This window comes from Rutidosis leptorrhynchoides, chromosome 8 (assembly GCF_046630445.1).
Source record: "Rutidosis leptorrhynchoides isolate AG116_Rl617_1_P2 chromosome 8, CSIRO_AGI_Rlap_v1, whole genome shotgun sequence".
Taxonomy (NCBI): Eukaryota; Viridiplantae; Streptophyta; class Magnoliopsida; order Asterales; family Asteraceae; genus Rutidosis; species Rutidosis leptorrhynchoides.
Window position 1 is genome coordinate 102,029,366 of NC_092340.1, and position 72,089 is coordinate 102,101,454.

The window sequence follows — 72,089 nt, forward strand, 5'->3', positions numbered from 1 at the left end:
CTATGTATTACTCGGAGCTCTGCTCTATTATTATCTAAGTAGGAGTGTCTTCCACCCCGCGTAAACTCCCTAAAATGTGACATACGCCTCCATATGGCGTTAGCGTAAAAATTCCTATCTACTCTTTCACCTTCAGTAATTAAACTATTACAATCAGGTGTAATAATCTCAGCGGGGGTGTAGATCAGTAAAGCTCTAGCCATGTCCAACATGGACATTCTGTACATTGTACCTCCTAAAAGAAATCTAATAAAACTTTTATCTCCTAACATAGTAACCTGATTATTTAACTCTATAGTGCTAAGCAATTCCACACACCATTCTCTATATATAATTCTATGTGTAGTAAATAAACGGATCCAATCGTTAAATGTAGAGTTACCATACCTCTGAACTAGTAAATCCCTAACCGGTTCGGATAAGTTAACCGCTTACAAAGGCTCTCAATCGATTACCCGAGGCATTTCAATATTTTTGTGGTAAAGAATGTGCATGTTCTTTTGAAATTTTGGGTATTCTGTCCAACAAAGATCGAATCTTAGGTTGGGATGTAACTGTTGGTCATCGATAAGTGGGTGCATAATCCTCGGGTGAGGCTGAAATCGACGATAATGAGTGTAAAACAGTGGTTCCGGCTCATGATATAGCATATGTTGATCATAATGTTGTTGTTGTTCAGGTTGTGGTTCCGGTTGTGGTTCTTGATCAGGTTCTTGTTCAGGTTATCTAGACGATGATGCACCGTCCGCATCTGTATTTCTATGCAAAACACATTAAACACAAAATTTGTGCATCCAAATATGCATTAGTGTTAGCAAAATAACAAATTAAAATAATTACAATAACATGTTTAATCCATATTAAACTTATACTCATTTTCATATTTTCTACAATTTTTCAAATAAGCATATATGAAAAGGTATACAAAGTTCATAAGCATTCAACTCAAATAACATGTTAAAATAACCATTACTAGCAATTAAATAAATTTCAAATGACATTTATATCAAAATAATCAAGTTCATGAATTTTAGACTTAAAAAGTCCACTTTGATGCTAAAAAATCATGTTTAGGATCAAAGTTTAGATCATTTAGCTTCCTAAACATGTTACACTACTTAATTTAGCAATAATTCATAACAAAAATCGGCCATAACCTGTTTATATCAAAAACCCCAAATTGCTCAAGAACACAAACCCTAGATTTCTAAAAATTTTAAAGTTTAAGGCTTCAAATCATGTTAAATAGCATCAATCTAGGTTATACAAGCATAATATACTAACAATTTTACTCTAATTAAGCTAGAAATTATCAAAATCAAATTAGGACAATTAATTATAATAATCACAAAAAATAGAAAATTTATGAGTTTAGGGGTGAAATTTTTACCTTTTTTGCTTTCCCATCTGAAAAAAGGCATGCTTATAGCAGATTGTAGCACGAAATTTGATTGATTTTGATGAAAAATTAGTGAATTTTTGAGAGTTTGTGTGTGTTTATTCGTGGATGTGTGTGTATGTAAGTGTGAGACAGAGAACCAGCTCGACTGCTTTTTGATCCTCTCCAGTTTCTGGCCACCATGCGATTGCATGGTTTACAAGGCCTAACCCCATGCGATCGCATGGGGTGTTTTTTTTTATAAAACCTTTAACTTATAAAATAATTAATTAATTAGTGTTAAAATTTTGTGTTCCTTGATATTTAGAATGAGGTCGTTTCGGTACGTTCACCTAGTTCGCCCCTCGCCAAAATTTTAAAATTTTCCATTTTAAAGCGTTGTTTTAAAAGCAAAGATTTTTGAGTTTTTAAATGTTTTTGGCATACTTTAAATCAATAAGATTAAAATAATGATAACAAAATTTGTCGTCCCGCTCTTGGGTAAAGCAATTTCGGTTCAACGACCTAGTTTTCAACTCACGATGAATTTTAGATATCAAATTTTTAACTTAATGAAATAAAGTAAATTTTTGTTTTTAAATTCACACCAAACTTAAATTTTAAAATGCATATTAATAAAATTTCATATAAATATTAATAATATTTATATACATTAGTTTACAAACTTACATTTGAAAATAATATAGTTATTAATTTAGAAAACAAGGTAAAAATAAAAATCTTTTTGGTCTTTTATCCCACTTTAATCAATCAAATATTAACAAAAATATACGTCCCTCTTTTGGGTAAAGTAATTTCGGCTATATTACCTAATTTTACTCATGACGAATTTTTGAAATATTTTGAATTGATCGATCAAAGATATTTATACCTTATGAATACATGGTAAATTTCGCAGTGATGAATTAAATTTTTGTATGATATCAATAATTTTGGTTTATTATACCTAATTTTATTGAATATTAATTTAATACTTTATAGCGAACGATTCAGCGTTTATTATCAAAAGGTTAAAAGCAATAAATAAAATAAAAATAAAAACTGTACATACTTACCTGTGAGATAGAATTCTCAGAGACCTGCTTTAGTCGACTCATAGGAGAGTCGTTCGATTTGGTTTTCCATTGCTACATAAGCGTAACCTCGATTTTTCAATAACTTTTCTTCTAAACATATGAATGGTCCTTCTCTGCATAGAGTAACGAACTCAGAATTGGAATGTGTTTAATTGTTCGAACATTTCCCTTCGTGTGACCATTTTACGCATTTATGACATCTTTCAAGCTGTCGTGCTCTTCTTTTTGCTGCAGATTTTGATTTTCCTTTACCAAAATGTATCTTATTATGATCTTTCCTGAGTTCTTTCCTTACTTCGTCCATTTTGCCTCTTATGAATGATACCAGTTCACTCGGGAAAATGTTATTATTACGTTTAGTAATCATAGCGTGTAGTAGTAGACCATGGTTCAGATCAAAGGAATTCTTCATCTCGTAAAACCTAAAAACACAAAAATTCAGAATGGGGGGGAGAAGACTAGTTCTTTAGGGTCTGCTAGGGAAAGACCATTCGGATTCCATTTTCGAGAACTACACGAAAATAGAAAATCTAACTCTAGACAGCATTATATTATCCTTTAAAACATTTGAATCTCCCCACACTTAGTTAGCTGTGGTATCGAAATTGTGATTAACTTCATTTTCAACTTCCATCGGACTATCTATGTAATGTTTAACTCTGTGACCATTAACTTTAAATTCAATCCCATTTGAATTTATCAACTCTATTGTTCCATATGGGAAAACTCTTTTGAATATGAATGGTCCAGACCATCTTGATTTCAATTTTTCAGGAAATAGCTTGAATCGTGAATTGAAAAGAAGAACTCGGTCTCCTTCCTTGAATTCTTTTGAACTTCTGATTCTTTTATCATGCCATTTCTCTATTCTTTCCTTATAGATTAACGAATTTTCATATGCATCATGTCTTAATTCTTCTAATTTGTTTAGTTGACTTAACCGTAGACGTTCGGCTTCATGTAAATCAAGATTACACGTCTTCAAAGCCCACAATGCTTTGTGCTCAATTTTTACTGGAAGATGACATGCTTTTTCGTAAACGAGTTTAAAAGGTGTGGTGCCAATTGGAGTTTGTAGACTGTTCTAAAAGCCCATAGTGCATCCTCTAATTTCATGGACCATTCCTTCGGATTTGACGCTACAGTTTTTTTCTAGAATACGTTTTAAAGCTCGGTTGGTATTTTCAGCTTGTCCACTTGTTTATGGATGATAAGAAGTGGAGATTTTATGAGTTACTCCATATCTTTTGAGAACTTTCTCAAGTTGATTATTACAGAAATGAGTATCCCGATCACTTATTAAAGCTTTCGGTGTTCTGAACCTTGCAAAAAGACATTTTAAGAAGTTGACTACAACTCGTGCATCGTTAGTTGGGAGAGCTTTTGCTTCCGCCCATTTAGATACATAATCAATGGCAACGAGAATGTAGAGATTATTATGAGATTTTGGAAATGGACCCATAAAGTCAATACCCCAAACGTCAAATACTTCACATACTTGAATGACATTTTGTGGCATTTTATCACGTTGACTTATTTTTCCGACCCTTTGACATGCATCACAGGATTTACAAAGAAGGTGTGCGTCTTTGAAAATTGTAGGCCAATAGAATCCAGCGTCATAAACTTTTCTTGCTGTGAGTTAAGGCCCATAATGCCCTCCTGTTGGTCCTGTGTGACAATGGTGTAAGATTTGACTAGCTTCATCCCCGAATACACATCGGCGTATTATTCCATAGGGACAACTTTTGAATAAATGTGGATCTTCACAAAAATAGTGTTTTATATCACTAAAGAATTTCTTTCGTTTTTGGTACGACAACCCTTTTTCAAGGAATCCACATACTAAGTAGTATGCATAGTCTGCAAACCATGGAATTTCATTATAATCGATTTTCAATAGATATTCATCAGGAAAGTTATCTTGTATGGCCGATTCATTTAGAACTTCTAATTCAGGATTTTCAAGACGAAAAAGATGATCAGCTGCGAGATTTTCTGCTCCCTTTTTGTCTCGGATTTCAATATCGAACTCTTGTAAGAGTAAGATCCAACGGATTAATCTTGGTTTGGCATCTTGTTTTGAAAATAGTTATCTAAGAGCAGAATGGTCAGTATAGACCACCGTTTTAGCTAGAACGAGATATGAACGAAATTTGTCAAAAGCAAAGACAATAGCAAGGAGTTCTTTTTCAGTAGTTGTGTAATTCGTTTGTGCTCCTTGTAATGTCTTACTAGCATAATAAATAGGTTGAAATCGTTTTTCAATCCTTTGTCCTAAAACGGCTCCCATTGCAAAATCACTTGCATCGTACATGAGTTCAAATGGTAGATTCCAATTTGAAGTTATCATGATCGGCGCATTAGTGAATTTTTCTTTAAGAATATTAAAAGATTTGATGCATTCATCCCATTCATCCATTGGATTATCTATGTAATGTTTAATTCTGTGACCATTAACCTTAAATTCAATCCCATTTGAATTTATTAACTCTATTGTTCCGTACGGGAAAACTCTTTTGACTATGAATGGTCCAGACCATCTTGATTTCAATTTTCCAGGAAATAGCTTGAATCGTGAATTGAAAAGAAGAACTCTGTCTCCTTCTTTAAATTCTTTTGAACTTCTGATTCTTTTATCATGCCATTTCTTCGTTCTTTCCTTATAGATTAACGAATTTTCATATGCTTAATGTCTTAACTCTTCTAATTCGTTTAATTGACTTAATCGTAGACGCCCAGCTTCATGTAAATCAAGATTACATGTCTTCAAAGCCCAAAATGCTTTGTGCTCAATTTCTACTGGAAGGTGACATGCTTTTCTGTAAACGAGTTTAAAAGGTGTGGTTCCAATTGGAGTTTTGTAGGCTGTTCGAAAAGCCTAGAGTGCATTCTCCAATTTCATGGATCATTCATTTGGATTTGATCCTACGGTTTTCTCTAGAATACGTTTTAAAGCTCGGTTGGTATTTTCAACTTGTCCACTTGTTTGTGAATGATAAGCGGTTGAGATTTTATGAGTTACTCCATATCTTTTGAGAACTTTCTCTAGTTGATTATTACAAAAATGAGTACCCCGATCACTTATTAAAGCTTTTGGTGTTCCAAACCTAGCAAAAAGACGTTTTAAGAAGTTGACTACAACTCGTGCATCGTTAGTCGGGAGAGCTTGTGCTTCCGCCCATTTAGATACATAATCAATAGCAAAGAGAATGTAGAGATTATTATGAGATTTTGGAAATGGACCCATAAAGTCAATACCTCAAACGTCAAATACTTCACATACTTGAATGACATTTTGTGGCATTTCATCACGTTGACTTATTTTTCTGGCCCTTTGACATGCATCACAGGATTTACAAAGAAGGTGTGCGTCTTTGAAAATTGTAGGCCAATAGAATCCAGCGTCGTAGACTTTTCTTGCTGTGAGTTGAGGCCCATAATGCCCTCCTGTTGGTCCTATGTTACAGTGGTTTAAGATTTGACTAGCTTCATCCCTGAATATACATCGGCGGATTATTCCATCGGGACAACTTTTAAATAAATATGGATCTTCCCAAAAATAGTGTTTTATATCACTAAAGAATTTCTTTCGTTTTTGGTACGACAACCCTTTTTCAAGGAATCCACATACTAAGTAGTTTGCATAGTATGCAAACTATGGAATTTCATTATAATCGATCTTCAAAAGATATTCATCAGTAAAGTTATCTTGTATGGCCGATTCATTTAGAACTTCTAATTCGGGATTTTCAAGATGAGAAAGATGATCAGCTGCGAGGTTTTCTGCTCCCTTTTTGTCTCGGATTTCAATATCGAACTCTTGTAAGAGTAAGATCCAACGGATTAATCGTGGTCTGGCATCTTGTTTCGAAAATAGGTATCTAAGAGCAGAATGGTCGGTATAGACCACCGTTTTAGCTAAAACGAGATATGAACGAAATTTGTCAAAAGCAAAGACAATAGCAAGGAGTTCTTTTTCAGTAGTTGTGTAATTTGTTTGTACTCCTTGTAATGTCTTACTAGCATAATAAATAGGTTGAAATCGTTTTTCAATCTTTTGTCCTAAAACGGCTCCCATTGCAAAATCACTTGCATCGCACATAAGTTCAAATGGTAGATTCCAATTTGGAGTTATCATGATCGGCGCATTAGTGAGTTTTTCTTTAAGAATATTAAAAGATTTGATGCATTCATCCGAAAAGATGAATGGAGCATCCTTTTCTAGGAGTTTATTCATAGGAGTGGCAATTTTAGAAAAATCTTTTATGAAACGTCGGTAAAAACCGGCATGCCCTAGAAAACTCCTAACTCCTCTAACATTGGTGGGATGTGAAAGTTTAGCAATTACATCTACTTTAGCTCTATCCACTTCAATTCCTTCCTTTGAAATTTTATAACCAAGAACGATGACTTCTCTAACCATGAAATGGCATTCCTCCCAATTAAGAACTAGATTTGATTGTTCGCATCTAATAAGCATTCGTTCAAGATTAACTAGACATGATTCAAATGTATCACCGAAGACTGAAAAGTCATCCATGAAAACTTCCATGCATTTCTTCTATCATGTCATGAAAATTCGCCATCATGCACCTTTGAAAGGTTGCAGGGGCGTTGCAAAGTCCAAATGGCATGCGTTTGTAAGCAAAAGTACTATAAGGGCACGTGAATGTGGTTTTCTCTTGGTCCTCGGGTGCGATTGGAATTTGAAAGTATCCGGAGAAACTGTCAAGAAAACAATAGTAACTATTTCCAGCTAACCTTTCCAACATTTGATCAATGAAAGGTAAGGGAAAGTGATCTTTTCTAGTGGCGTCATTTAATTTTCTATAATCAATACAGACACGCCATCCTGTTACAGTCCTAGTAGGAATAAGCTCATCTTTTTCATTTGTGATGACAGTGATGCCACCCTTCTTAGGTACGCATTGATCTGGGCTTACCCATGGACTATCAGAGATTGGATAAATTAAACCTGCATCTAGCAGTTTAATAATTTCTTTCTTAACAACATCTTGCATATTAGGATTTAGTCTTCATTGGCGTTGCACATATGTTTTATAACCTTCTTCCATAAGGATTTTATGTGTGCAATACGAAGGACTTATGCCTTTAATGTTATGAATCTTCCATGCAATAGATGGTTTATGAGCTTTTAGCACAGAAATGAGTCGAGATTTTTCATTTTCCGTAAGAGAAGACGATATTATTACAGGTAATTCAGATTCACCATGTAAATAAGCGTATTCTACATGGTTTGGAAGTATCTTTAACTCTAATATCGGTGGTTCTTCTATCGATGATTTGTATCGATATCTGTCTTCCTCTTTTAGCATTTGAAGTTCTTCTGTTTTTGATTCGTATTCATTAGCCATAAGTGTAGCTAACATTTCAGGTTCATCAATTGGTTCAGTTCCTTCTCCTAAAGAATATTCTCCTATTCCTTGTATTTCTGGAAATTCTTGTAACAATTCTTCTTGTGAATATATGGTTTGAACATAATAACATGTATCATCTGCAGATTGCGGTTGTTGCATGGCTCTATCAACAGAAAAAGTAACACTCTCGTTCTCTATACTTAGGGTCAGTTTCTTACCGAACACGTCTATTATTGCTTTAGCCATGTTTAAGAATGGTCTTCCTAATATGAGAGGAACTCGAGAATCTTCTTCCATGTCCAGAATAACAAAGTCTATTGGAAATACTAAAGTACCAACTTTAACTAGCATGTTCTCCATTATCCCTCTAGGATATTTTACTGATCGATCGGCTAGTTGCATGCTTATTCGTGTTGTTTTCAATTCTCTGAGGTCTAGTTTAGCGTATAGTGAATACGGCATTAAATTTATACTAGCACCTATGTCTGTCAATGCTTCTATTGAACTAAGATTACCCAGAAAACATGGAATTGTGAAACTTCCTGGATCTGATAATTTTTCTGGAAGCTTATTCAACAGCACTGTAGAACAATTAGCATTCATAGTAACAGCCGAGAGTTCTTCTATTTTCTTTCTATTTGTAATTAGATCTTTCAGGAATTTAGTATATTTTGGCATTCCTGAAATCACCTCAATGAAAGGAAGATTTACATTTATTTGTTTAAACATATTCAAGAATTCGGATTGCTCGGCTTCAAGTCTTTCTTTTCTCATTTTACCCGGGTAAGGAAGCGGTGGTTGGTATGGTTTAACATAAGGTTTAGCCTTAACTGTATTATCTTCATTAACCTTTTCAACTACCAGTTCTGTTTCCTTCTCTTGCTCAGGCTGTGGTGCCTGTGTAGTGGGAATAGAGTCATCAGAAATTACAGGTATTTCAGGTGGTTTGAGTGTAATACCACTTCTTGTGGTAATGGCTTTAGCTGTTTCATTTCGGGGGTTAGCATTTGTATCGCTAGGTAGACTCCTCGGTTTTCTTTCACCTATTAACCTTGCTAGGTTACTCACTTCTTGTTCCATATTTTGGATAGAAGCTTGTTGATTTCTAAATGCTTGAGCATTTTGTTCATTAGTTTGTTTCTGAGATGTGAAAAATTGTGTTTGATATTCAACTAGCTTCGACATCATATCTTCTAAATTTGGCTTTTTATCATCGGTTTGTGGTGGTTTATTTGGAAAAATAGGTCTTTGCTGGTTGTAAGTATTGTTAGATACTTGTTGATTGCTAGGACCTTGTTGGTTGTTGTATGGAACATTTCGGTTATAATTCTAATTTAGATTGTAGTTTAGTCTTGGTGGTTGATAATTATTCTGATAATTATTTCCAGACCTTTGGTTCATGTATGAAACATTCTCTTTGTTCCATTGTTTGTTCAATACTGAGACAATCTTTTGTCAAATGTGGTCCTCCACATTGCTCATAACTAATTCGTATTGCGTGAATATCCTTAGTCATCTTTTCCATTCGTCTTTCGAAAGCATGTAACTTTGCGGAAATGGAATCAAAGTCATGGCTAGAATCGGCTCTAGCCGCTTTAGATGAACGAAGAATATCTTTTTCCTGGTGCCACTCATGTGAGTGGGATGCTGTGTTATCAATAATTTTGTGAGCTTCAGTTGCGGTTTTCTTCATAATGGAACCACCAGCTGCTGTGTCGATGTCTTTTCGTGTAGCAACATCGCATCCTTGGTAGAATATTTGTACTATTTGATAAGTGTCTAAACCATGTTGAGGACATCCTCTCAACAACTTTTCGAATCTTGTTCACGCCTCATATAAAGTTTCATTTGGCTTCTGCGTGAACGTAACAATTTCTCCTTGAAGTCTCACGGCTTTGGATGCCGGAAAGAATCTTTTAAGAAATTTCTCAACTAAAACATCTCATGTGTCAATCGCTCCTTCAGGTAACGATTCTAACCAATCTTTGGCTTCTTCCTTTAAAGTCCAGGGAAATAATATGAGATAGATCTGTTCATCCTCAACTTCTCTGATTTTGAATAGAGTACAGATCCTATTAAAAGTTCGAAGATGTTCGTTTGGATCTTCTTTTGGCGTACCACTATATTGGCATTGATTAGTTACCATGTGTAGGATTTGTCCCTTGATTTCATAATTTGATGCATTAATGTCTGGTTGAGTAATGGCATGACCTTTGCCAGTGCGTGTAGCTCTCATTCGATCTTCCATACTTAGAGGTTCCTGATTTTCCATGATTGAAATTGTTGAATCTGAATCACTAGAGGATTCTAATTTAATGGTTTCTTCCTCGACAATCTCTGGATGAATAATTTGTGGTTTAGGAGGAATAATTAGTGGTTCAGGATCTCTGAATTGTCCTTGAATATCCTCCGGGTTCTCAATTGTGAGGTCGGGTTCAAAAAATGGATTATCAGAAATTTGAATTGGAGTACTTGATTGATTAGATGATGATGATTCTAAAGAAAAATCAACGGCGACAATATTGGCTAGATGTCTTGATCGAGTTACAGGTGGTGAACGTATGAAAGGTGGTGAACGTTTTGCTCGGTGCATTCACTGAATATTCTATTAGTTATAAAGATAAAAAATTATATAAGTTATCAAATTAATAGACTTTTCTTATTTTACGCACATTTTGAATAGCCAATAGATGCAGCAGGTAGCCAGGACCCTTTAAATCGGAAGCCCACAACTCGCCACTAACAAATCCAACTATTACTACGAACCAGAAAATTTGGATGTCTATCAATTTAACCGCTTAAAATAATTTTTTCGCCGAAATTTAAAGAAAATAAAGAAAATTCTATGTTCTAAAAACTAGAGCGTAGAAATGAGAAAGAAAAAGCACGTTGAAAAATAAGAGGTCGAAAAACAAACGTCGAAAAATAAAAAGTAAAAAACAAACAATAAGAAAGTAGAGCGTCGAAACTTAATAGTCTAAAAACTTAAGAATAAAAAGTTGCGGCTAAAGGTATTAAAGCTTAAAGGAATTCTATATCCAAAATGGCAATAACTTAAAAAGCACTAAAATTTATTTAAAACTAAAGCGATAAGTGACGTCGCAAAATTATAAAGCGTCTAAATCTTAATCTAAAGAAAAAGCACTTAAGTGATTTTACGGCAAAGTCTAAAAATCTAGGAATATAAAATACTACGGCAAAAACTAAGTTTAAAACTAATTACGAACGATAAATATAAACTACGTACTAAATAATAAAAAGATACTAAAATGATAAAATTACTTATTTTTATAAAAATATTATTTTTATATTATTATTTTATAAAAGTATTAATTTATATATTAATAAAACTAATTAAAACTTAAAATACAAAGTTAAATAAAACTAAAACTAATTATTATTTAACTAAAACCCTAAATCTAATTAATTAATAATAATTATAAATTAATCGTAACCCTAATACTGTCGGCAGAGGATTCAGAGCTGTCCCATCAGCTCATGCGATCGCATGAGTTGGAGGCTATAGAACCATGCGGTCGCATGGACTGCAAATCCAGAAATGGTTTTGGGCTGCTACAGTGTTCAAGTCCGATTACTTTTATATTTTTTTTCTGATTTTAATTTATATAAAATATAAAATAAACTTATTAGTTTTAAAAAAAATTACTTATTCGTTTTATAACTCTTAAAATATAAACTTTTTTTTGACACTTAAAAAGATATATATATTTTTATGTTTTTATATTTTTGAACTTATATATATATATTTATATATATATATATATATATATATATATATATATATATATATATATATATATATATATATATATATATATATATATATATATATATATATTTTACAAAAATAGATTAAAAACTAATATTTTTTTATAGCGTTTCGCTTTCGTCCCCGGCAGGGCGCCAAAAATACTTGATGTGTGCGAGGTGTAGTACGAAATAGATTATATTTTACTACGAAATACTATTAAATACGCTACAATTTTACACAAGTTATTTTTTTTTTATTGAATGGATATACCTAAACCTTGCTACAAAACTTATAGGCAGTGTACCTAATCGTAGAGTAGTGTAGTTTTTAGTAAGTCCGATTCGTTCCACAGGGAGTCAGCTAAGTTTAACGCATATATACTTATATATATATATATATATATATATATATATATATATATATATATATATATATATATATATATATATATATATATATATATATATATATATATATATATATATATATATATATATAAAAGTATTATTATTATTATTATAAAGGGGGTTTTTTACCGTTTAGTGACGGGTTTGTCGATTTTATGTCTTAAGTCACAATTAAAACCTAATGTAAAATATTAAATATAAATATAACTTAATTTAAAGCGTAAAGTAAATGACGATAAATAAAAGTGCGATAAATAAAATTGCAGTAATTTAAAGTACGATAAATAAAATGACGATAAATCAAATGACGATAAATCAAATGACGGTAAATAAAAGTGCGATGAGATATAAAATAAAGGAATTATGCTTATTTAAACTTCCGTAATCATGATGTTTGACGTGTTGATTTTAATTTATTACCATGGGTTAATTGTCCTTTGTCCTGGATTATTCGATACGTCCATCTGGTTTTTGTCCATAATAGTCTATCGGTCATAAATATAAAGTGCGAGCGCCCTCGTCAAATTACCCTTATACCCGAAGTCAAATATTCCAACTAATTGGGGACTTAAACTGTAATAAGGTTTTAATACTTTGTTAATGATTACACCAGGTTATCGACTGCGTGTAATCTAAGGTTTTAATACTTTATTAACAATTACACCAATTTTCCTTGTATGTAATTCACCCCTGTTTTAATGAGTCCATTGACTATTAATCCATTCCCGTGTCCGGTTAAATGAACGATTATTAGTATTTATAAATATCCCGCCCATCGTATCCGATCGAATGTATGTGGTTATTTATAATTACCTCAAATTGTAAATCTCTATATTAAATTAACGAACTATTATTCAGTTAAACAAATATAAAGCCCATTAATAGCCCATAGTCCAATTTCACAAGTGTCGGTCTTTTGTTCAAACCACAATTATGGTCCAAAGCCCAATAACCCAGTCTTAATATTTAGTCCAACATCACGATTACTTCGGCTTAAATAAGCATAATAATAACTTAGCTACGAGACATTAATTTAAAAAGGTTGAACATAACTTACAATGAGTATTAATCGCGTAGTGTTACACGGACAGAGTTTCGACTTACAAACTTAAAATATTCGCTACTATAACCTTATTATTATTAACTTAATATTAAAATTATAATTATAAAATAAATATAAATATAATTGAGAGAGTGATCAGAGAGATGTATGATGAAGGTGTACACAATTCGTCTGAAAATTGCTGAATTTATAGATGTGGTAAGGTACTTCACTCCATGCTATCACATGGGAATAAGGCCTCCAGGCCATGCGATCGCATGGCCTACTTTTCCAGCATCAAATGCTTCCAAAACGTGGCCGGCTCTTGATTTATTTATTATATAATATAATATATATAATTTTATATATATTATATTCTTGTGCATCGTTGACTTGTAATTTTAGGCCTGTTGCGTCGCGCGTTGATACTCGGCTTATGTCCCGGTTCCGGATTTTCGAACGTCCTTTCGTACGATTTAATATCGTGTACTTTGCGTTTTGTGGCTTGTACTCTTGTAATTTTTAGACGTTTCTCAGCAATAATTTGAACCACTTGGATTGTACTTTGTACTTTTTAGCATTTTGGTCGTTTGCGTCTTCAAATCGTCGAATCTGTCTTTTTTCTTCACCTTTTATTATTTAAACAAATATCACTTGGAAATAGAACAATTGCAATTAAAAGCTTGTCTTTCTTGAAGGATAATGCTATGAAATATGTGTTCATTTTTAGTATTATCACCATAAAAAGTGAGTAAGAAGCCAAATGCTCGGTATGGTAGTAAGCCAGTCAAGGGCCCAAAACCTGAGTGTTATAATTGTGGGAAGGTAGGACAATTTGCAGCTGAGTGCATGTCCAGAAAACCTTCCTCACATGCTAAAACATTTTCAAAAGCTGAAAAGTACAAGAACAAGTACAAGGCAATGAAGGCCCAAATGAAGGAAAGTTCAAAGGCTGATAAGAAAGAGAAGAAACCAGAAAAGGTGTTATTTGCTGAACATCCTGATTGGGATGAAATCAGGTCATCTTCATCTTCTGATAATGAAACTGATGAAGATTGTGCTGGTTATGCTTCTGGTAAAAAGTTGTGTTTAATGGCCATAGAAGTAGACGAGTTGGTAGAGGAAGAAAGTGGTAGTACATTTTTAGCTGATATGAGGGAAGCTGATCAGAAAAGAGATTCACCTCAATGGAAATCTGAAATGCTGTATAAGGTTGATAATTTTTGAACTTATACTGATGATGAAAAAGTTGAAATGTTTGACTACCTGAGAATTGACTTAAGCAGAGGCAGCAAACGTGAAGAAGTTTTCAAAACTGAAATTAAATCTTTAAGTGGAAAACTTAAATATAAATCTGATGAAATTAAGATTTTGAAAGATGAAATTTCTAAACTTGAAAAACAGAACTATGCTTTAAAATCTCTTCAATCAGACGCAGCAGTAGTCCAAAACCAGCTTACTGACCTTAAAAAGGTGGTAGCCTCTTGGTGTTTATCTGCTCAATGCACAACTAAGTGCATTAATGAGGAGATACCTGCCCAGGTTAAGGCATTCTTTGCTGATGACTATGCTGCTGCTGTTGCTCATGCTGAAGTTACTTTTTTGGACCCTGTGCTTGAAACTGGTCCTGATGCTGTCTTGTCAAGTACTTTTGCTAAGATAGTTAATGGTAACAAGGTCTTCACAAATAAATTTGTAAGACCTACTGCTAACCCACCACCTGCCATGAAAGAGATAATGAAAGATGAAGAAAGAGCAAGAGAAGCTAGTACCTCAAATGATGAGACTACTGACCCCTCTAGCATCTACTACATGACTCCAAAAGAAAGACACATAAAAAGGGAAATCACTGAAAACAATCAAAGATAGTTAAAATCAATTGATTCCCCTTCTTGTTCGAGTTCCACCAATGCTGAGCCAGCTAATGAAAATTGTACTGGTCAATCAGTAGCTGCAGACAAGCCAGCAAAATGTAATACTGGCAAGTCCAAGGTAGCAATCAAAATTCATACCGGTCAACCAGTATCAGTAGACAAGCCAGTAACTTCCCACACTGGCTTGTCAAATGAAAAAGGCAAAACAGTATACCATGATTTTGGTACTGGTTCCAAGAAGAAAGATGCCCTTAAGGAAAAAGCTAAAGTGAACCAAATCGTGGAATCAAGTGCTGGGTCATCTATCACTGAGATAATGACTGTTAAGCTTGACTGTCTCATAGCAGCTATAGCCAAAAGCAGACCTGATCTTACTGACCTTATTAAGTCATAACAGCTATAGTCGAAAGCAGATCTGATCTTACTGCCCCTATTAAGTCTGTGTATGACCAGTCACCAAGACCAAAAGTAAGAAAATGCTACAAATGTGGCAGCAAGTTTCACTTGGCCAATCAGTGTACTCTAACCCAACCCCCATCTGCTACTGCCTCTTCAAGAAGACCAGCAGAAAGGAAGAGATTATCAAAAATGACCCTTCCAGAACCCATCCTCAGATGGGTTCGCAAAAAGAACTAATCTCTTAGCTACTGTGCAGGGCATTCGAAACAAGTAAATCTAGTATCTCAACAGTGGATGTTCGAGACATATGACCGGATGTAAGTCCCTGCTGATGTTCGAGACAAAGATGGTCCAGTTGTTTCATATGAAGATAATTCGTTGGGTTATACAAAGGGTTTTGGTACTTTAACAAATAGGAATGTTACATTTTCAAATGTGGCATATGTCGTTGGGCTTAAACACAATTTACTCAGCATAAGCCAACTGACAAGCAAAAGTAAGATAGTCCAATTCAGAAAGAAAATTGGCACTATTTTTGATAAGACAGGGAAGCCACTGCTGACAGTAAAAAGACATGAGAACATATATCAAATTGACATGAACACATCAGTCACAACAACTGATACTTGTTTTTATTCAAAGGCAGCAGACAACCTCAAGTGGTTATGGCACAAGAGACTCTCACATCTCAATTTCAAAGATATTCACAAATTGTCAAGTAAAAGTTTGGTGTCTGGGCTGCCCACAATGTCTTATGTGAAGGACATATTGTGTCCTGTTTGTGAAAAATGGAAGCATCATCATGCATCATTCAAGTCAAAGCAGATTTCATCTGTTGAGAAACCATTTCGCTTACTTCGTATGGATCGTTTTGGTCCTGTTAATGTGGCCAGCTGTAGTGGGAAGAAATATACACTGGTTATTGTTGATGAATATTTCAGATACACTTAGGTATTCTTTTTGAAGCAAAAGAGTGAAGCTGCTGATGAAATTATCAATTTTATAAAAATAATGGAATTATTGAATGGGCAATTGGTAAAGCAGCTAAGAAGTGATAATTGTCTGAAAAAATTATTATCTTTTGTTATTTGGCTTGTATGCTTGGACTTGGTTGCCCTTTCTGAACAATGGTTATGTATGCTTTGGATATGACATTTATAACACTAGTTCTTTTAAGTTTAGCATGCTTTTTTGTGTAAATTTTACCATGGATTTCATCCTGTTGAGGTGGGTAATAAACTTTCTCCCTGCAGGATTTGTCAGACAGTGATCACTTTTAAGGAAACTTTATTTCCTTACTTCGAGCATTACGAAGGAAATTTTGCTTCATTGCTCGGTATTATGTGGGTTTTGACAGGGATACTTATACCTTTAAGGTATATTCCAGCTGCCATATCCTCATGTGATTCCTTATTTGTGATGGAATTTGATTTTGTTAAGACATTGTTATATTAAAAGGGTTGTAGGAAGTTCAGTAGGTTTTTTGTAGGAAGTTTGTAGACTTCAACTACCAATACAATAACTTTCAACTAAATACTAAAAAGAAAAGATACAAAGCTTCTAATGGTAGAACTTTCAGAGGTTTTCTCTGTTCCATGCTCTTGGTATGGGCTTCCCAACAGTTGTCTCTAGCTTGTAGGAACCTTTGCCTAGCACTTGTGAAATTATGTAAGGACCTTCTCAATTAGGCCCTAGTTTTCCTTCGTATTCCACCTTGCTTGTGATGTTGAGCCTTAGGACATAGTCTCCTACCCTGAAAGTCGTGGGCTTCACTCATTTGTTGTAATAGCCTTCGATCGTTCGCTTGTATGAAGCTTCGCGGACCAAGACTGCCTCTCTCCTTTCTTCGAGTAGATCTAAGTTGATTCGGATATTTTCTTCGTTATTTTCATGGTTTGCCGTCCTGTCTGTTAAGACTTATATTTTAGCTGGAAGAACAGCCTTTGTTTCATATGTGAGGCTATAAGGTGTCTCTCCATTGCTTCGCTTCGGGGTCGTCCTGTGAGCCCATAATACGAGGGGGAGTTCATCAATCCATCCATTTCTGCACTTACCTAGGCGCTTCTCGATTCCCTTGACTATATCTCGGTTAGTTACTTCTACCTGACCATTGCCCTGAGGATGATATACCGAAGTGAAGTTTTGTTGGATTTTCAATCTGATGTGTTAAAACGTAACCTTTAAAATGTAGACAATATGCTTAATAATTAACACATAATACAGGCAACTAAAACCCGATCATGTAGTAACTAGCAAGTAAATTGACCAGTTCGATCCACAGGGAGAAGTTTGTTTAAATGATTTTACCACGATTAATTATTCTAAAAAGGGGGTTTATATTTGAAGTTGTGTTTTTGTTTAACGAAACAGTAAATAAATATAATGAATGACAATAATGAGAATGCGGTGTTTACTTCTATGCTTGATAGATGACAGGGATTGTTCTTTTATAATTAAAACCGTTATGCGATAGTTACAAAAGAGTAGTTTATATCAATTTCACAATATCTATAAACTTAAGAACTATGTTTAATCAACAGGATTCTTTCTTGGTTAAATTCACATAAAACCTAGTTTACTAAGATCACTCTAAGTAAACTACATGATTGTAAAACCTAAATATCATCCAATTACCATCCTATATTCACATATAGGTGTCTAGATCACTAGGTGTTGAAGTACAAATTATAGCCTTTGATAAATTCACATAAATCAAGTCATAACTCGTATAATTGAACTACAATATAAAGATAGTTACAACAATGGATCTCTTGAAAGAACATGGTGATTTAGATTGATTAACTAACTAGATTCAACCCGGTTAAACTCACGTGAAACCTTAATTACAACAATCACTTGAGGTAATTTCATAACTATGTTGCTTTGGAACTTATTCAATTACCGAATTAAACACATAACAAAATCACTTAAGTGTATGTATCTAATCGTCTAGATTACTAGATGTATTGAAGTATAGATTGTTTTCCTAGTTAACTCACATTAATAGGTTGCAATCTATATAATTGAAGTAATGATCTAAACATGCATAACAATGGTTCTTACGGTTGAACTAGATAATTAAATCAATCAAACATATGTATAACTAGCATAACATCAAAGTATAGAACAATCCCAAGCCATAAATCTTACATTGAAGCAAACACACAAGGCTTTTAGCCTAACATAATCATAGTAGAACTAATGAAACAGTAAATACAAGTTGAATTCATGTTAAAAAGATATAGAACAATAGTACCAATTGCGATAAACGATCCTAGCTTAATATTGATGTTGAAAGAGTGGAGATTAACTTGCAGCCTTCCTTGGACCTTGAAAATCGTCTTAAAACTGGGGGAGAACGTAGTAGTGAAGAGTCCTTAAGTAAGTAACCATTTGCTTCATTAAATAGCCTCAAAAGTTAGGTATTTTGGCCAGAAAGTGACCAGATGCGCCGCATCTCTTTGGGATGCACCGCATCTCTTTACGTTTAGTAGATTCCAGCTCGATTCTACACTCAGGACTGTCGGCAGGGGGTCAGATGCGCCGCATCTGGGATAGATGCGCCGCATCTGGGACAGATGCGCCGCATCCATCTCAGATGCGCCGCATCTGTTGCTATTTTGGCCCAGAAGTCTTCATGCTCCGCATCTGAAACTGTTGGGAGTTATTTGGTGTAAAGATGCGCCGCATCTAAGAGAGATGCGCCGCATTTGGACCTGTTTCAGTGGTTTCGGGCTGTTTTACGCATTCGATCTTCGTTTTAACTCTGTTTTCGCTGTTGGTCTTCATTTATTCATTCACAATGGACTTTTTACAAATGTACATGAATTACAATACATACGTATAACAATTACATACAAATGGAACAACAATGGATCGAAATAACGACAATAAACATGTATAATTTTGGCGTTATCACAATCATTCGCAGAAATTTGGGAATTGCCCTTCTACAAACTGTTTCCCATAATCAGAGATTATCTCTTAGGAAACTCCGAACGTCATACAATATGTTCCTAAACGAATTTTTCCACTTGTTTGCCTGTGATTGCTTTCAAGGGCTTTGCTTCGACTCACTTGGCATAGTCGATTGCCACTATTAGGAACCTTGGGCTACCAGGGAGTCGTTAATGGGTCCTACTATGTCTATCCCTCACTTTATGAACGGCCAGGCTGAGGTTACTGAGACTAATTGTTGCTTCGGTAGCCTGGGACATTCGAGTGGATATGGCAGGATTCACATGTTTGCAGTATCATTGCTGCGTCGTGGTACATCGTAGTCCAGTAGTATCCAAGCCTCATGTTCTTCGCGACTACCGTCCTGGGTCCTGCGTGGAGGCCACATATGCCTTCATACATTTCTTAAATTATCACAGTTGCTTGCTTCGGTCCCACACATCGAAGCCATGGGGTTAGGAAGGATCTTTGTTACAGGGCCCCATTCATCATTTTGTAAGAAGGTGATTTTATTCTTATCTTCCTGGCTTCATTTTTGTCCTCTGGTAATATTCCTGCTTCGAGATACACTTGCAGTGTAGTCATCCAAGTTACTTCATCTTCTTGTATAAGGTCATTGATTTCCTCTTCAAGGATTGATTTCTTTTCTAGCACCTCCACCAAGACCCTTTTTACAAGATGCTCAAATGTTAATGAAGCGAGTTAGCTTAGTGCATCTGACATCTTGTTTTGGCTTAGTCAGACATGATCATTGTTGAATCTTTTGTAACTTTCAATTAGTTCCTTCGCTTTTGTGAGGTAGAGTTAGATGGTGGGTTGCCGAGCTTCAAAAGTGCCCATGATTTGGTTAGCCACCAACTAGGAGTCAACAAAAGCACGAGGGTGAAGAATCTTTAGTTCCTTCGCCATTCTAAGCCCCGCAAGTAGTGATACGCATTCAGCTTCGTTATTGGTTGTTACGAACTCGAAACGAAGTGCATAAGTAAATTCTTTTCCTTCGGGATTTATCAACATTAGACCGGCACCTGATCCATCGGAGCTTGACGCACCATCAGTATACAACTTCCATTCTTCATTTTCAACTTTCGGAGTGATAGTTTGAGTGGAGCCTTTTGCATCTTCTTCGTCGATGAAATCTGCCAAGACTTGCCCTTTGATCGTGTGTCTTACCCTGAATTCAATATCATGTTCACCTAGATCGATGGCCCACTTGTCCATTCTTCCTGACTTTCCAGGCTTCGAAAGTACTTGTCTAATGGGTTTGTTGGTGAGTACCACTATTTGGTGTACTTGGAAGTATCTCCAAAGTTTCCTAGCTGTGTGGATAAGTGCTAAGGTGAGCTTCTCGAGCTCAGGATAATTCATATCTGCTCCTTGAAGTACTCGACTAATGAAGTATATCGATACTTGTGCTTTTTCTCGTTCTGAGACTAAGACTGCGCTGATACACTCTTTCGAGGCGGCCATGTATATGAAGAGTGTTTCTCCCTGCATGGGTGAAGTTAAGCTTGGGAGATTGGCTATATATTCCTTCATTTCAACAAATGCCTTTTCCGCTTCCTCACTCCAGACTATTTTCTTTTTTTCCAAGCATCCTTTCAAGACTTTGAAGAAGGGTAGTTTTTTTTATGCTCCTTGTGATACAAACCTTCTAAGCGATGCTAGCTTTCTCGTTAAACTCTGCATGTCTTTTATGGTTACTGGAGTTTGGAGTTGCTTGAGCTTGTTAATTTTTTTCAGGATTCGCTTGAATTCCCATCTTGGTGATTTTTCTCTTCGCCTATTTGCTGGGGCATCATCATGAACGAAGGTACCTGCTGTTTCCTTTTCCTCTAACCAGATATATGCTTTATCTAGTAAATCTTCATAAGTATTTGGTAGGTCTCTGCTAAGATGCTCGATGAGTGGTCTGACCCTGGATCCGTACAGTAATCCGGATATTCTTTGGGATTCTGGTAGGTTGGGGATTTGCTGGGTTTCGTTGTTATACCTATTAAGGAAAGCACTAGAGCTTTCGTTATCCTTTTGTTTTATTCCATGTGCTGCTACATGATTCTTTTTGTGTCATTTCCGTTGGCTAAACTTAGATCTAAATTGGTGTTTCCGGTCATCGAACCTAACCACCGAGTCTTTTGGTAGGGAGTCAAACCAAACTCCTGCGTCTACTTTTAACATGTAAGAGAACGTGTGGCACGCTACGGGTATGTCCCATTTGGCCATTCGCACCGCACCTTCGAATATATTAAAGAAATCATTTGGGTCGTCCTTTCCTTCGTAATATACTAAGTGCGCAGGTATTTTCATTCCATCCGGGAATGAGCAAAGTTGGATATATGGTACAAAGGGGGTTTTCTGGTTCACCCAAAAGTTACCGTTAATCGTGTTTGGAGGAATTCCCTAGTTACCTTGGGAATAACACATTCCTCCCTCGTTAAGAGGGTACACCCAAGTGGTTGACATTTGTTGCGGTGGCAGGTCCCAATTTTGGAAGTAAGCGTGGTTGGTCCCTTGTTGCAATGGGACATTTGGTAAGCTACCTACAGGGACTGTTTCTACATAATGGCATGTTGGGAGCGACATAAGGATTTCCTTGGGTCCATATATATTGGTTTGGCTGTATGGCACCACCCCAACTTGGGTGAGGTGGCGGTATGTGACTATTTGGTACTTGGGGTGTTACGGACACAATTGGGGCTGACATATTTCAAGTATAGAGAGGCGCTGTGGGTATAGTTAATTAGGGTTACCTAAGGCACACTTGCAGTTTCTCTCGTCTGGGTTGTAGCTTGTGTTGATGAGTTCGCTGGTAAGCTCTTAGGCGGGAGGCTTTAGCTTGGTGGTTCCATTTCCAGCTCTTCGTCATATTCTTCTCTTTCATATATCAGCACCCGTCTACTTTGCAAGATACCCGTATCTCTTAGGTACCTTATCACTGACCGGATGTGATCGTAGTTTTTTAGCACGAAGGTTTTGTCTATTAACGGAGGTGGCTCCACGAAATGCGAGCCATGGCAGTTTGTTGAGACAAATTCTGTGGGAGTGATGGGCGACCTAGTGAGGCACTACTAGAAAAGTATAAATTGGGGACGGCCTTTTTCGGGACGACATAATGTCGTCCCCAAAAATAAGGAAAACGACAAAAAATGGGCCAGCTTTTTCTGAGACGTTTGACCAGTTTTTTGGGGACGACATTTAGGGACGACATGTCGTCCCCAAAGAAATTACCATTTTTCATTTATTTTTTTGGTAAAAAACTGGCTCCAAAAAGCAAAAAAAATCCCGCCAAACTTTTGGGGACGACATGTCGTCCCTAAATGTCGTCCCCAAAAAAAGAATTATATTTAATTGTTTTTTTGGCGCAGAAATATTTGGCTCCAAAGGTGGGAAAATTTCGTGCTATTTTTTGGGGACGACACGTCGTCTCTAAAAACTTTTGGGGATGACATTTGTGGCGCCTTTTGTGGCGCACCAGCGCCACTAAAGGTACAAACGAAAAAAGGTTGAATTCAACTAGTAATATTATTTTCTAGTATAAGTATTGCGTCACACACTATCATACTATATGGTTGTCCATTTTTATTTATTTTTTTATTAACGATCCGTCAAAAATTATTATTATTAATATTACTAGTTGTTTTTTTACTTTAATTTTTTATTTACTATATATTCAATTTCAATTGTGGATTTATCATTTCTCATATGATGGTTATTTGTTAGGAAGTGGTACAAGTGATAGTTACTTGTAGATTGTAGACAAATACGAAAATCTGAAAGACAGAAATTGTGTATGTTGGCACTTCATCACGAATGTTCATTCATACATGCATGAATTATGAATAACATAACGTTTACAATAAAACTTACACGTTGGTATCTTATTAAGAAAATTGGACAAAACTTTGTCCCACATTAAACCAACTTGCACTACAGTAGTACTAATATATTACAACAATTAGAGTTTTAATAATAATAATAATAATAATAATAATAATTAGTTCCACCAATTTATCTCGTGATGGCCTCACTACATAATAATTAGTTCCACCAAGTCAAGAGCATATATTACTATATCTCTACCCCACTACATCACTTCCACCAATTTATCTCTATTAATTTCTCCGTAATTAGTTCTTATATTGCAATCAGTCACTTTTAATATATTATTTGGACATTGCCACTTCTTTACCAATAAAAAATAACACTGCCACTTAATAATTTTCACGAAAAATTAAATTTCCCTCCACCAAATTTATGACTCCCCCCAAGTCTAAGAGAGTTAGAAAAAGGTAAAAGGAGTTTTTCATGGTTCCAGTTGTCCAAAAGTTAGAAAATAGAAAACCATAACTTTTTTCATCTTCATTTCCATCTCTGATTTCTCTGCTTCTGGCGTTACACTACTGTATCAAGGTAACTCACATCTCAGTATCTCACTTCTTTCTCTAAATCTAAATGTAAATCTCTAGTAATTTTTTGTTTATTTTTTCACAATAAATAGAGTTAACGATATGAAATTGATTTTTTTTTGAACAGAACGATATGAAATTGATTATTAATGTTAAATTACAAAGTTTTAGAGATACATCAGTTTTGGTCCAAATTCTTTTAACTGTGATATGTGAAGTATTTTTGATTTTGATGTATTATAATCATGTAAAGTAGCAAACTGATTTGGAGTCAGGGGCGGAGTTAGTAGGGTGGCAGAGGGGTGCTTTGCCACCCCCAACTGAGGTAGTATATATGTATATGAATTGTGTTTTAATGGCTATATAATTGAGTTTAGAGTGACAATTTTGAAGTTGTAAAGTGAGGACAGAAAGAGTTGCAGGTAGAGTTTAGAATCTGGTAGGGATAACAACTTTTTGGTGAACTTCCAATCAACACCCCTCATCTTATAATTATAGTTTACTTTTGTCCTCGTAAATTTAACACCATGTCATTAAACTCTATATAGATTGCATTTACATGTTCAAATCTAACTGAATACGTAACTGTTTTTAAAGTTTTCATGAACTTAAAAAAAGAAGAACCAGTAGACGCACTTAAAGTTTAAATAAAAAATACTACTTAAATTGTTATTGAGATCTAAGTTACATGATTGTTTGTAAAGTTTTCATGAATAAAAATAAATAAAAAGCAGTAGATGCATTTAAATCAAATAAAACATGGAGTACATAATTTGTTCTAGTTGGAAGGTTGTTCATGAGGTCAATCATCGAAAACTGTGGGATAGAGACATCGTCGAAGAAACCGAAAGGGATGTTGTACACAACGCCAATTCATCCGATCTTATATTGGATGCTGATTTAGATAATATGACTTATACAAGTATGAGTGTACCTGGAGAATCATCAACAATTCATTTCAATCCACCAACACATGCAGTTGATGATGATGTTGACTTTATTATCGATTTAGACCCCATAATCCTTCCTCATGATTTATGTGAAGATGATGCTGATGTTTATGTGAAGATGACCCCACAATTCTGTAACATCCTGACATCGGGCCTAGGTGAAATTTACCTTTTTGCCCTTTAGGAGTGTTAAAGTGAATTTTAATGAAATATATAATTATTAATTATTTATAATTAATTGTTAGACCATTGGGTCCGTTTTATGACCAGGGTCCCGAAACAGGTTATATTATTTAATTATGACATCGTATGCTTTGCTGAATTAAATACGAAAGATATCTGATAACAGATAAATACCCGTGTATTATCGGGAATGGGTTTAAAACCCATTTAATTAAGTAAAACTGCTCGTGGTTTTTGTGGTTCCAGTACATTGTTTTATTTTCTTTTTATCTAGATCAAATAAAAACACACACATCACAAACACTAAAGCCTAGCCAAAATTGTTGATGATGAAGATGTAATTGAAGATTAAATTGTGGGTTTGTTCATCTCTCTCCCTCTCGTCTCTGTCACGCACCACTCGCCATCACCATTGAAAGACCTAGTTTTTATTGTTGAAGAGGATGATAAAATTGAAAGCTTTCAATCATGATTCGTGCTTCCTTTAACATCTAGCATCAAGGTTTGTCTTTAATTTATGCTTAATCTATGTTTATTTAGGGTTTTACTATTTGTTATTAAATGATGCAAATGGGTGCTTGAATCTTTTGATTTTGGTGATGAAATTGCTTGATAAATGTTAGATTTAAGTTGAATAATTGCTAGCAAATAATTTTGGGTTTGAATATAGCTAAAAAAAAATTGGTGTACCATGGGAGTGGACAGCAGCTTTTAGCTGCTACTGCTGCTGTTCGGTGGGCTGCCACCACTGCCACCACGGCTGCCCGCGGCAGCTGGTGGCCAGTGGTGGCGGTTGACGGATGGTGGCGGTGTTTGTCGATTTTTGGTACGCGAGATGGTTCGGGTTACCCGTTTGGACCCCGAATCGTTCGTGTTAATTTAGTAGTGATTGGTTTCGTCGTTTTTAGACTATGACCCATTTTTCTAGTTATAATTGGATTGTAAATGGTATAAGTATGTAAATAGTGTGGATTGCTGACTTTTAACTCGTGACCATAATGGTGAGTTAAATTTGGGTTATAAATTATATAAGTGGACTTTTTATACGGAATGCTCGGTTGGTAGTGACCCGAAACCCGTGGCCATAATTATGAATTGTGTGTAATATGTTTATATTTTAATGATTAGATCGCCCATTTGAACCCGTGACCCATTTGTGGATTTTGATTTTGTGTACATATGTGCATGTATAAGTGTATATATAGATTGATATATATTGATGTGTATATATGGGTATATATATTAAAATATTAACACACATATATATAAGAGTATATGTGTATGCAAATATGTGTGAATCGGCCATTTTGACCCCGTTGACCCATTTGCTTTCAAGTAAATTCCGGGCTCGTTCTGCGCAGAACAAGAAAAATAGGGCGAAGATGGAATACGCCAGTACGCAGGGTAGCAGGTCAATTGCCGACCGTGTGGTAAATCCTATTTTTAACTTTAGTTTATGGAAAATATTAATACGTGTCTGTAAATTTTAAATGGTCAAATATTAATATGTGTTTGCAGGCCTCTCTGGATCCTCCGAGTCTTATCGAAAACTTCAAGAACAACCACACTTTTAAGAAAGGTGGATGGAGTGGGGATAAAGCTAGGGTGAACCACGTAAGTACTTACATATATATATATATATATATATATATATATATATATATATATATATATATATATATATATATATATATATAAAGTCAAACGAAGTCAACAAAAGTCAATTGGGTTAAAATTGGGTTAAATTTAGTCAATTGGTCAATATGGGTTAAAATTGATTTAAATGAAGTCAATTGGTCAATATAAGTATATGTATATGTATATGTGGGCCAAATGGTCAATATGGGTTAAAATTGGGTTAAATTGAGTCAATTAGTCAATATGGGTCAATATAAGTATATGTATATGTATATACGGGTCAAATGGTCAATATGGGTCAAATGGTCAATTGGGGTCAATGTGGATTAAAATCGTCCCCAATTGAGTCATTTAGTCAATATGGGTCAATATAAGTATATGTATATGTGTATATGGGTCAAATGGTGAATATGGGTTGTCGTATTGTTATATGATAATACTAATAATAATATTTGTTAACTATGTAGGAAAAAATGTTGAAATTAAAAGAAAAATATCCGGAAAGGAGTGATGAAGTCATTATGTTGGAAGTTTTAGGCAAACGTCGCGGGTACCGTCGCGGAGTGGGTAAAACGTTACCCGGATCGGCTAGTACATCATCTTCATCATCAACTTGTCAAACAAGACGACCACCACCACCGGGTTCCGAAAACCCATTGCTAAAGGAAGCGGTATACGATACTTTTGCCTTTAACAATATGGCAATCCCGCCCCAATGGCAATCTTTTTTCCCAACCCCCAATCAAACTCAAGAAACCGAAGGTGAAGACGAAGGTGATGACGATGAAGACATGGAAGAAAGTGGTGCGTCTCAAAGCGAAAGTGATGAAGAAAATGAAGATGAAGCAAGGTAAGTTTGTAAGTTTGTTTGCTATTCGGATTTGGTTTAAGTTTGTAAACTTTGGATAATGTTTTAAGGTTGTAAACTTTGTGTCGGATTGTAATCTTTTAGTATTCGGATTAAGTTTGTAACGGTTGGATAATGTTTCGGACATGTTTTAATTAATGTTGAGCTTGTGTTTGTGAAATATATTGTGTTTTGTGCAACAGGTTTTGATTTGGTTTAAATGTGCCGTTTTTACGGCTGGAAAAGCAGTTTTTAATCGGCCCAAAAACGATAACAGCTTATTGGGGACGACATGTTGTACCCTTTTGTCGTCCCCAATTACATTTTAATATTATTATTATTATTTAGAATGAAAATAGGATATTTTAATATTATTTTTTTAGAGACGACATGTCGTCCCTAAAGAGTCGTCCCAATTAGATTAAAAATATTATAATTATTAATTCGTTGGAAAAATGATTTTTTTAATATTATTTCTTTAGGGACGACATGCCGTCCCTAAAAGTCGTCCCCAAAAAATGGACAAGATTAACAATTGAAAAGTCAAAGTGGGTCCCACCGTCGTCCCTAAAAAAAAATCAGTCGTCCCGAAAAACTTTTCGCGACAGAACACTGGGGACGACTTTATGGGGACGACATGTCGTCCCGCAAGATTATTGAGGACGACATGTCGTCCCTAAAAACAAAATTTTGTTGTCCCCAATTGGGGTTTTTCCAGTAGTGAGGGTCCCCACGGTCGAAAACTCCAGCAGTGGTGAGTCTGAAGTTTGTGCGCTTCTGGGTGGTGTAAAACCCGGAGGTATGTGACTGGAATCGGTTCTTGCTTAACAAGATGTATGAAATGTGAGTCCCACGGATGGCGCCAATTGTTTGTACAGTAACCGACGATCCTATATTAATATGGTGATATCCAAGTCACTAGAATGTGGAATGGGGTGATTATGGTTTTTTCTTTGTTCGCTGGCGATTTTCCGAAGGTAACAATCAAGTGATTGTTTTACGCCACCGAGATAAGTCAAACAACATGTGATGTTTGTATGAGGGTGAATGTTGAATGTGGAATTTATCCCGCATTCTCTTCTATTTATATGTGAATTGGAGCGGCTTTCCATACCGGCTCGCTAATTCCTAATGCTTTTGGTATACTAGTTGACCTTTCCTTATTCGTATGTCTGTAGAGGAAAGTAACCTTGTCCCTTTCTTTTGTTGTATAAACGTGCAGCCGAGCTAGGAATAGTTCAGCTACTTGACTTGTAATTGACCGAGGTTTTTGGGCTCCAAGATTACTATTCTTGCTCTGGTTTGTAAACCTCGTTAATTGTAGCTGATGTTTCCTTCGTACATTATATTGTGGCATATTCTTCGAAAGTAAACTTCGAAGCTATTGTGTACGAACGGGGGGTGAGGTATACTATCAGTTTTTCACTCTGTTCCAAAGTGGGTAGAAACAATTATATTCGATATATGTTTAAGTGGTTGTAGTTTTAGAATGTTTATCACAATGTATTGTTTTAAGTGGATCGTAGTATCAATTTAAGACGGATTATATAGATCCCGTTTTTAGTCCAGACCGGGTGTAGCTCTCTTCTTGGATTGATTTGTTGTTGATGGTGTGGTAATAGAACTGGGGATTTGGATGTAGTATATGATGTTTTTTCTTTTTAGGTTTAGTTTGTGGGTTGTGCTGGTTGCGCTCGATGGTCTTCTGCCAATTTGGATTGATTTAGCATTACGATGGTGTTTGGTCGGTGGTTTAACGGAGTCAAGTGATTTGGACGTTTTTCTATGGTTTTCTTCTATGGTTACACTCAAACTATCTCGCTTGTTTTCTTCGCTCCGGTACTACTTTCACATCTTTTTAAACAAACTCGTCGCCATCTATTGCTGTTTAGGTGAATTACATTTTGTTGCAGATCAAGAGTCGTGGAGTTCATAGACGTGAGTTTGATTGTCTTTTGTTTAATTGTCACTTGTTTGTGAATTTTTAGTTGTAGCATTACTGCAATGATAGATAGGTTCTGGCTCAATTGGTTGTATCAAATAGATCAGTGGATCTTGTCAAGCTTGATTAGAGTATGTATCTATTTTAGATCTTTGGATCAGTTATAATTTAATTTCTGTTTTTTCGCAAACAAATATGTAACTCGATCGACTTGATCATTTTGTTTATTTATAATTCAGTTTACTAAAAGTAAAAAAGAAAACCAAGAGGAAAAAAACTACAATCAGGAATAATATATTAATTTCCAAGAAATGGAATAAAACTTTGTTTATTAGAAGCAGAAGATTTGTACACTCATGAGTACCTAGTTGTTACATCTTGTAGATAAATAGATAGATCTTGATATTTAGACAACATGATCATATGACCAGCTTCCGGAAACGATTTTACTTCGTCCGGGGGACTATCTTTCACGATGAACTTTTGAAAATCTTCGGTCATAACCTGGTCTCCTTCACATATAACATAAACCCTACAAATCGATCCATATTTCTCGCTCGTTAGAAGGCTCTCCTTGCTCATATCCTCCAAGAAAAACCCATTAGGTCTTACCAACATTTTTGCCAATGCCAAGTCCTACACCAAATTAAACATGTCACGTTTCTCAAATGGCCGACCTTCTATTATGTTGGGACTAAATTATGAATTGGCTGATCAAAAGGTCATCTATGGATGTGTCTCTCTAATCATGAATTTGAGATGAATTAAGGTGGTGGACATTGTATATATACGTATTTGCTAGGGTGTGCGAACTTTTTTTACCTAGAACAATGAGTTGGGGGGGTCTCCGCGAGTTACGGTAGAGGAACGTTTGCTAAATTCGATAAACAAAAATAAGAAGAAAAAAAAGTAGAAGGAAAGGAAAAAATTGAAGTGGATGAAAAACTCAAGGTTTACAAGTAAATTAGGATTTAAGAGCGCTAGTAGTCGATGGTTTTTTTCGCCGTTAAAGAGATTTAACGGTGGGGACGGTGGGATCCCCGACACCGTGCCGCCGTTAAAGGCCGGCGTTGGGTCTCACCGTTAGCCAGGTAACGCTGGTTAATTGCTTTTTTTCATTTTCTTTTTCGTTTTCTTTCGTTTTCTTTTGTGATTTTGATGCTGTTGACTTTTTTTATTTTGTTTTTGCAGGTATGAAGTTTTTTATTTTGTTTTTGCATGTATGAAGAGGAAGATGATAGGGAGTATTAAAATTTAAAAGTATTTAGTTAAGTTTAAGTTGGCCAAAAATATGGGCTAAAATAGTTGGGCTTTACATATATTTATATTTTAGGCTATATTTTCTTTTAATATTTCTAGTTTATATTTATATATTTATAATTATAAATATTCCTAATTAAAAGTGTTATATATATTTATAGTTTATAATTTATAATTATAAATATTTTCTGATTTATAAATAAATTAAATAATCAATAGATAAAAGTATAAAAAATAAGTTAAATGGTAATTAAATAATTGATTTAATACTGAAATTTAACACTGAACGATTTCTCCTGTTTTGGCCTCAGTGTTAAATCCAGTGTTAAATTTAACACTAAATTACTCCTAGTGCTCTAAGCAGGCAAAGAATAACGTAAACCTTATGTTACAATATCTGGCAGACTTCCACAAACAACGTGTACTCATGTGGATCACTACTGGTACTAATGCATTATTGGTTGTACTCTCCGATTAATCTCCGATTAATTTTTAAGAGCACCCCATTTCGATTTTTCAAAATGCGTTTAATTAATTGGTCAACATCGATTAATGGGTCAAAATCAAATTTGATAATCAAAATCGGTCAAATTCAAAATTAGTCAACATTATATGAATTTAAACTAGAATTTTAGAGAATTTGAACAAAATGAACAATTTTAGATAATCATGTTAAACTGTTTATATTTATTTTATTATTATTATTATTATTTTTTGTATTTACACATGAATTTTGAAATTTGATATTTAAATGTATATAGTACAAATCGATTAATCCCCTATTAATCTCCGAATTTCCGATTAACCCTTTCAAAGTCTCGACCGATTAATCATCGAATAGCGAATTTTGCAACCTTGAATATAGGGATAAATATGCATTGTAGGGATTATCATTTTTGTTTAATATGTCAGAAGTTAATGAATCATAAATGTTCATTATATTTAGTTTTCATTATGTACAATTGTTATAGGAATTTCGGGTGTTTGATAGTCAATTCTAAATCGTTTAATTCGAAAATCAAATGGAATGAAAACTGAAATAATCAAATCAAATTTGAATTTAGTTGATGTTTATGCTTACGAATTTTAATTCAGTTTCTGTTTTGACTTTGTTAAACTGATAAGTGAATACAAAACTTAATTCCTATTAAAATAATACCGAATTCAATTAATAATATATTGAATGATTAAAATGTAGACGCGAACTGATTTTAAAATCAAAAGTCAGTATTTTAAAATGGTTTTATGACTATTTTTTTTTTTTGAAAGGCAAGATAATTTTATTCACTTAAAATGTGATTACAAGCCACCCCAATTAAGACGGGGCGAAACACGAAACAATTACAAGAACAAAAACACGAATGGTGGTTGCGGAGAAAGCACACCACCACCTATATACAAAATCTTATGCCAACTTTAAATACACACTAGGATCATTGACCCAAGAAAGCCACTCGATTTTTCTCTTCTTTGATATCCTATTCGCGATCCACTCGAACGACATGATTTGCAATTCGTTAAACGCAGCTAATGTGTTCCAACATTTCCCCCGAAACACTTTATTGTTCCTATTTTTCCAAATTAAGTAAGCACAGACCCACTCAACCGCTTGCCAAATTCTTTTCCCTATTCTCGAACATGGAGTCGTGGTGTTTCCACGTAGGATCTCGGCCATGCTAAGGTTGGAAACATGACCTAAACCCCACCATGAATACACACGCTTCCAAAGATCCAAGGCGTGATTGCAAAAAACCAATGTATGTTCGATTGATTCCAAGCAATCGTCACAAAGTGGACACCTTAAACTATGTAGATCTACTCCCCGTTTATCAAGTTCGACCAAGGTAGGAAGGCGCCTCTGAACCGCTCGCCATACAAATAACTCAATCTTTTTGGGTACCAAATTATTCCGCATCGTTTCTAAGTTGTTTACCGAGATATCCATAGCCTGAGTTTCGATCAGACCACATAAATCTTTTACCTTGAAAAGCCCGTCAGCATGCATCCATTTTACAACCGAACACCCCTGATCCACGAAGCTGTACGCCGAAATCAGACTGCATAACGTGTCGAGCTCATCCTTTGTTCTGCCTTGAGGATCACGCAGCCAACTCCAGCTGAACAGCACCTGTTTGTCTCGAACCTCCACCCGATCTTTGATCCTCGCCTCTTTGTTGTCTTCGAGTTGATAAAGTCTTGGAAAGGCACACCTAAGTTTGTTCCCATTTAACCATAACCCGTCCCAAAAAGAGACTGCCGAATCTGATCCAACTTGTTGTACAAAAGAGTTCACGAAGGAGACACCTGTATCTTCAATATCATGACCTGTCAGAATAATAGAACGCCAAGTGCTTGGTTTTAAGGCGCGAATTTCTTCACGCCCTAACTCCAAACCCCCATATAAGCCATAGATGCTTCGAATAATTCTAACCCAAAGGGAATTAGGTTCGGAGAAAAATCTCCACCACCACTTCCCTAGTAAGGCTAGATTTTTGTGTTTTAGTAACCCAATATTTAGCCCCCCAAGTTCGTAAGAACAAACCACATTTACCCATTTAACCCACGAAAGTTTGGGCCCCGAATCGGACCCACCCCAAAAGAACACACGCCTCACACTCTCAAGTAATTTCAAAACACTCGCCGGAGCGCGAAAGAGTGAGAAGAAGTACAATGGTAAACTCGAGAGGATCGATTTGATTAGGACTAGCCGACCACCAAACGACAACTTACGCATTTTCCAACTTGACAACCGAGCCTTAATTTTATCAATAACCGGGTTCCAACTATGTGATTTTCGCATATTTGCACCAATTGGAAGCCCGAGGTATGTGAAAGGTAATGCACCAACTTGACAATTTAGACCTTGAGCCATGTTCCGTATGGAATTCTCTCCAACACCAATACCATACAAAAAACTTTTATGAAAATTGACTTTCAAGCCCGAAACTAGTTCAAAACATTTAAGTAGGTTTTGAAGACTATGAGCGTTTTCACGATTCCAAGCTCCTACAAAAATCGTGTCATCGGCGTATTGAAGATGAGAGACTATCACATTATCACGCCCCACTTTGATACCTTCGTAAAGTCCTCTATCTAGAGCCGATTTTACAAGTATGTTCAAACCTTCCGCTGCAAGGATAAAAAGAAATGGCGATAACGGATCACCTTGTCGAATCCCACGTCCTAAGGCAAATTCTTTAGTAGGCGACCCGTTAACAAGTACCGAGATAGAAGCCGAGTTCAGACACGCAAATATCCATTTCCTCCACCTATCACCGAATCCCATACATTTCATAACGTCCATCAAGAAATTCCAATTAATACAATCAAACGCCTTTTCGAAGTCAACTTTAAATAGGAGTCCTTTTTGTTTGGAATTTTTAAGAAAGTTGATCGTTTCATTCACAATTAAAGCGCCATCGAGTATAAATCTACCTTTTATGAACGCGCTTTGCTCACTACCTACAAGCTTCGGGATACACTTCTTCAACCGGTTGGAAAGGATCTTTGCAATTATTTTATAATAGCTCCCAATAAGGCTAATAGGTCGGAAGTCGATAAGCCCCGATGGATTCGAAACTTTTGGAATAAGGGTAACGAATGAAGCATTACAACCACGTGAGAATTCGCCCCGATTCCAGAACCATGTTACAGCCTCAATTAGCTCCCCTTTAATAAGTTCCCAAAATTCTTTGAAAAAACGAAGATTAAACCCGTCAGGTCCGGGGGCCTTCGAACTTCCACACTCAAAAACCGCATACCTGATTTCTTCTTCACCGAAAGCAGCCTCAATTTCTTCAGCATGCTGTTGTGATATCGACGGGTAGATCAGGTCTTCCATAGAGGGCCTGTCGGAATCTGTCTCTTGGAACCTGAGTTCGAAGTGCTTGCATACTTCGTCTTTGATTAAGGAAGGCGTATCAATCCAAATTCCATTAACGTTCAATCCTCTAATATTACATTTGTTATAGTTCCTTCGAATAAACGAGTGAAATTTTAAATTTTAAAATCAGTTTTATGACTATTTTAGTTTAATTATATTTTTAAAATCAGTTTTCAGTTCGGTTTCGATGTAAAATTTTAAATTTTTTTTTTTTTTGTTTTGCTCTAAAAAATTTTAAAACTAACAAATTACCTAACCGATTAGCAAATACGTTGGTTTTGAGTTATTTTACAAAGTCCGTGGGAACTTTTTTGTTAGCTTAACTCAAGTCTTCTTTCTCATTAAAATGAAAAGTTAGTTGTAACGGCACATTGTTCTAAACCATACCTATATTTCATTATTACTATATTATTTAATAGATAAAAATGGTGAATATTAATTAGGGGTATTTTCGTCATTTCATTTTTTTTAAATTCTAATTAAATTTCACTACACCAACAAAGGCCTCCACATTTTTTTCAAATATTCAAATCGACCCCCCAACCAGGGGTAAAGTGTTAAATAACCATTTTTATAAAAAATCTTAAATAAACTCCACCCAAATATTCAACGGGTCATATCTTCTTCCTCGCAACGAGTTAAATTTTTCCGACACCATCGTTAATCTCGAAATAATTTTAAGAACACAATGTCACTAACTATACGTAAAACGGACGCTTTTTAAAACACGCTAAAAAATTGTGATACTTTTCATACACGTTGATTTTGCGTTAAATTTTTAAAAGTCGATAATTACATAGCTAAACGCAGAGATGGACATATATTGTTAATTTAAAATAACATTTAAACTTTCACGGGTTATACCTTTTAGTTCGACTCGAATTGCGCTTCAACGACATCATTTTTTAGCCACGAAATAATTTTACAAACTAAACGCAATAAAATACATTGAAAACCGAACCCCCGACGCGAAGCGAGGGTTCAACAACTAGTTGAAATCAAAGATTAAAGTCAAAGGTTTCTCATAAAACAAACGAGATCAAGAATACGAGTCCGACAACGGACAACCCCTTACCACACACCATGTCCTATTCCTACTTATATTGACATGATTTGACATATATTTCTGTTTTTTATTTTCTAAATAAATAAAAAAAGTCAATGGAATGATGAAATTGGAGTATAAAATACCGTGGAGTGTTAGGGTGCGTTTGATAAATCTGAATAATTTAGCACTGAATGATGCAGAGATCTGAATGGTTCATAATCTCTTAATTAAAATGGTTCTGAACAATAATTCACCATTTGATGACATTTCTGAATCAACGTTCTGAATGACATAAAATTACCATTTTAACATTATCGATAGATGATAATTTAAAAGACCCACTACCCAAGTGACCACTTATGACAATTTAAAAGACCCACTACCCAAGATCACTTATCATCGATCAATTATATTTTCTATTCTATATTCTATATAAATGAATCTGCATCGTGATTTCCTTGTTACTATTAATCTTCGCCGTATAAATACATCGAATCAAACAAGTCATAAACATCCTTACAACACTCATAAAAAATCAAAATCAACACACCAAGTTCTTCATGTAATTAAATGCCAATCAGCCCAAAAACAGGTAACGATGATGAACACTTAGAAGCATCAGCCGTAACTTTTACACCAGGAGAACCAGATAAGTTATTTTCGTGAAGCTAAAACCTAATCTTTTAAATCGTTTAATTCATAAAACATATAGGATCAATTAATATTAATATATACATGATAGAATATTAGGAAACAAAAATTAGGGAATGTAGAAGATTACTGAAGATGAAAAAAAATAATCGCTGAAAAAGAGGTTGGAAGATAGATCTAATCATTGGAATATTTTGAGAAGCATATACAGAGTAATAAGAAAATGAGAAAGAAAGGGTAGTGGGGGAAATGTTGACCACTGAACGATTTAGAGACATTTGAGGAGCGGAACCATTCAACGTATTTTTTATTTTCGTTCAGCACCGACCTTCGTTCGGACATGCATATCAAACACACTGAATGCTGACCGATTCAGCATTCAGCCCTGAATGGTCCAGTTCAGAGGATATCAAACACACCCTTAGTCTGAAATCCGAAAGGGATAGGTAGTAGTCTCTCATATGAATTATCCATTATTTTTTTGATATCTCAAATTAATCGTCCATTTTTATAAATAAAAGAGAATAATATGAATAAGTTTTTTTGTGTACTTAAAATAAAAAGATATGTAAAAATAAAGAGGTAAAACTAAAAAGTAACTAAAAAAATAAATGTGACATGTACTTTCTTAAACTGTTTTTTTTTTTTTCCTTGGAACAATATATTTGAGACGGATGGAATATATGTTATCAAATGGTAAAGTGGACTAAAGGTAAACAAAAAACTAAAATAAAAAATTAAGTGGATTAATGTTAAAAAAGTTTGTTGTTCGACTAAAGTAAAAAAAAAAATAGGATTGATACTCTATCCGTTCCAATTTAATACTTTCTCCTATCGTCGCTCACACCCAAAAAACGCTCTCAACATGAGTAGCCGATTCCCTTTCCCTTCTTCCCCCTTCACATCCAATTCTCAGGCCAAGAACTACCAATCTTTTACCCAACAGCAGAAATTCAATGAAGATCTAGAGGAATGAGAATGGGCTCTTGTTGAAAAAAAAACATAAAACACTAAGCAAGAAATATCTAAGAAATCTAATCCACAAATATGGAAAACATAATACCCAACACCATTATCACGCATCAAAACCAACCAACTATCATCACAATCGTTTTGCAACCTTCCCAAATAACATCCCTTTACACAAACCTTCCACCACACTTACCTCAATCATGTTCTTTAATTTCCCAGATCACTGGAACATCAATGACCTTCAGATATTCTTCAAAAGATACGGAAGTGTAGCAGACCTCTATATTCCAGATGGGAAAACTCTAAAAAATGGTAAGAAATTCGGTTTTGTTCGATTTTCAGATATCTTAGATGTAGATTACCTACTCAAGAGGCTGAACACTATTTATTTAAATGGTAATTGGCTTCGTGCTTATCGTGCCCGAGATCGAATCAGAAGCTATGAAAATGTCGAGCACAAACCAAACCTGCATGTCGAAACACAAAACATTCCCACACAAAAACCCCACCCAAATCAATCCAAACAAAACAATCCTTTACCCTCAATCCACAAAACTCCCACCCAACACAAACAATACTACATCCCAAAAAAAGTCAATAAACCGGTAAACCTAAACGATAAACATACCACACCTGGTAACTACAAAGAAATCCTTCAACAGAAACAGAACCCCATCGTTGAAAATCCTGTTTTCAAACCACGAACAATCACCCTTGAAGCTGAAGATTCAAATAAAAAAAATCCTAAAGAATGCAATCATTGGTGAAATTATTAATATCGACTTAATTGAAGATTTCCCAACCCTTTGTGCTGCTGAAGGACTCTCAAAGTTCAATATCAAATATTTAGGAGGCATTGAAATTTGCTTAACCTTTGAGGATGCAGGTACCGTGAGCAATATCATCAACAACGAAAACCACATTATGAGAGAATGGTTAAAAAATATCCGAAGGGTACCAGAAAAGAGTTTTAAATCGGCTAGACTATCCTGGCTTACCATTAAAGGTGTTCCAATAGATTGTTGGTCAGAAAAAAACTTTCGGAAAATAGCTAGTTGGTATGGTTCGATTTTTGATACCTATAATTGTAATTTCAATGGAAATCAGAATCTGGTCGTTGGAAAAGTCTTGGTTAAAACTTGGAGTAACGAATTGATAAATACCAATATCGAAGTAAAGGTTGATGATGGTAGCATCTTCTATGTCCATATTGTAGAAGATGTAGCAGGAATTGTTGAAATTGATATGGAGGAAGCAGAACCTCTCGATGATCAAACGGATTACAATAGCAACTACAAACAAGAACTTGAGTCTGACCAGGAAGATAACAAACATGATGATGAAGTGGAATCGTTGCCTGAAGATGAGGTTCCTTGCCACACCAGAGAAGATGAAGATCCTAAGTTATTCGCCACGTCAGCAGACCTGTACGGTTGCAAAAGCAATGGTCCATCTTCCAATTCAAACGAATCATTAAAGCCTAATGATGATTATCAAAATTCACCAATCCAAGACAAAGGGGATATGGGTAATCGCATAAACATTGATGAGGTAGGTGAAGCTTCAATTTTCAGTTGTAATTCCCCAAACGATGAAGTTAACCTAGAAAACCAAGAGGCAATCTCTCAAAATTCGGGTACCAAACAGATACCGGATACAAATTGTTTCATTAACTCACCAGATACCCAAGCCCATTTTAAGCCCACAACTGATAAGCCCATTAACCCCTCAACATCCCAACCGAAGCCCATCGATATTTCAGAAGACACATTGGGACTTGCAAACCCTTGCTTCAATTTTGATCCAGTAAGCACTTCACCTTCGCCTCCTACCATTCCAGTCTGCCCACCGAAGAATTCAAGAGATAAAAACTACAAAGCCAGAAAAAATCAAAGTCGATCCTCATCTGAATCAGCGTGGACTTATATCAGAAGATGTAACTCTTCATCTAAAATCCTAAAGGCTAAATCACAAGCGAGAAATCCAAACAGGAAGCGATCTAATTCCAGAAGTAAATCGAAATCTATATCTTATAAAGGAAAAGGTACGCAATCTCCTTCTGATAATTCCCTGAAATATGATGATATTGGAGACATCCTAGGGCTAGTAAGGAAAAATGATTCTGGATTCAATTGAGGTACATCACTGCCTTATTCACCTCATTAGTATCTTTTTTATTAGTTGTTAAAAATGATGATCTTATCACTTAACATTAGAGGCTTAGGGTTAACAGATAAATACAAATTCAATTGGTTTAAAAAAATTTGTTTTCAAAATAAACCAAAAGTAATTGCTTTACAAGAAACGAAAATGGAGAAGGTTTCGGAATCATGGGTGGAAAAGATTTGGGGTAACTGTGATTTCAAATACGCTTACAACAAATCTAATGGCAATTCGGGCGGGCTCTTAATGGTTTGGGATCCTTTTTTGTTTACCGCTAACTGTGTTGTTGAAAGTGACTCCTTTATTGCGATAAAAGGATTTTGGAAAGATGTAGGTACTGAGCTTATTCTTGTGAATATTTATGGCCCTCACAACGACCGGGATAAAAAGAAAATGTGGCAGGACCTCTCGGATTTACTGAAATATGATGGGGCAATGTGGGTTATTTTTGGTGATTTCAATGAATTCATATTTGCTTCCGAAAGAAAGAACACTGAATTTTGTGATAAAAGAGCCAAACTTTTTAATGATTTCATAAAAAACAACTCTCTAATTGATCTACCACTCGGGGGGAGAATCTATACACGTATAAGCGACGACGGGAGAAAATTTGGCAAACTTGATAGATACCTTGTTTCGGAAAACTTTCTACACCATTGGCCGAATATAAATGTTATGGTTTTAGATAAGAAGCACACGGATCACTGCCCGTTAATACTTAAAGATGGGAATATTGATTTTGGTCCGAAACCGGTAAAAGTTTTTGACGAATGGTTAAAACATAAGGATTCGTATGATGTTATCAAAAAGGCTTGGGAATCAAAGGTAAATAGTGTTAGGCCTGATTGTATATTTCGAGATAAACTGAAGATTGTTAAACAGGAACTCAGGAAATGGTACTCCACTTCAGATGGTAAATTGAAAGCTGAAATAGATGAGCTATCAAATCGGGTAAATGACTGGGAAAAAACAGCAGAGACTTCGGACCTAAGTGAATCACAACATGACATGTGGTTAAAAGAAAAGGAACTCCTTCTTCAAAAAGAGAAGGCACAGGTCGAAATGCTCAAACAAAAGGCAAGATACAAATGGGCATTAGAGGGAGACGAAAATAGCAAATTCTTCCATTCGTACATTCGTCGGAGAAATCAGAAAAACAATATCCACGGTGTTAATGTTGACGGGAGCTGGACCACTAACCCCTCAAAAATTAAATCTGAAGCTTTTTGTTTTTTTCAGGGACTTTTCAAGAAAAATACCTCGGAGGCCTGGCTACTGAACCAGTGGGATGGTCCACACTTAGAGGATCACATGGCTGACGCTTTAGAAGCCAAATTCACGGAATCGGAGGTCCTGGATGCAATTAAAGGTTGCGGAAAAAACAAAGCACCGGGGCCGGATGGTTTTAACATTCTTTTTTACTCAAAATTTTGGGACATTATCAAGGATGATCTTCTAAATGCAATCAACTGGTTTTGGGAAACCGGGCAGATTTCTAACGGTTGTAACGCTTCTTTCATCACTCTCATTCCGAAGGTTAAGGATCCTCTTAATTTCTCCAATTTTAGACCAATAAGCCTCATCGGGAGTTACTACAAAATTCTTTCAAAAATCCTTGCAAACAGAATCCGAAAAGTAATTCCAAGGTTAATTGGTGACGAACAAAGTGCCTTTATTTCAAATAGATATATTCTTGATGGCGTCCTTATTGACCTTGAAACCATTGACGATCTCAAATCTAGAAATCAAAAAAGTTTTATTTTTAAAGTTGATTTTGAAAAAGCATTTGATTGTCTAGATTTGGATTTTCTTGGTTCCATCATGAAATTTATGGGGTTTGGGAACAAATGGATCAAATGGATTCTCTCGTGTTTAAATTCGACCTCAATATCCGTTTTAATAAATGGATCACCGACCGATCAATTCTTCCCCAAAAGAGGGGTTAGGCAAGGAGATCCTCTTTCGCCTTTCCTCTTCATCCTTGCGGGAGAGGGTTTAAACCAACTTCTTAAACTTGCAACATCCAAAAATCTAATTAACGGTGTAAAGGTTGGTAATGACAAGATTGTTGTATCACACCTTCAATACTCGGACGACACCATCATTTTTGGTAATTGGAACAAAGTTGAAGTAAGAAATATTTTAAAAATCCTCAAATGTTATGAAGATCTTTCAGGGCTCAAAATAAACCTTTCTAAAAGTAGTGTCCATGGCATTGGAACTTCTAGTTCCGAATTAAACAGTTTGGCCTCGTGGTTTGGTTGTAAAGAAGGCTCCTTTCCGTTTAACTATCTTGGTCTTCCAATCGGTGCAAATTTGAAACTTCACACAAATTGGACTCCCATTTTCGAAAAGGTTAATAAACGGTTAGCCGATTGGAAAGCAAAAAGTATCTCCTTTGGAGGTCGTTTAACCCTTATCAACTCGGTTTTAAGTAGCCTTCCTCTCTATTACTTTTCTATTTTTAAAGCCCCAACCCGTGTCATCAATGAGCTTGAAGGGTTGCGTCGTGTCTTTTTGGGGGGGGTTCTATAAATGATAAGAAAATGGCTTGGGTAAAATGGAATCAAATTCTCATACCTTATGATTTTGGTGGTCTTAACGTATATTCTCTAAAATTAAAAAACTTCTCCCTTTTAGCTAAATGGTGGTGGAGATTTCTTACTAACCAAAACGCTTTTTGGGTTCGGGTCATTAAGAGTATTTATGGTGTTAGTGGGGGCTTGGGATGTATATCGACCGTTTCCGATAGTCTCCAGAAAAAATTTTCGGGGCGTACTTGGACCAACATCATTAATATTGATCAAGCCCTAAGTAAGCTAGGGTGTAACTTTTCTAATGCGTTTGTTAAAGATGTAGGGGCTGGACAGGACACTAGCTTTTGGAATGACATTTGGATTGGCGATACACCTCTAAAAAATGTTTTCCCGAGGCTCTACCATTTGGAATTGAATAAAGAAGCGACTATAGCTGATCATATCGCATTAGATGCTGATTCTGTCTCTCTTTCGTGGGCTTGGAGTGCCCAACCTAGATGGCGTACGAATGATGAACTTGCGTCCTTAACTGATCTTGTTAAACACCATAATTTCTCCGAAAATTCGAACGCTTCGTGGTCTTGGAAACACAATCCTAATGGACTGTTTTCCACGGCATCCTTGCTGCAGTTTCTTAATAACTTCTTGGCCGTAAAATTTGGTTCTACACATGCAACTGATTTAAACCCATTCGTCCTGAAAAAAATCATTATATTCATATGGCGTGCAAAGCAAAATAGGCTTCCTGTTAGAGTTGAACTTGATAAAAAGGGAATTGATCTACACTCAACTAGATGCTCGGTTTGTGATAATGATGTAGAAACTCTTCATCACACCTTAATTTCGTGTAACTTCGCCTCTGATATTTGGGACCGCATTCGAAGGTGGTGGAACTTCGACCGCCTGCATTTCTCGGACATTTCGGGTCTTGTTTCATGCTCGAATCCAACACACAATACAACTCTTGGAGGTAACATCTGGCAATCGGTAATTTGGGTTACGAGTTATTATATTTGGGCTCATCGTAATGATTGTACCTTCGGTAACTCTACCCTTAGCGTCGCAAAGACTGTTTCGGATATCCAGAGTAAAAGCTTCGAGTGGATAAATTGTCGTTGGAAATATGGTTCTCTCGATTGGTTAACTTGGCTCTCTAACCCTCGTTGTTTTGATTCATCTATCATTAAAGCAGGTATTGGTTAAAAGTAGGGTTTTTATGCCGGACTCTTTCGTTCTTCCTCTTGGCTATGGTCTAAGTGGATTGGGTCCAGATGCTTTGTCGCTGTGTTACATCACTGTATTTTGTCACCTAATCCGGCTTGTCATTACAAGTTGATCAAACCTAGAGGAACTCGTAAGATGGAGGCTTTTTCCTACCCCGTAATTAACCAATACCTTATTCATATTGCCCTCGTGTTATAGTTTCGTTCGTGTATTTGTTTGTAATTTGTTTGTTGTCGCGTATACTTAGGATTTAGTCCTTCCAGATGTGTATTTTGGTCCTATGGACGTTTCGATGTACTTATATTTCCTTTTTTAATAATAATAGTTTTTTGTTGGCTTTAAAAAAAAAAAAAAATACTTTCTCCTAAAAAAAAATTGCCCACCATAATTTTTCTATTTGTCCTTTATATATCCTTTAATCTAAAATCTAAATAACAATAAAAAAATTATTAAAGTTACAATTATGCTCTTTTTTATTATTTGAAAATTATGCATTCAATATAGCTTATTTACACTTATAACAACTATCTTTAATTAAAATAGCTCACTGAATATAGGACATATTATGCAATTCGCAAATATATCTCAATTTCAATAAAAAAATTAAACTAAACACTTTTTTTTTTTGAAACGGATGGAATATTTTTCTTTCTTAATGTCCCAAAATAGTTCACTTTTATAATATATAAGCAAGAGGTAAAATTAAAAAGTAAACATCAAGTACAATTTGATAATGACATTTCCTTAAATTACGTATTTTTGCCCGGAGTATTATGAAATGGGACGGAGGATGTACATTATTGAAATGTTACAATTATTTTGAGGCATATTTAAATCGTAAAATAAACACTTATTTTGATAAAAAATAAAAGCAAAAGTTGAAATTATTTGACGTGTCAAAAAAAAAACTAACTTATATAATAATTATTTTAAAGTGAATTCACAAGAATGCTACTCGTATTTGTTATCTGTGACACGTTGACAATGAAAGGCATCTATATATAAGAGCGAGTAGGAACACCAATATAAAAACAAGACACACTCTATTACGTAATACGGAGTATTTATCTATATAAAGTTCTAAAATAATGATGTCATCATTTCACTAATTATTTTTTAATTTTCATAATGATGATGTCATTATTTTATATTAAATTTAATTAAAAATATAAAAAATAAAAATAAATAAGTGCCGATAATATATGAATGCCAATTTGAAAGGCAAAAATAATTAACAAAAATATCATATAATATTTAATACAGTATTAATGTTTTATAAATATAGATATCTTGAAGCATCTCCACCATATATTATCACAACTCTTTTTCTCAATATGTACAAACCTTTACAACTCTTTTTCTCAATCTCTATCATATTATCCAATAACATTTTATTTTCAAAAAACACGTACAAACCTTCATGTCATTGTTAATGATTTTTTCAAAGACTTATTCTCTTTTATGTGTTGTTTGATGATGAAATTTATCACACCTTGAATGTTGTATTATTGTATGTTTGTTAAACAACAAGAATCTGAAAACCGATAACATACGTCAAATCCTATTGCAACTATTTAAAATGAAGGTATATAGTACTATAATAGAAGAATTCCAAAATAATCATGATTTTCTCGAGGTTGAACCAGATATTCTCAATACCTCTTTGAATGTTAAATAAGTATCATTTATGACGAAGAAAATAGTAATTGCAATGAAAATTGAAAGATGATAGTGGGAGAATAAATGTAGTTCATTTATTCTGACCAAGTTAACGATAAGTTTCTTAGTCAAAATCCGTGGTCTCACGGGTCATTAAACTAAATGACTTTCGCATGTACATTCACTTAATACCTAAAACATATTATTAAACGGTTTCGTTTAAACAAACTCGTGATTTCACAAGTCATTTCACTAGTGTTACTTTGATGTCACAGTTATAATTTTTTTTGTAGATCTTTTTTAATATAAAATAAACTTAAAATTATTTTTATTGTAATTTGTTTGTTTTATAGGAGTATTACTTGGTTTAAATTATATATTTTCCAAGTGTATTACTCATTCCGACTTAAATATACGGTCCCTTATACAATTTTAGGATGTATCAAATTAAAGGTTAACTTTCATAAATTAAAAAGAATAATGTGATAAATTTCTTTTATGCCCTTATTTTATACGTTGTATATGTAAGACAAAAATATATGCAAAAGATAAAAGGTAAGTCTAGAAAGCTAATAAAAAGGTTCATTCATCAATCACTTTTTATTAAACTTTGTGTTTTGTTCGAGAGCAATAGAATCGAAACGAGGGGAGTAAAACGTTAATGTAAAGAAGAACTTAAATAAAAAATAGAATCATAAAAGATAAACAAATATTGTTAATATTTTAATTATATCATTATAAGTAATGGGAGGTGATACTTACATACCAATTTTTGATCAATACACAATTTTTATTATAAAACTTACAATTTTATCCTTAAATTATCTATGTAGTTAAATCACTATTATTATAAGTAAGAACATATTAGTGAATTAAATGTGTATGGATCAAAAACTGATGTGTAATACTCCACATAATAAAGGGAATAAAAGCCTTGATATGTCAGTTAATAGGAGCCTAGGAGGGGGTCGATTAACAGTTTGCCCATTACTCTCATCGTATCATATGTATTAACTATATAAGTATTACGGAGTAACTTTTAAGGTCTTTCATCTTCAATTTTAATTTTTAAATATTTTTATTTGTTTTATATAATACTTGTTGAAAGTTATATAAATAAAAATATTTTAAAATTTAATTCATTCATATATATTTTTATCAAATATTATATAACATTAATAAAATTATTTAAAATTAAAGTTAAAAAGAAAAAATTGTCAAAAGTTAAAGTGAACACATTTGATGAGACAGAGAAAGTATATATTAAGTACTCGGTATTATATAGAACGCACCTCGGGTTGGCAGTTGGGGTACATCATGGTGGCCATGTAATCGTCTCCTAGTTCCACTATCATTGGCGATACATTCTTCAACCTAAACTTGCAATCCATAAATCTTTCCGCCTTTAAGCTCTTGAAATACTTCATTTTTAAGAAAACACATCAATATATATCTTTCTTTTCCTTTCTATTTTTTATTTATTTATAAATAAAACCTATAAGTATGTCGATAAGTGTAACATACATAGCACTTAATATTCACTTTTTGATTATGGTTATTGAAATTTATAAGATACATTACTACTTAACCTACTTGCATACAAGTACAACAGTTTGACTATTACTTTAAAATCAGTTGATCATAGAGGGATGCTCGCTCATAAGTATTTATATGGATGCATTAGTTTCTTTTAATTTTCGTAGTGAGACTTTGGTTTACACACCTTTAACCGATTATCTCCAACGAGCTTAACGATTAAAGCACTTACCCAAGGCGTCTCGGCCACATGTACGAAATCCTCGGCCGAACATGGCTTCAAATTTTGTACGGGCTCAAATTTTTAAATTTTCTATATAATAATACATTCATTTACATTTTTTTTCATAAATCAATGTATGAAAATTCATTCATCGCACATTTTAATTACAAATTAACTTCTTTTTTATTGATAAACTTTTAATTTTATATATCTTTATATTTAGATATGCATGTTATAAATTATAAATTTAATGTTCAAAAGTATTAATTGTGCTTCGAACACGATCCATTAAAATAGGGAGACGGACATAAGTCGAATTAAAGTTCATTTCCTCAAGGACCTCAACTCTTCTTTTTGTTTTTACATAAATTATTTGCTGTGTTCTGTATTCATCAAGGTATTAATTTGTTATTTACTTACCATCACATATGTACAAAAAAGAAACATTTCATATTGTATACGAATCACATGTCAAATTATACCTGTTTGATTTGCAACGCAGGTGGGTCCCTACAATTGGGCATGTAAGAAGTGATGAAAACCCCAACAGAGACAATATGTGAATACCTCTCCATGGCCATGGAAATAGCAAGTCCTCCATAGCTATGACCTACCAGCACCACCCTTTCATTCACCGCCGATAACGACTCTAGAACATTAATCAAAGGTTGTATGTAATCGGAGATGGTGGCTATTTCTTCAACCCCACTTTGGTGGACCCCACAACCACCAAGGTCCACTGCAGTCACGTGGTAGCCACATGATCTCAGGTGGCACACAACTTTATACCAACACCAGGCTCCATGAGATAGCCCATGAACTAGTACCAAGTGTTTAGTCGGCGTCGGCATATACGTCACGGGAGAATAATCTAGCTTTAATAATTTATCGACAAATATATGTCTACATATAGATATAGATATAGATATATCTATTTATAGTAAGAGTAGGTAACAGTTGCACCGGAATTAAGTAATTTACACATGCATTTATTTACATATCACCAACCATCGAATACCAACTACACGTACACGTACGTAATATTTAATTTGTATTTTTATGGTGATATTGTTTAATGGGTATTACAATTACAATATTGGACGACAGTCCAAATAAGTGGCTAACGTATGTAGGCTTGCGCGTTATTTGAACGGCTTAATTTTATAGTTTTATAATATCAATTCTCACCACCACCCAATTTTCTTCCATCACTTCATACCACACCTGCGCTCTGTATCACTATTTCCATCACAAATGAATGATAGATCCACTCTCAACCATCACACTCTTCATCAAATAAATTAAACTCATTTTCTTAATTGAATAATACGATGTATAAATGTTTAATACAAATGGTGCAAGAATATATAGCAATGACTTCGTGATAGAATATTGAAAGTAAATGGAGATCAGTTGCAACAAATTGTTGATTGCATTAGAAACTGAAATTACATTCAATGGGGAACAATAGACCTATATATACACACACAGATATCTGCAACTAACTCTAACAGAATTTGACTTTTCCTAATTTTGACTTTCTATAGTTGACTTTTCTTGACTACATAAATTACATCACTATAACATTGGATCTACTTAAATACTGTAAGTAACTAGAGGGGGTGAATAGTTACTTAATACGTTTTAACACTTTTGAGACGACCCGTCCTAATCCATAAGGACGAATACAATAACATATGATTACATTGCGAGGTATTTGACCTCTATATGATACATTTTACAAACATTGCATTCGTTTTAAAAGACAAACTTTCATTACATCGAAAGTTGACAGGCATGCATGCCATTTCATAATATCCAACTATAAATGACCTAATCTGTCATTAACTTAATAATAATATTTATTGAACTCAACCACTTGAATGCAACGTCTTTTGAAATATGTCATGAATGACTCCAAGTAATATCTTTAAAATGAACAAATGCACAGCGGAAGATTTCTTTAATACCTGATGTGATGCCCCGTACAAAATTAACGTGTATTGATCATCAACAACAAGATCATTACAAGGTCAAACACTATATCCTGTTTTAAAATAAGTTTGCATTCATAAAACGGAGTGACGTCGTAACTAACATTAAAAGTTTTACAACCGATAGTGTGCTTCTACGAATAGAAGGCAATAATAATAGTACGTGACCCATAGGTCGTTACAAATTCATTGTTCAAAAGTAATAAAATTTGAATGCAAAATAAACGTTTCATGCTAAGACATCTCTAATAAGCGCAGCGGGAGTCTACAAAGCAGGGCAACTACAGCGAAAGCAATCAAACCTTAAGCACCTGAGAAAAACATGCTTAAAAACGTCAACACAAAGGTTGGTGAGCTATAGTTTAACGTATCAGTAATGTAAGGTAGGCCACGAGATTTCAGTGTTTCAAAACAGTATGAAAAGTATATGTATAACCGTGGGCACTTGGTAACTAACTTAACGTAAATAACACCCCCTAAAAGTACACTTGGCGAGTGCGTAAGTTTACGAAGTATTAAACACCCGTTAAATGCTAGCGCTACTAGCCCGAGTGGGGATGTCAAACCCTATGGATCCATATCTAAGATTCGCGTTCACCGGTTCAAAGATCAATGACTAAACGTTATCGAGCTAAGGGAAAAGTTTATGCCGTTGTATAACCCACACATATATAAAGTTTAAGTACTCGTGCCTAGTATGTAAAACGTAAAATGCGCATGTATTCTCAGTTCCCAAAAATAGTTAAAGTAAAAAGGGATGCTATAACTCACAGTGAAAAGTAGTAAAGTTGATTCGGGAAAGTAAGCAAGTAGTTTGTCCAAAAGGTCCTCAACCTAAGTCAAAAGTTACTAAGTCAGTAAATCGTTCCCAAAGGTTTAAAAGTATGTAAATTAGGTCGTAAGTATCATCATCATTCATCATTAATCAAAAAGTGTAAAGTAAGTTTCAATCAAGAATAGAGTTTGAAATAAAGGCTGACTTCGTTCAGTCGCCACGACCTCTATACAAACTGAAATGAGGTGAGACCAGTGGTCATGGCTCCGTATATGAGTCCCCTAGAGGCTGACTAATTTCCAGAACCAAAATCATCTTTGTTTGACCGTGGCGACGGTTTAAGTGCGAGTAGGTCAGAAATTTCAGCACAACGTTAAAAGGGTGTAGTGACTTCCGGAAGGCCATAAATCCTAAACCGTAACTCGGATTAAGACGAGGCCTAAACGGAAAATCATCTAATCGAACCAAACTAGCTGGAAATCAACTTTTTCAGTGGCCCAGGTTACTGATCAGACCCGGAAAACAGTAGGTAAGGTGCTCCAGTGGGTTCTTGGTGCTTGATGCTCATCACGGTTCACATCCTTGATGCTTATAGCTTCAAGTGTACAACTCGTTGATGTGTTTGCATCATCTTTACCAAGTTTTGACCATCATAACACTAATGTATGTCTAAGATATGTAGCACAACACATTTAAGGGTTGTAAGTAGTTTGATGAACCAAAGTTACATCAAGATCTTAGATCCGACACATACATGAGTTCTAATAGTAATATTAAGTTACAAACTTGAAAGTAAACTAAATAAACAAGATCTTAAGTTGTAGAACTTAGTTATTAGTTAGATCTTGAAGATCCTAGACCAAAAAGTCTATATCTAGTGTTCTTAAGTTAAACCCTAAGTTATAGAACTTGGATCTTAACTTTAATGAAACCATAAGTCTTGAAACTTAGGTTTTAATCTTGTAGAATGTATGTAAGCTTATAAGCTCTTATTTACAACAAAATTAGAAGACCATAAGCTATAGGAACTTAGATCTAACATAAGGGTACAAAGTTATAACTAGAAAGTTATACTTCCATGTTCTTGAACTTATAAAGTTTAACTTTAGTTTCAAGAAATATGAGATCAAGTTTAACTAGTAATACTTGACCAAATTAATAACATCACAACTTTAAAGTACTTACAAAAGAAAGAAATAAACTAAAGTTACAAGTATTATGTTCATGTTTGTTTCATACTTGAGAAGATTCAAATCAAAGTTTGGATCTTAAGGAAATAAACTTCAAGTCTACAAAACATGAACACAAGTATGATTATAAAGCTTATGAACTTTTAGATCTTTAAAACATTTAAGTGTAGAACCATAAATAACAAGTTTAGATTCTTGTTCTTGGTTCTTCATCAAACAAAAGATGGAAGTAACCAAGATTACATGAAGATACAAGTTAGAAAACTTGATCTTTAACAACAAAAAACAACAAGTAACAAAACAAGTAAGAATGATGATGATGATGATATTCGGTTTTAAGGAAGAAAGAAAGAAAGAAAATAAAGTCTTATTACTTACAAGTCTGAGAGAAAAGTGAGAGTAAAAGAAGTGTAAGTAATGAAGTGTGTAAATGAAATGAAACTAGCAAATAAGTAGCAAAGAAAAATTGAAAATGGAACTCCCTCCTAGCCTACACAAACCGTCGGCCAATAGCTCCCAAAGGGGGAAGTCAAAAATTAACTTTCAAGTGTTGGGAGATGGTGTGAGCTCAAAATGGATTAAAGTTAAGTTGCATGGGAAAGAGGTGTAAGCATGCTTGTGACAAGTCTCCCCATTCACTAATTAATCTAGTTTAAGTCTTAATAATTCACTAGCTTAATGATGGGCTAACTAGTCTATTAAGAAAGTAGGGTGGGCTTTCAAGTCCATGTCCATTGATAAAGGCCCAAGTCCAAGTATGTAACAATTAATTAAATAAAGCCCAAGTAATTAACTAGTTACATTAGTTAATTAAAAATGATTAATAATAATTAATCATGAACGTAAATAATATTTGAAATATTATTCGTGTAAAGTACGTGTGTCGCAAAGAAAAGTCGGGACACGGAAAGTCAAATACGGTGACAAGTAAATGTACAAGAATACATTTATTAAAACACAAGTATTAATAATAAATATTAATAAATATAAGTTGGAAAATCCAGGGTCGTTACATTACCCACCTGTTAAAGAAAATTTCGTCCTGAAATTTTAAGCTGAGGGAGATGGAGGAGTTGGGAAAAGGTGAGGATACTTCTGCATCATTTGATCCTCTCGTTCCCAGGTAAACTCAGGTCCTCGTTTGGCATTCCATCAGACTCGGACGATCGGAATCCTGTTGTGTTTCAAAGTTTTGACCTCACGGTCCATAATTTCGACAAGCTCTTCCACGAAGTGGAGTTTGTCATCAATTGTAAGTTCCTCTAATGGTATGACATGTTCCAGTTCAGCAAGACACTTCTTCAAATTCGATACATGAAAGGTAGGATGAACTGAGCTCAATTGAGTCGGAAGATCCAAACGGTAAGCAACTGGTCCAAAACGCTCCAAGATTTCGAAAGGACCAATGTATCACGGATTGAGCTTCCCACGTTTTCCAAAACGGATTACACCTTTCCAAGGTGTGACTTTCAACATTACATGGTCACCCACATTGAATTCGAAGTCTTTACGTTTAAGGTCTGCATAACTCTTTTGGCGATCACGGGCCGTCTTGAGTCTCGCTTGAATTTGGACAATCTTCTCAGTTGTTTCATGGACTATCTCGGGTCCGGTGATTTTCTTTTCGCCTACTTCGGCCCAACAAATAGGAGATCGGCATTTGCGGCCATACAACGCTTCAAAAGGTGCAGCATTAATACTCGAATGATAACTGTTGTTGTAAGAGAATTCGGCTAGCGGCAAATGCCTTTCCCAAGCCTTTCCGAAATCAATGACACATGCACGCAACATGTCTTCAAAAAGTTGAATCGTGTGTTCGCTTTGTCCGTCGGTCTGCGGGTGATACGCAGTACTCATGTCGAGACGAGTCCCCAAGGCTTCTTGCAAAGAACGCCAAAATCTGGAAGCAAAACGGGGATCGCGATCTGAGATGATCGATAAGGGCACACCATGACTAGATACAACCTCTTTTATGTATAGTTGAGCGAGTCTCTTCATCGTATCCGTTTCCTTCATGGCTAAGAAGTGTGCAGATTTGGTAAGACGATCAACGATAACCCAGATGGTATCGTATTCGCCCACCGTCTTTGGTAGCTTCGTAATGAAATCCATTGTTATCCTTCGTAATGAAACCCAGAAGGCCTCTGATGTTCGACCTTAACCTTCGAGCAAGTCAAACACTTCCCAACATAAGTTGCAACGTCCTTCTTAAGATTAGGCCACCAGTACTGTTCCTTGAGATCGTGGTACATTTTACCGGCTCCTGGATGAATCGAATATCTCAACTTGTGGGCTTCATCTAGTATAAGGCTCCGTAGATCTCCATAACGGGGTACCCAAATTCTTCCGGCATAGCATCGAAGTCCAGTCTCCTTAACTTCGAATCGAGAGACGAGAATGTTCAAGTGTTCATGAAATATATTCTTCTCCTTGAGAGCCTCATCTTGGGCTACTCGGATCTGGCTATTGAGGTTCGAATGAATGGTGATGTTCAGTGCCCGAACACGAAGAGGTGACGTCCTCTCCTTTTGGCTCAAAGCATCAGCTACAACATTGGCCTTGCCAGGGTGATAACAAAGTTCACAATCATAGTCGTTTAGCATCTTGATCCATCGACGCTGTCTCATATTCAGTTGCTTCTGATCAAAGATGTGTTGGAGGCTTTTATGATCGGTGAAAATAATGCTCTTTGTTCCATAAAGGTAGTGTCTCCACAGCTTTAATGCAAAGATAACGGATCCAAGCTCGAGATCGTGCGTTGTGTAATTTCGCTCGTGAATATTCAGTTGTCGGGAGGTGTAAGCGATAACCTTTGTGCGTTTCATCAGTACGCAACCAAAATAACTTTTCGAAGCATCGCAATAAATGACGAAATCATCACTGCCTTCAGGAAGTGATAAGATACGTGCGGTGGTTAACTTCTTTTTCAAGGTTTGAAATGTTGATTCCTGATCGGGTTCCCAAATGAACTTCTTCCCTTTGTGAGTCAGCGCGGTTAAAGGACGCGTAATCAGAGAGAAACCTTCAATAAATCTTCGGTAGTAACCGGCGATACCTAAAAATTGGCGGATATGAGTTGGAGTAGTGGGGGTTTCCCACTTACTGATAGCTTCGATCTTTGTGGGATCAACTTTGATACCTTGATCACTCACAATATGACCCAGAAATTGGACTTCCTTCAACCAAAACTCACACTTGGAGAATTTGGCATAAAGTTGCTCTTGTCTCAAGAGTTCCAACACTAGTCGAAGGTGTTGTTCATGTTCTTCTTCACTTTTGGAGTAGATGAGGATATCATCTATGAAGACGATAACAAACTTATCCAAGTATGGATTGCATACACGATTCATGAGATCCATAAATGCAGCAGGTGCATTGGTTAAACCGAATGGCATCACGAGAAACTCATAATGACCATAACGAGTTCTGAATGCAGTCTTCATCACATCGCTCTCTTTCACCCTCAACTGGTGATAACCGGATCACAAATCGATCTTAGAGTAAACGCTCGATCCTTGTAGTTGATCAAAAAGAACTTGGATGGATAAATCCACGGTCTAACAGTTCTTGTAATTGGCTCTGCAACTCTTGCATTTCGGAAGGTGCGAGTCGATAAGGTGCGCGAGCTACAGGTGCAGCCCCTAGCAATAAATCGATCTGAAACTCTACTGCTCTTGATGGCGGTAATCCAGGTAATTCTTCTGGAAAGACATCGGGAAATTCGTTCACAATTCTAACATCATCCACGCTCTTTACCTCGGTTTCTAATATTTTCACATGTGCTAAAACAGCAAGACGTCCTTTCTTCATGATCTTTTGTGCTTTCATGCAACTAATGAGGTTCAGCTTCGAGTTACATCTTTCTCCGTAAATAATCAGTGGCTCGCCATCTCCGTGTGGTATACGAAGAGCTTTATCTCCACAGATAATGTCAGCCCTTATCTTGGTCAACCAGTCCATACTGACAATAACATCAAAGCTTCTCAACTTAATGGGTATCAAGTCAATCTCGAAATCCACACCAGCTATGTTGATAATAGCTCCTCGGCTAATTTGGTCAACTTTCTCAAGTTTTCCATTGGCTACCTCAACAAGCATACTCTCCTTAAAGGAACTAACGACCAATTTATCTTAGAGAAAAAGTGTCTACATACGTAACTCCTATCGGCACCAGTATCAAATAGGACAGAAGCTAATAGATTGTTGATAGTGAATATACCTTTAACCAAGTCGGGGTTCTCACGGGCATCCCTTGCGTTTACGTTGAAAGCTCTTCCACGCGGTGGCCTGCCGTCCTTTCTCTTGTTGGGACATTCATTTCTGAAGTGGCCCGTCTGTCCACATTCATAGCACTTCCTCGGTCCAGTAGGGTTTGTCTTCACATTTAGGGTGGTGATCTTGTAGTCTTTGCCAATATGCCCAGTCCTATTACATTTTTCACATACCACGTTGCAGTACCCGGTGTGATGCTTGTAGCATCTCTTGCACTGCAGCAGACTACCCTTGTAGTTAGAGTTCGAGCTAGAGTTCGGGTTGGGGTTCCTTCCGTCATTGTGCCTCTTAGCAGGGTTTTGTTCAAAGACCCTCCCCTTGTTGTTGTCCCACTTACGCTTCTCACTACTACCTGATTCGTGTTTAGCCTTTTCTGGGTCTTTGCTGGTGATTTGGTTCATCAGGGTATGCGCCATGCGCATAGCTTCCGGGACACTGGTTGGCTTAGAAGAGGTGACATTTCCCTGAATGGTCTTGGGAAGTCCCCACAAGTATCATTCCATTCGCTTAAATTCCGGGGTAAACATCGTGGGAAACATCATAGCTAATTCCAGGTACCTACGGTTATAACCATCGAGATTGGTTCCCACAACCTTCAAATCCCAGAACTCAGCCTCCATTTTCTGTATCTCTGTCCTGGGGCAATACTCTTCAATCATGGCCCCCTTAAATTCCTCCCACGGGGTAGCATACGCCTCATCAATACCCTTAGCTTGAGCAAGTGTGTTCCACCAGGTTAGAGCGGTGTCCGAAAGTGTACAGGAGGCATACTTAGTTTTGTTCATTTCTGAACAGTTGCTTACACGGAACAGAGCTTCTAATTTCTCAAACCACCTAGTCAGTCCAACTGGCCCTTCTGTACCGCTAAAATTGTGGGGCTTACAGCTTTGGAATTCCTTGTATGTGCATCCGTTATGATTGTGCTGGATAACCGGTGGAGCTTGGAGGTTCATTTCCGCTATAGCTGTGACCACCCGTTCGACTATCATTTCTTCAATCTGTGCTGCTGTGGGCATTGATCTTCCGTTGGCCATTGATCTTCCAAACAAATTTTTTTGACTCAAGTCAAAATCCAGCATTCAAATAATAATAATAGAGTATATGGTAACCAACATTGAATCAACACAACACATGTTAATTAGGTAGTGCAACTAGATACAGATATCACAAAATCATCATACAGTAACGTAAATAGAACGCCGTACAAAATTAAACAACACTAAATTCCATTCATTAATAAAAAGTTGCATACATTCGCATAAGATTCGTACAATACATGAGTGAAACATGAAACTACAAACGGGATTACATAAAAAAAACCTAATACAAAAGCCCTATGGTGACGGTGGGTAAAGGATGTCCATTATGTGGGACATCTGGTCCTCGAGCTCAGTTACCCGAGCACGGAGGGTATCCACCTCCCTCGTCAGTTCCTCGACAGAGGGAGAGGCTGGTGGAGCAGGCGGTGCTGATGGTGCAGGTGGTTCCGGTGGTGCAGATGATGCTGGTGGAGCTGGTGGTGCAGATGGTACAACACCAGAAGTAGATGCTGCGTATCGGGAAGCCTTACGCACGAATGGATCGGCAGGGTAAGGCACAACCCACTTCCGGGCGGTGACCCTAACTGTAACAGCCCAACCCTTATGCAATCGAAATATGCACAAAAAAAAAAATTGTTTGATCAGCTACTGGCGTGGCGCGCCAGGACCCCGCGCGGCGCGCCAAACCGGCCTGTCCAAAAAGTCTTGAAAAGTGAAAAAGATTGGCCACTTCCCGACATATTTAGACGAAACACTTTTAACAACAAGTTCCAATATGTAAAACTAACACGATTCAAACATAAAATAAGTTTTACAAAGTGGGGCCCACATCGGCCGGTTTACGAGTTTCATACAAAAGTTTGAGTTTCGACCACATTAGTTTAATTTCCAAACGACATTACGAGCACGGTGTTTAGGGTTAAACTACCCAAGTCTCGGTCAAACTCCAAAAACTAACTCAATCCAAAAAGCGTCCCCCAATCAACAAAGCGGGATCTCTAATTCAAAATAATGCCCTTACCCTTGTCCACGCCGGAGCCTATAAAAAGATAAACAATGAGACGGTAAGATAACGCTTAGTGAATGAAATAATTACACACATACATATATAATATATCTATTTGCAAACACTTACACGCATACCGTATACATGCTAGCAAACACAATTAGCTTATCGTCATAAATACAAGATATAACCTCCAATAACTAAACTAGCATAACAATAGTATATTTAACTTGAACAAATATAATATGCTTACACTACAATACAATAACCATGGTTAACTAATCGAACAAAGGAACGGTGTTTAAAGACCGTCGAAGTTCATAACTATCATTAGTGCACTTAACACTTCATACACTAACCCGACGGGTGGCATCTTAACACGTCAATACTTCACCCTGGGTGGCGTCTTAACACGTCGACACTTCACCCCGAGTGGTGTCTTAACACTTCGACACTTCACTCTTCATTTTACTTGAGGTGGCATCTTAACACGTCGATACTTCACCTCGAGTGGGGCCTGAACACATCGGCACTTCACCCGTTAATCTCTTGGAGTGGCATCTTAGCAGTTCGATACTTCACTCCGGGTGGTGTCTTAACACATCGACACTTCACCCCGGGTGGCATCTTAACACATCGACACTTCACCCGTCACATTGCTTTGAGTGGTGTCTTAGCACATCGACACTTCACTCATCACGTGAAATGTGGTGTCTTAGCACATCGACACTTCACATCTCACTCTACAACAAATAAATACATTATATACCTACGCATATAATTATTCCACTCACCTTACGCCTTCGATGAATCGATAAACCAAGCTTGAAACTTCAAGGTAACGCACCTATTACAAAGTACATATAATCATTCATTCATTCAAGTTGGTCAAACTCACACACTCACCATTACTAGGTTATTTTTGACCCATTTGGACACTTAACCCTAAAATTGAGTCAACTCACACCAAAACCCTAATATTAGCCAAGATAGGTTTAAAACACATTTCAACACAAGGTTTATGCATTAATCACAAGCATTAACTAACTTAGTTCCATTTTGACCCATTTGACCAATTTAAAGTCAACACACCCATTTTGGGTCATTCACTAACCCACACAACACCCATTTACATACATATTGGTGTGCTAGCAATTTACTAACTAATTAAGTTCATAACCATCAATTTAACACTTTGAAAACCCTAGTTAGTCACCTTTGGATCTACATGACCCAATTCCACCCAAAAACACCCAATTTACCCACAAATGGGTTTTAAGTTCATCATCTACCCCAAACCCTAACCATTAATCAAATTAAACAAGGAAGTTAAGATTAGAGCATACCTCTACTACCAAAACGAAGCTAGAGGATAGACGAACAACTTTAAAGTTTGCATTTAGACCCGATTCAACATTCTTCTTCCTTATTTTGAGCTCTCTCACTCTAGAAAAACTCTCTCTCCCTAAAATTGAATGGATGAGGTTGATGTAGGTGGAAATGGAGTTAATAAGGCCCCAACAACTGGTTTAGGGCCTTAAAGTCGGACCCCATGTGATTTTACCAATTTACCCCCAAAATATCTAATTTAAAAAAAAAAGGAAGTGAGCTGTCACAGCATATCGGCGCGGCGTGCCAAATGGCTGCGCGGCGCGCAAGTCGCCCAGTCCAGATTCTGCCTTTTATTTAAAATATGAAACGAACAACCACTCAACCCATACCGTATTTACACATATGTACGATGAAATAATAGGGTCTTACAACTCTCCCCCACTTATTTGGATTGCATCCTCGCAATCCAAGCAGCATGACAAGAGGGAAGATAAACCAACACGAACTCTTCGGGCTCCCAAGTAAACTCGGAACCTTTACTACGACGCCATTGAACTTTAAAAGTCCTAACCTCTTTATGTCTCAACTTTTTGACCTTCTCATCGAGTATAGCAATCGGCTCCTCAATGTATTCTAACTTATTGTTTAGCTCAATCTCGTCTAATGGCACCCACGAAGAATCATCCGCAAGACACTTACAGAGATGGGAAACATGAAATGTATTATGGATCCCCGCAAGCTCTTCGGGTAATTCCAAACGATAAGCAACTTCGCCAACACGATCTAAAACTTTAAATGGCCCAATAAACCGAGGAGCTAACTTTCCCCGTTTTCAAAAACAAATAATGCCTTTCCATTGCAAAACTTTAAGCATCACCATGTCACCTTCTTGAAATTCGATCGTTCGTCTACGTTTGTCGGCATACGACTTTTGTCTATCTTGAGCCTTCTTCAAATGATCCCGAATAATATCAATCTTGTTATTCGTCTCCAAAACCAAATCGGTACTCCCGATTTCTCTTTGACCCACTTCACCCCAACAAATTGGAGTTCGACACCTACGCCCATAAAGCATCTCATAAGGTGGCATCCCGATACTAGTGTGATAACTATTATTGTACGAGAATTCCGCCAAAGGCAAATGCTCATCCCAACTACCACCGAAATCAATAATACACGCCCGTAACATATCCTCCAATGTTTGATTCGTACGTTCGGTTTGACCGTCCGTTTGAGGATGATACGCCGTGCTCAATTTCAATTGTGTACCCATATCTTCGTGAAACTTTTCCCAAAACCGAGATGTAAAACGAGTATCTCTATCCGAAACAATAGATATAGGAACCTCGTGTCTCTATACTACTTCCTTGACAAACAACTTAGCCAAGGCCTCCGGCGATATTGCTTATTTAATGGGAAGAAACAAAGCACTTTTCGTCAATCGATCAACTATTACCCAAATCGAATCAAATTGGGTTCTCGCCGTTTTAGGTAACTTTGTAATGAAATCCATGGTAATGTGCTCCCATTTCCACTTCGGGATTTCTAACGGTTGTAACTTACCATACGGCTTTTGGTGCTAGGCCTTAACTTGCAAACACGTGACGCATTGCTCGAAATACTTCACAACATCACGTTTCATGCCCGGCCACCAATAATCCTTCCTCAAATCATGATACATTTTCGTCGCACCTGGATGAATGGAATACTTTGACTTATGTGCTTCATCAAGTAGCACCCGCTGGTAATCACCCATCTTAGGCACCCACACCCTTCCTTGAAAAGACAACAAACCACGCGAACCCATAGTAATGAATTTCGATTGCCCCACAATTCGTTCTGCATGCTTGTTGTGAACGTAAGCCTCTATTTGAGTCACACCAAGTTTTTCAAGAAAATCGTTAGTAATAATCATACGTAACAATCCCAATCGTAACACCGGGTGTTGACTCTTTCGACTTAACGCATCCGCGACCACATTCGCATTGCCCGGATGATAAAGTATTTCACAATCATAATGTTTTACCACATCCATCCACCTACGTTGACGATAATTCAAATCTCGTTGATTAAAGAGATGTTTCAAGCTCTTATGATCCGAATAAATCGTACTCTTAACACCATACAAGTAATGGCGCCAAATTTTTAACGCATGCACAACTGCCGCCAACTCAAGATCATGAGTCGGATATCTCGTCTCGTGTTCCATTAATTTTCGAGAGGCATAAGCGATGACTTTACCCCTTTGCATAAGAACATACCCGAGCCCATTTAGCAAAGCATCACAATAAACCGTCATGTCTTCCACACCTTCCAGCAATACTAACACCGGAGCTTGACACAACTTTTCTTTTAGCAATTGAAAAGCAATTTCTTGTTCGTTCTCCCAATTAAACCTCGCGTTCTTCCTCATTAATTTTGTCAATGAAGAAGCGATCTTAGAAAAGCCTTGGATAAACCGACGATAATAACCGGCCAATCCGAGAAAACTTCGGACTTCCGTAGGCGTAGTCGGTTGTCTCCAAATCTTCACCGTCTCTATCTTCCCCGGATCTACTTGAATGCCGTCTTTGTTCACAATGTGGCCAAGGAATTGAACCTCCCTTAGCCAAAATTCACATTTGGAGAACTTAGCATACAACTTCTCCTTTCGTAACGTCTTCAATACTTCGCGCAAATGACGTTCATGTTCGTTCATACTCTTCGAATAAACAAGTATATCGTCGATGAACACAATTAACGACTTGTCCAACATAGGTTGGCACACTCGGTTCATAAGGTCTATGAATGCCGCCGGTGCATTCGTAAGAACAAAAGGCATAACCACAAACTCAAAACGCCCATAACGCGTTCGAAAAGCCGTTTTCTCGATATCTTCCTCACGGACCCGCATTTGGTGATAGCCGGACCGTAGGTCGATTTTAGAGAAATACGTTGCACCTTGGAGTTGGTCAAACAAATCGTCAATCCTAGGCAATGGATAACGATTCTTGATCGTCACTTTATTCAACTCCCGGTAATCGATGCACATCCGCATACTACCATCCTTCTTTTTAACGAACAAAACCGGAGCACCCCATGGCGAAGCACTCGGTCGAATAAAACCCTTCTCAAGTAACTCTTGGGTTTGATTTAACAACTCTTGCATTTCCATCGGCGCTAAACGATAAGGAGTTTTAGCAATGGGAGTAGCTCCCGGAACCAACTCAATGCGAAATTCAACTTGTCTTTCCGCCGGATCACCCGGTAACTCGTCCGGAAAAAGGTCTTCGAATTCACTAACCACCGAAATTTCATAAATGGGTGGTGACTCATCACAAGTATCAACAACATGGGCAAGAAAAGCCATGCCACCACTAACAAGAAAACGACGTGCCCGTGCAAAAGAACATATCGGCACAAGTCTTCTTCATTTATCGCCGTGAATAATTAACTCTCCCCCACTTGGGGTCTTCACACGAATAGACTTTTCATGGCATGCAATGTCGGCTCTATTTCGATCGAGCCAATCCATACCCACAACGATATCAAAATCGCCCAAAGTCATATGAATGAGATCAATTTTAAAGTTTTCGGCACCAAACACAACATCACAATTTTTACACACGTCAACCACTAGCACCGTCTTGCTGTCCGCTATTTCGACTTCTACCGGACGACTTAACTTAGCTAACGGTCTATTAAGTTTAGGCAAAAATTTAGGAGACACAAACGACAAATTTGCAACGCTATCGAATAGAATCCTTGCCGGATTAGAATTAACCATAAAAGTACCTGAGACAACTTCGTTGGATTGCTTGGCTTCATCATTGGTCATCAAATAATTGCGAACCCTAGTTGTACCCGCCGCCTTCTCTAACCGCTTAACATTATCATTGTGCAACTCGGGACACTCGGGCCTTTTGTGCCCCTCCTTACCACAATTGAAACCAGTTATTTTGGTTGCGGAGGATAAACTTGGACATTCACGAGCCATGTGGCCCTTTTGTCCACAATTGTAACACGAATAAGAAAAATCCCCGGAAGCACCTTTCTTCCCACCACTAGCATTACCAAAACCCTTTTTGTTCTGTTTGTTGGAAAAGTTCGAATGGTTTGAACCTTCACTCTTTCTCTTTCCAAAAGTAAAGCCGCTCTTTCTCAATACGAGTGCCTCAAAACCCTTGGCCATATCAAATAACTCATCAAAAGTTTTCACCACCGTTACACTAATCTTATCTTGATAACAATCATTCAACGTTCGGTAAAAGTCTTCCTTCAACATCTTATCATTCCCGACATACTCCGGGCAAAATTGGGTCTTGGACAAAAACACGGATTTGAGAGTGTTCAAATCCATTGACCCTTGCCTCAAGGAACGTAACTCGTCCTTAAGCCTAGTAAGATCGGCCGAAGTTCGGTATTCCTTGAAAAATTTGGACTTGAATTCATCCCACGTGAATTCCATGCATTGCTCTTCACCATAAACTTGGAGCTTTACGTCCCACCACAACTTAGCATCACCCCTCAACATACCACACCCGTACCTTGTCTTCTTATCGTGAGGACATTCACAAGTACGGAAGGCCCCCTCCATATCGGAAATCTAACGGGCACTCTTTAGAGGGTCTCGTTCACCTTCAAAGGTGGGAGGTTGGGAATCCTTGAAGTTTTTATAGAGAAAGTCCCGCCTTCCCACATTATCTTCGTGAAGAACGGCCTTCACTTGCTCCTTGACTACATTGACTAATTGCTCGTCAATCGTATCTATAAATATTTTCTTAACATCCTCGAGGAACTCCGCCTTTTGACGTTTAAAGATGGCCTCAACTTTGGCCGTGAACTCAACGTCCTCACTCGTACTTCCATCATTGGTGTCGTGTCCATTTCTCATCTTCATTCTATAAAACGGAAAAGATTAAACAACGAAACAAAGGGACGTAACACATATGTATATACATATACACCACACTACCCCATATTGCTCAACAATCTTCGTACATCGCTTGTTTGACACGATTTGAACCCGTAACAATGGTAGCTAATCATTGTTACGCGAGCACATCGTATTAACTCACTAGTACCACGTCTATCTCGCTCGACGATTTCAAATACCACACAAAACAATAGCGCATGATTAGTTCACATAAACCTATGCACTAACCAAAACCCGATCCGACCCAAAGTCCTACAAGTCCCGCATAACACGCACACAGAAAGTCTAAGTCTAGGCGCCTATCTCAAGTCACCTAAATCCCTTAGACCATGCTCTGATACCATTTGTAACAGCCCAACCCTTATGCAATCGAAATATGCAAAAAAAAAAAAAATTGTTTGATCAGCTACTGGCGCGGCACGCCAGGACCCCGCGTGGCGCACCAACCGGTCTATCCAAAAAGTCATGAAACGTGAAAAAGATTGGCCACTTCCCGACATATTTAGACGAAACGCTTTTAACAACAAGTTCCAATATGTAAAACTAACACGATTCAAACATAAAATAAGTTTTACAAAGTGGGGCCCACATCGGACGTTTTACGAGTTTCATACAAAAGTTTGAGTTTAGACCACCTTAGTTTAATTTCCAAACGACATTACGAGCACGGTGTTTGGGGTTAAACTACCCAAGTCTCGGTCAAACTCCAAAAGCTAACTCAATCCAAAAAGCATCCCCCAATCAACAAAGCGGGATCTCTAATTCAAAATAATGCCCTTACCCTTGTCCACGCCGGACCTATAAAAAGATAAACAATGAGAGGGTAAGCTAACGCTTAGTGAATTCAATAATTACACACATACATATATAATATATCTATTTGCAAACACTTACACGCATACCGTATACATGCTAGCAAACACAATTAGCTTATCGTCATAAATACAAGCTATAACCTCCAATAACCAAACTAGCATAACAATAGCATATTTAACTTGAACAAATATAATATGCTTGCACTACAACACAATAACTATGGTTAACCAATCGAACAAAGGAACGGTGTTTAAAGACCGTCGGAGTTCAAAACTACCATTAGTGCACTTAACACTTCGTACACTAGCCCCACGGGTGGCATCTTAACACGTCGATACTTCACCCTGGGTGGCGTCTTAACACGTCGACACTTCACCCCGAGTGGTGTCTTAACACTTCGACACTTCACTCTTCATTTTACTTGAGGTGGCATCTTAACACGTCGATACTTCACCTCGAGTGGCGCCTTAACACATCGGCACTTCAACCGTTAATCTCTTGGAGTGGCATCTTAGCACGTTGATACTTCACTCCGGGTGGTGTCTTAACACATCGACACTTCACCCCGGGTGGCGTCTTAACACATCGACACTTCACCCATCACATTGCTTTGAGTGGTGTCTTATCACATCGACACTTCACTCATCACGTGAAATGTGGTGTCTTAGCACATCGACACTTCACATCTCACGCTACAACAAATAAATACATTATATACCTACGCATATAATTATTCCACTCACCTTACGCCTTCGGTGAATCGATAAACCAAGCTTGAAATTTCAAGGTAACGCACCTATTACCAAGTACATATAATCATTCATTCATTCAAGTTGGTCAAACTCACACACTCACCATTACTTGGTCATTTTGACCCATTTGGACACTTAACCCTAAAATTGGGTCTACTCACACCAAAACCCTAATATTTGCCAAGATAGGTTTAAAACACATTTCAACACAAGGTTTATGCATTAATCACAAACATTAACTAACTTAGGTCCATTTTGACCCATTTGACCAATTTAAAGTCAACACACCCATTTTGGGTCATTCACTAACCCACACAACACCCATTTACATACATATTGGTGTGCTAGCAATTTACTAACTAATTAAGTTCATAACCATCAATTTAACACTTTGAAAACCCTAGTTAGTCACCTTTGGGTCTACATGACCCAATTCCACCCAAAAACGCCCAATTTACCCACAAATGGGTTTTAAGTTCATCATCTACCCCAAACCCTAACCATTAATTAAATTAAACAAGGAAGTTAAGATTAGAGCATACCTCTACTACCAAAATGAAGCTAGAGGATAGAAGAACAACTTTAAAGTTTGCACTTAGACCCGATTCAACCTTCTTCTTCCTTATTTTGAGCTCTCTCACTCTAGAAAAACCTTCTCTCCCTAAAATTGAATGGATGAGGTTGATGTAGGTGGAAATGGAGTTAATGAGGCCCCAACAATTGGTTTAGGGCCTTAAAGTCGGACCCCATGTGATTTTACCAATTTACCCCCAAAATATCTAATTTAAAAAAAGGAAGTGAGCTGTCACAGCATATCGGCGCGGTGCGCCAAATGGCTGCACGGCGTGCAAGTCGCCCAGTCCAGATTCTGCCTTTTATTTAAAATATGAAACGAACAACCACTCAACCCATACCGTATTTACACATATATACGATGAAATAATAGGGTCTTACACTAACCTTCAGTCCATGTGCGTTAACGAACGATCTACCTCCGTTAACCCCTGGAATAACAGTACCATCAAAATGATACCGCTTCTTCAGCGGGGTAGAGGGTGGCTGCACGGGTGTCTCCTCAGGGTCCTCATCGGAATCCTCGTCGGAATCATCCTCGCTGGAGTCATCGGATGATGAGTCGTCTGAACTATCCGAGGGTGGCTATGCTCGACCGGTGGTCATCAGTCGGTATCTGCAAGGCAGGATCGGCACGACACCTCCATCAGGAAGGCGTCTGACCCAATGGTTACGCTCATTACGGAAAGGGCCTTCCCCATTTTCCCCAGGAATCACAGCACCACCGGAATGGTGCTGTGGCTAAGGGAGTCCTGGGATGAGTGGAGCTGGAATCTCCGGTGGATCCTCGTGTCCGTCTGAGATGATCACTGGGTCGGGTGCATGACTACCGTCTCCAGAGGACGAAGCGCCAGAGTCACTGGAGGGTAGAGAGGACGGGATCTGTGAATCAGCAACAATGGCAGGCGATGTGGCAGATGAGTCTGAGTCGCTCTCCAAAATGATAACGGGTGGGATATCCAACATCTGAACAAGGAAAAATAACTTTTTCCATGTTAGTAAGTCATATAGCAAGCACGTATTAGGCAAAATAACTACGACAGTCTAGATCATCTATAACAGTAAATAGCATGGCAATAATAACGAATCCTATAGAAGTATCATGCAATCAAAAGCAGATGGTAGCATGCAGTAGTGAAATCATGTATTAGCATACAACATATAGCAGTAAAAGTAAGCAGCAGCATGCAGCAAGTTCCGCAGAAACAAGTAAACTAGCAAGTTGTAGATTAGTCCTATTAGTAAATCCTACTCGGTCCGGTCTAGACTCACTAATGCAACCTAATTCCCTACAACCAATGCTCTGATACCAAATGTGATGCCCCGTACAAAATTAACGTGTACGGATCATCAACAACAGGATCATTACAAGGTCAAACACTATATGCTGTTTTAAAATAAGTTTGCATTCATAAAATGGAGTGACGTCTTAACTAACATTAAAAGTTTTACAACCGATAGTGTGCTTCTACGAATAGAAGGTAATAATAATAGTACGTGACCCATAGGTCGTTACAAATTCATTGTTCAAAAGTAATAATGTTTGAATGCAAAATAAACGTTTCATGCGAAGACATCTCTAATAAGCGCAGCGGGAGTCTACAAAGCAGGGCAACTACAGCGGAAGTAATCAAACCTTAAGCACCTGAGAAAAACATGCTTAAAAACGTCAACACAAAGGTTGGAGAGCTATAGTTTAACGTATCAGTAATGTAAGGTAGGCCACGAGATTTCAGTGTTTCAAAACAGTATGAAAAGTATATGTATAACCGTGGGCACTTGGTAACTAACTTAACGTAAATAACACCCCCTAAAAGTACACTTGGTGAGTGCGTAAGTTTACGAAGTATTAAACACCCGTTAAATGCTAGCGCTACTAGCCTGAGTGGGGATGTCAAACCCTATGGATCCATATCTAAGATTCGCGTTCACCGGTTCAAAGACCAATGACTAAACGTTACCGAGCTAAGGGGAAAGTTTATGCCATTGTATAACCCACACATATATAAAGTTTAAGTACTCGTGCCTAGTATGTAAAACGTAAAATGCGCATGTATTATCAGTTCCCAAAATAGTTAAAGTAAAAAGGGATGCTATAACTCACAGTGAAAAGTAGTAAAGTTGATTCGGGAAAGTAAGCAAGTAGTTTGTCCAAAAGGTCCTCAACCTAAGTCAAAAGTTACTAAGTCAGTAAATCGTTTCCAAAGGTTTAAAAGTATGTAAATTAGGTCTTAAGTATCATCATCATTCATCATTAATCAAAAAGTGTAAAGTAAGTTTCAATCAAGAATAGAGTTTGAAATAAATGCTGATTTCGTTCAGTCGCCACGACCTCTATACCAACTGAAATGAGGTGAGACTAGTGGTAATGTCTTCGTATATGAGTCCCCTAGAGGCTGACCAATTTCCAGAAACAAACTCTTCTTCGTTTGACCGTGGCGATGGTTTAAGTGCGAGTAGGTCAGAAATTTTAGCACAACGTTAAAAGGGTGTAGTGACTTTCAGAAGGCCATAATCCTAAACCGTAACTCGGATTAAGACGAGGCCTAAACGGAAAATCATATACTCGAACCGAACTAGCTGGAAATCAACTTTTCCAGTAGCCCAGGTTACTGATAAGACCCGAAAAATGGTAGGTAAGGTGCTCTGGTGGGTTCTTGGTGCTTGATGCTTATCACGGTTCTCATCCTTGATGCTTATAGCTTCAAGTGTACAACTCGTTGATGTGTTTGCATCATCTTTACCAAGTTTTGACCATCATAACACTAATGTATATCTAAGATATGTAGCACAACTCATTTAAGGGTTGTAAGTAGTTTGATGAACCAAAGTTACATCAAGATCTTAGATCCGACACATACATGAGTTCTAATAGTAATATTAAGTTACAAACTTGAAAGTAAACTAAGTAAACAAGATCTTAAGTTGTAGAACTTAATTCTTAGTTAGATCTTGAAGATCCTAGACCAAAAAGTCTAGATCTAGTGTTCTTAAGTTAAACCCTAAGTTATAGAACTTGGATCTTAACTTTAATGAAACCATAAGTCATGAGACTTAGGTTTTAATCTTGTAGAATGTATGTAAGCTTATAAGCTCTTATATACAACAAAATTAGAAGACCATAAGCTATAGGAACTTAGATCTAACATAAGTGTACAAAGTTATAACTAGAAAGTTATACTTCCATGTTCTTGAACTTACAAAGTTAAACTTTAGTTTCAAGAAATATGAGATCAAGTTTAACTAGTAATACTTGACCAAATTAACCACATCACATCTTTAAAGTACTTACAAAAGAAAGAAATAAACTAAAGTTACAAGTATTATGTTCATGTTTGTTTCATACTCGAGAAGATTCAAATCAAAGTTTGGATCTTAAGGAAATAAACTTCAAGTCTACAAAACATGAACACAAGTATGATTATAAAGCTTATGAACTTTTAGATCTTTAAAACATTTAAGTGTAGAACCATAAACTAACAAGTTTAGATTCTTGTTCTTGGTTCTTCATCAAACAAAAGATGGAAGTAACCAAGATTACATGAAGATACAAGTTAGAAAACTTGATCTTTAACAACAATAAATAACAAGTAACAAAATAAGTAAGAATGATGATGATGATATTCGGTTTTAAGGAAGAAAAAAAGAAAGAAAATAAAGTCTTGTTACTTACAAGTTTGAGAGAAAAGTGAGAGTAAAAGAAGTGTGTAAAATGAAATGAAACTAGCAAATAAGTAGCAAAGAAAAATTGAAATTGGAACTCCCTCCTAGCCTACACAAACCGTCGGCCAAGAGCTCCCAAAGGGGGAAGTTAAAAGTTAACTTTCAAGTGTTGGGAGATGGCGTGAGCTCAAAATGGATTAAAGTTAAATTGCATGGGAAAGAGGTGTAAGCATGCTTGTGACAAGTCTCCTCATTCATTAATTAATCTAGTTTAAGTCTTAATAATTCACTAGCTTAATGATGGGCTAACTAGTCCATTAAGAAAGTAGGGTGGGCTTCCAAGTCCATGTCCATTGATAAAGGCCCAAGCCCAAGTATGTAACAATTAATTAAATAAAGCCCAAGTAATTAACTAGTTACATTAGTTAATTAAAAATGATTAATAATAATTAATCATGAACGTAAATAATATTCGAAATATTATTCGTGTAAAGTACGTGTGTCACAAAGACAAGTCGGGACACGGAAAGTCAAATACGGTGACAAGTAAATGTACAAGAATACATTTATTAAAACACAAGTATTAATAATAAATATTAATAAATATAAGTTGGAAAATCCAGGGTCGTTACACCTGAGAATAAACATGCTTTCAAGTGTCAACCAAAAGGTTGGTGAGTTCATTAGTTTATCATAAACAATCATTTCCATCATTTTAATAGACCACAAGATTTTCATTTCCATTTTTCATAAATATCCATCCCATACATAGAGATAAAAATCATTCATATGGTGAACACCTGGTAATCGACCTTAACTAGATGCATATAGAATATCCCCATCATTCTGGGACATCCTTCGGACATGATAATTTCGAAGTACTAAAGCATCCGGTGCTTTGGATGGGGCTCGTTGGGCCCGATAGATCTATCTTTAGGATTCACGTCAATTATGGTGTCTGTTCCCTAATTCTTAGATTACCAGACTAAAAGGGGCATATTCGATTTTGATTATTTAACCATAGAATGTAGTTTCGATTACTTGTGTCTATTTCGTCAAACATTTATAAAAGCGCATGTATTCTGAGTCCCAAAAGTATATATTGCAAAAGCACTTAAAAAGGGAGCAAATGAAACTTACAATACTGTATTTTGTAGTAAAAATACATATGACGACATTGAAAATGCAAGGTTGGCCTTGGATTCACGAACCTATATTAAGTATATATATTTATATGTTGGTTAATATCTGTCTAACAAATTAGGTCAGGTGATATGCAAAAGTCAACAAAAGTCAATTTGACCCAAAATGATTTACAAAAATTATACATGCTTATTATGTAACTTAAATAGTCGTTTTATATATTTAAATATATTTATCAGATTTTATTAGAGTAAAATAATATAAGTCGTTTATTAATAAATAAAAATGTATTTTAAAATTTTATATGTGATAAAAATATGCTTTTATATATCTTAAGTAATATAGTTTATATAGTTCACTTAATATCATAAAAATATAGTAGTACGTATTATTATACTGCGTGTGGTAAAAATATCTTTGTATCACATATTTATTTGAAAAGATAATATTAATAATATTAATGAGTAAAAATTGTATTATTTTGTGATAATAATAATATTAATTATAATAATAACAATATTTATATTTACTAATGATAATAATAATTTTAATAATAAGTAATAATCTTTTTATAATAATACTAATGTCATAATAATAATATTACTAATAATGATAATAATATTATAATCATGTTAATGATAATAACAATGTTAATAATATTGTTGTTATTAATAATACTAATACTAATAAAAATGATAATTTTAATGAAAATATAAGTTTAAGATTTATAATGATATTTTCTAACAACCATGATGATTATAATAATAACGGTACTTTTTAATATTAACCGTAGTAATAATAATATTTTATATATAAAAATGATAATTCTATTCAAAATGATCATTTTTAATAATAATAATACTAAATTGATTATAATAATGATATTTTATAATAACAATGATATTTCTATAAAAAATGATAATTTTAATAAAAATGATAATTTTAATATTAATGATACTTTTAATAATAATAATGACGATAAAAATAATAAAATGATAGTTTTGATAAAAAATATTAATTATTTTAATAATAATAATAATAATAATAATAATAATAATAATAATAATAATAATAATAATAATAATAATAATAATAATAATAATAATAATAATAATAATAATAATAATAATAATATTGATTATTAGATGATAATAATAATAATAATAACGATAATAACGACGATAACGATAACGATAACGATAACCATAACGATAATGATAACGATAACGATAACCATAACGATAACGATAATAATAATAATCATTTTAACAATAATACTTAAAACTATAGATAATTCAATTGACGATATCTTTTAATCCGTTCATCGAAATCATACGCTTTCTAAATGAAAAGTTATTAATTTTTCGCCATCTTTCAAACAACATGCATATCATATACCTTATATCAGTAATATATGTAATAAATTTGTGATTCATTAAACACTAATTAACGACGAAATTAAATATACAAGCATGCATGATCATATATACTCGAGCACTAGTCAGGGATATACTATTAATATATAAAAAGTAAGATATGAGTACTCACGTATCAATATTGAGATTCAATATTGCAGGAAAGTACGTAGACGCAACGGAGATGATAAACACTAGGTTGGCCTCACGATTTATACCTCCGAACATTACTCATAACCTCCATAGGTATAACCCATAATTTCCTTAGCTCTATCCCGCTCGAAAAACTATTTGAAATAACTCGCTCATGACCTCGTTGTAGTATTTTATGTATACTAATAATACTACTACTAATAACAATGCTTAATAATAATAATATTAATCTCATTAATAAAAATAATATTAATAATAATTTTTTTTATATATATAGAGAGATCAGAGATAGATAGAAGAGGAAGTGAAGAACTGAAACGAAATCGGACGAATTTATAGACATTTCCCTCAACTAACCCCCATGCGATCGCATGGGGTTTGTGAGCAACAACCATGCGATCGCATGGTCACTCTTAACAGTTCCAATTCATTTACAACATGGGCGGCTAATGGTTTTATAATATTATATATATAATATATTTAATTTATATAATTAATTATATATTATATTATATTTACATGCATAGTTAATTTGTAAATTTAGTTTCGATGACTCGTACGTTGTCACTCGACTTATGTTCCGGTTTCGATTTCTCAAACGACGTTACGTACGCTTAGAAAACT

General features: G+C 35.9%; 3 protein-coding genes and 1 non-coding gene across 4 annotated transcripts; 2 read left to right on the forward strand and 2 right to left on the reverse strand.

Annotated features, from left to right (window-relative positions):
• The first annotated feature begins 9,637 nt into the window (after window positions 1-9,637).
• On the forward strand, window positions 9,638-9,744 carry LOC139865457 (small nucleolar RNA R71). The gene has a single exon (XR_011764976.1). It is a non-coding gene; the product is annotated as a small nucleolar RNA R71 (small nucleolar RNA).
• Window positions 9,745-20,165: 10,421 nt separating this feature from the next.
• On the reverse strand, window positions 20,166-20,774 carry LOC139863681 (uncharacterized). The gene has a single exon (XM_071852289.1). It carries the CDS (start codon window positions 20,772-20,774, stop codon window positions 20,166-20,168), a length of 609 nt encoding a protein of 202 aa, XP_071708390.1.
• Window positions 20,775-26,175: 5,401 nt separating this feature from the next.
• On the forward strand, window positions 26,176-27,520 carry LOC139862843 (uncharacterized). Its single transcript, XM_071851474.1, has 3 exons — window positions 26,176-26,273; window positions 26,362-26,457; window positions 26,949-27,520. Exons 1-3 carry the CDS (start codon window positions 26,226-26,228, stop codon window positions 27,333-27,335), a joined length of 531 nt encoding a protein of 176 aa, XP_071707575.1. The 5' UTR covers window positions 26,176-26,225; the 3' UTR covers window positions 27,336-27,520.
• Window positions 27,521-29,624: 2,104 nt separating this feature from the next.
• LOC139863683 (methylesterase 10-like) lies at window positions 29,625-47,302 on the reverse strand. The gene is made up of 3 exons (XM_071852290.1): window positions 46,909-47,302; window positions 45,960-46,088; window positions 29,625-29,906 (listed from the first exon to the last, which is right to left on the reverse strand). The coding sequence occupies exons 1-3, from the start codon at window positions 47,275-47,277 to the stop codon at window positions 29,625-29,627; spliced, it is 780 nt and encodes a 259-aa protein (XP_071708391.1). The 5' UTR covers window positions 47,278-47,302.
• Window positions 47,303-72,089: the final 24,787 nt, after the last annotated feature.

Coding starts and splice junctions, on each gene's coding strand:
- LOC139863683 (XM_071852290.1), bottom strand. CDS start 47,277: ATGCCGACGCCGACTAAACACTTGGTACTAGTTCATGGGCTATCTCAT. Junction 46,089..46,908: donor CTGCGTTGCAAATCAAACAG/GTATAATTTGAC, acceptor TTAAAAATGAAG/TATTTCAAGAGCTTAAAGGC. Junction 29,907..45,959: donor ACCCCAACTGCCAACCCGAG/GTGCGTTCTATA, acceptor AATTTGGTGTAG/GACTTGGCATTGGCAAAAAT.
- LOC139863681 (XM_071852289.1), bottom strand. CDS start 20,774: ATGGCCGCCTCGAAAGAGTGTATCAGCGCAGTCTTAGTCTCAGAACGA.
- LOC139862843 (XM_071851474.1), top strand. CDS start 26,226: ATGGAATACGCCAGTACGCAGGGTAGCAGGTCAATTGCCGACCGTGTG. Junction 26,274..26,361: donor GGTCAATTGCCGACCGTGTG/GTAAATCCTATT, acceptor ATGTGTTTGCAG/GCCTCTCTGGATCCTCCGAG. Junction 26,458..26,948: donor ATAAAGCTAGGGTGAACCAC/GTAAGTACTTAC, acceptor TTAACTATGTAG/GAAAAAATGTTGAAATTAAA.